This window comes from Coturnix japonica, chromosome 3, assembly GCF_001577835.2.
Source record: "Coturnix japonica isolate 7356 chromosome 3, Coturnix japonica 2.1, whole genome shotgun sequence".
Classification (NCBI taxonomy): domain Eukaryota; kingdom Metazoa; phylum Chordata; class Aves; order Galliformes; family Phasianidae; genus Coturnix; species Coturnix japonica.
In genome coordinates, this window is record NC_029518.1 from 44,047,392 (window position 1) to 44,119,480 (window position 72,089).

Here is a 72,089-nt window from a genome sequence, read left to right on the forward strand (position 1 = left end):
AACTGGAATGCACTGCCCAGGGAGGTGGTGGAGTCACCAACCATGGGAGTGTTCAAGAAACGTCTGGATGTTGTGCTGAGGAATATGATTTAGCTGGAAGTATTAGTAATGGTTGGACTGGATGATCTTCTAGATCTTTTGCAACCTTGATAATTCTGTGATTCCTGTAGCAATTTGGCTCATTTGGCTTTTTTTCCCCCTCACTTCCATGAAATAACTGTCATATTGTGATTGTATAAAACACATGTATTCAGTATTTCTGCTTTTGTCAGTTTCCATTAAACTTCTTTCACACTTCCTATGAAGACATTGTTATGCTTGCATAATTTTTTTCATCTTTTTCAGGATTCTACCCACTTCTTCCAAGTCTTTAATGAAGTCATATATTTGGAACTAAGGGGGAGACTAATATAAGATATACAGAGATGTGTATTGGGGGTTTAATGACCCCTCACAGTGTCTTCTCCAGTTCATCTAAGTTTCACGTGGAATAAGGTGTGCATAAAAAAACCCCAAATGGTTGACATTCTCAATATGCTACTGATATAAATGGCTTGAGGTTATTTGGTTTTCTTTATATAGCACCCATCAATCAAGGACTATTATTTTCAAAATTAATATTTTGATTCAGCCTGAATTCCTTAGTGGAATGTCTTGAGTGGCAGGTATTGCACTCCCTCAAATTATCACAGTCTTTTCAGTGCTGTATGAAATTTCTGCTTTTCCTCATCTTTGTTCTTTCCCCTTTGCTTATTCTTGCTACAGTTTAGTACTTATTTTTTAATTTCTTTTAAGCCAGATAATTTTGTAACTTATAATACATGCTATCTCTGCATCGGTAAGGGTGTAGAAGTAGCTGAAGTTTGTCTCTTGAACCAGCTGTGGCACTGCAGGATTAGTGATGGGGGAAGAAATGCACTCGAGCACACAAGAAAGTTGGGAGAAAGTTTCACAGTCATTTAGCCACACATCTTTACAGTGCTCTGGTATTGGGACAAATACTAAACAAGAAATCTTTGTCTATATATGTGGAAGGTTTGTGCTGACTTTTATGTATATTATATATATATATATATGTATATATATATCTATATACCCACACAAATTTAGTTTGTCAAATATTTAATATATTTGAATTGCAGAATTAGTTCCGACTTTATTATGAATAAAATAAATAAAAATAATACTAGCTGTAGCTTTTCCATATTCTTCTCTGGAAGAAGCAACTGAAAGAAAGGCGTCATACATCTTGTTAACTCTTCACCTTCAGTTCTGGAGGAGAAGGGCGATTTTTCTCAGGTTTATTGAAGTTTTGTTGGCCTGTGTTTATTTCTGGTGGAAAAATGCTTCTGCGAGCTTCTCTTCATAAAGAGAGTTCACTACTAGGCTCTGAGCTCTCTTCCCTTTTGCAAATCAGAGAGAACCTCTTGTGTTCTCCACCTCCTGCTGGTGGGCCCAGATGCTGTTGCTGCAGTTTTGGGCTCTGTTTTCCATCACCTGTGTGGTATATGACTCAAGACATCTTGCTCTGCTCTAGGTGTGCTGGTTGGCAGCTGGCTGAACGTGAGCCCATGGTGTATCCAGGTAGGTGAGCCAGCAGCAGCCTGTCTTGAGTCAGAAAGTGTGGCCAGCAGGACTGGGAAAGTGGCACTGGTAAAATCATACTGTGAGTACTGTGTTCAGTTTTGGGTCCCTTGCTACAAAGACATTGGGTCATTTGAGTGTGTACAGGGAAGAGCAACAGAACTGATGAGAGGACTAGAAAACAAGGCAGCTGAGTGTGGCTGAGGGATCTGAGTTTGCTCAGTCTGGAGGTGGTTAGGGGACACCTCATCACTCTCTACCTGAAAAGAGGCTGTAGTGAGGTGTCTCTTAGGTGACAAGTGATAGCATGTGAGGAAACAGCCTCCAGTTGTACCAGGTGAGGTTTAGATTGGATATCAGGAAGAATTTCTTCACAGAAACACTGGTTAGGCATTGGGATCGAACTGCCCAAGGAGGTGGTGGAGTCCTCATCCTGGAAGTAATAAAGAGATGTGTGGGGATGACACTAAGGGACACAGTTCAGTTCTGGGACTCAGAGGGGATGATGGTTGAGCTCAACAATCGTGAAGGTCTTTTCCAGCCTAAATCAGACTATGGTTTGATGCAGGTGTCTTTGTGGCACCACAGTTTGCTGCTGCCGTGTTTTGAAGGAAAAAAAGAGATTGTGGCTGTAATAGGGGGGGTGAGTGCATGTTGACCTTAATCTTCAGATCCAATGTTAGCATTACTCGGAGCCCCGCCCGGCCGGGCCCGTCCCGGTCCCGCTGCCCGCCCACGTTGCCGTAGGAACGGAGTCGCCGCGGCCGCCGCCATGAGCGCGTCCAGGGCCGGGTCCCGCGAAGCCTCGGTCGCTGCTCGGCTCGTTCAGGTACCGGCCGCGGGGCGGCGGCGTCCGCCGGAGTGTGGAGGGCTGCGAGCAGCGGCACCTCTGGGGTAATGCGAGGCGGCTTTGGCCGAGCGCCTTCCTGGTGTCCGGTAAATGCGTTGGCTGCTTCTATGGAGATTGCCTGGCCGTACGGCAGGCTGTGAGCCGCTCCTTCCGCTTATCTCTTCGATTATAAATTTAATTTTGTCCTTTTTTTTCTTTTTTTTGAACAGTTTCTGCAGCTGCAGGGCTGTACGTGTCGGTGGGCATGTGCTTCAATCCCACCTCAGCACACTCTGATCGTTAGAGCTTATCTTTCCAGATTCAAGGACAAAAGTTTTCCTTGTTAAGTGCTGCAAAGGGAGGGTCTGCACAGAGCAGGAATTTACAGTTATCTGAGAATTATTTCTCTGTGTTTTCTTGATCCTTTGAAGCTGGTTTGCTGGCTTTGATGTGGGTTTAAGGGAGACACTCCGGGATATGAGTTGGAAGGATCCGGCTCATTCCTACTGTAGATACGGCAGAAAACTTGCAGCAGTTTCTTATTGTGAAGGGAGAGCTATCAGTGCACGAGCAGCTCGGTGTATCCCCAAAAGCTGAATGGCACATCTGTAGTTGTGCCATGTCTCTCTGAGGCACGAGGTCAACACACACAACCTCTGTTGTGTAAGATTGACTGCTGTTCCCTTCAGTAGGATTGCTCTGACCTGATCACAGAGTTTATGTTAATGCCGCTTCATTATAGAATTGGCAGCAACTCCATCCTGCATCCTACTGACCTGAAGTCAGGCAGGCTGTGATGGTAGTAATGTCTATGAGCACAGTAAATAGTGGGTGCTCAAAAGCACGCTGCTAACTATGTATTTATGAACTGTAGGACATAAACAGCAAATACAACTGCAGCACTCACCCATCTTGACTGTGTTTATGCATACGCGTTTAAACGTATTAAAGATATTTAGCTTTCTCTGAATGCTGTAAAACACAATAGGCATCATAAGAGAACTGCAAGGGTAGCATTCCCCCATGGTCTGTTTTTAAGCATTTTTTTGTTAGCAGATCTCTTACAAAACTCATTTACTTCTATTCAGCACTGATGAAGTAAAAACAGTAGAACAAGCAATCTGTGAAAACCTCTGCACAAGCACTGAGTTTTGTTATACCTTATTCTTTATTTTATTTATTTATGTATTTATTTTTGCGTTAGCTATTGCCATTCTTACTATTTGGAGATGAAACATCGCTTTCTCCTCATTATTCACTTTGGGAAAGCAGTGACATGAACTCTCAGGAGAGACACATCTGTTAATTTAGTCATGCTGCCAAACAGTGAAGTAAAAAAGATGCCAGAATATTAAATAATATTTACATTGATTGATATTGCTACCTTGAGGTGATTGCTCTGTCCTATCATAATACATTTATTTTTATTTTAATTTTATATTTTTAGATGCAAAGTCACCTCACCCCAACAGAGAGGAAAATGAAAGATGGAAATGCTTTTACGGCTGCTGGTAGTAGAGGGTAAGACTGCAGTGTTGGTCATCATGCAGCTTTCATCTGGACCCATTAATCAAGCCTCCTCAGTAGAGAAACAACCCTGGACAGTGATTTTTATCTTGCAGTAATACCTTTTTAATGATTGCTGCAAAGGGAGGAGGGGAGGGCCAGGCAGTACCCTACTGAAAGGAATTTAGAAAATTTCTTTGGTAATTTGTTTGGTGCTGTTCAGAACAATTTCATTTTGCACGTTTCTGGAATGGTGCACCAATGCATAAAAGCTCAACAGACATATAACGAAAAGAGAACACGCATCCCTCGTATAACTCAGCTTTTCAGAACTGCATGCACGAACTGCAAGCAGAGAGTTGGGCCAGTTACAAGAACAAACCAGAGAAAGCAAAGAACTCTTCACAGAGTGAGAAGTGATCAGAAGTAATTGAACATTTCTTAGATTTTGGAGAATATGAAGGGCAAACTGACAAATTGGAAATAGTTTGAGTCATTATTTGCAACTTTTAAGATTGGTGTTAGTAAAGCGTTACTAATAGAAGTATTTTGAGATCTCTGAAGGCAAGGCAAATTGTGCAAAGTATTACTGAGAAAGAAGCTTACTTTGTTTGTTTTTCTTCCAGAAAAATATGTTAATTAGAATCTGGATGGCAATAAAGCTTTAATATTATGTTTCCAACTGTAGTTGGAATAGATACAATCAAATCACAGCATTTAAGCTCTCCTTTCTCAGCAGCTGAGCCCATGAAAAATGAATCTGGATTATTCCTTTTGAAGGGAATCAGCCTCCTTCACCTCCAGTAGCAGGTTTAGGACTAAAGTTTCCTTGTGATTTCTTACGTTACATTTGGTGTGGATTTTGTTTCAACGTCACATTCAGCCCAGCAATTCATATTGGTTGTTATCTTTGTTCTGGTTGCAAGAAATAATAATGAGCCGTGCTGCTGTGTTATGAAAATGCATTACATTTCCAGAAATTAGAATGATTTTAATGCATGTATACCCACGTGGATGTAAATTAGTATTAGAAAGAACATTACAGATTCAGGATTTATTTTGTTTCATAGAAAATTAGCTGTTATAATATTTTTCAACCTCTATTGTTTTTGTTTTTTGTTTTTTTTCCTTGTTTTGTTCGTTTGTTTTTTAATAGGAATGAAGGAAGAACAGAGTCCACAAAGGTTAGTGAATTGTTACTTATTTTTGTTATGCCAGTCCTAAAGTGAAGAAGAAATCCCAGCCCTGAGTGCGAAGCCCAACAGTGTGGGCAAGAGGCAAGGAATGGGCTTGGCAGATCACTTGGTGTAGTGGTCAGTAGATAGTTCTTGGCAGCTTTCTATTTTGGTAGGGTTCTGTTTAGCACTGCAAGTGAAATAAAAACTAATTTCTTGCAGGTAGATGGGAAGAGTTTAATGAAGTCCACAATGTGAATGGGAGAAACACCCAATACACATACTTCTTAGAGCTGATGGAAGTATAATACATGAAGGCTTTTTCTGTCTGTTGCCTCTTATTCCTTTAATGCTTTATTCACTTAACTGTAATCAGTGTAAGTTATAGTACTCCTGAGACTCTACAAATCTGAATTTTCCAAAAGGTAACAAAAGCTCCACATGTGCATTATAAATGTTACCCCTGTAGTAGAGTCATGCCCAATTAATTGCATTGTTTTGTGTATGACTATTAATCAGATTTATGAGTAGCTGCTGGCAAAACATAGAAAGCTATTTACTTGAGTATTAAAATATGCACACTCCCTGCCAAAAATACTACAAAATCATACCAGCCTTTTGAGTGTGGTGTCACAATGATTGGCTTTATATTTGCTAAGGTGCTTGAAAATGCAGAGATCTGTTTCCATAAGCCTCATTGGAACAGTACATGTGAAATGGTAATTCATGTTGTCTTTTGCACCTGACTTATTTTAAAGCTCTTTAAAATCCTTCTAGATATGTATCTTTACATCTTCTAAAGTGCTGATTATCTTAACATCCATCCATGTTTGTATGACAAATGTGGGATTCAGAAGTTCCAGCTCTAAGGGGCTTTCTTACGCTGATTACTGCTGATGAACGAATCTTCATTCTTCAACCTTGGTCTGCAACTTTTTTTTTTCTTTTCATTTAAGCAGTTTTGAATGTCTCCTTTCTATAGAGTCAGAAGTGACTGTGTTTGTTTAGAGAAGAAAATATACATCTGTTCAGTAGTATAAACATGGTTACATACAAAATAATATGGTGTCACTGTCTGCGAGCACCCTTCATGGTTTTGGAGCCCTGCTATATTACAGAATGAAACAAAACTTGGCCTCAAAGAATTTCACCTGGTTATTCAACAAGTATATAAACAACAAGTGGAGTAAGGCAATAAAGAAAACAAAGTAGCAAAGAAGATGGTACATGCCTTACTTACTCCCTCAGAACTATGATAATGTGTTGAGAAAATTAGGAGCCCTTTTATCTCAGAGACTGCTTGCTGTTGTGTGTGACCATGAGCTGTTCTGCATGTATCTATTTGGCTTGACAAAAGTGGTTACTCCTTTGTGAAACAGAAGGGCTGAGGGTCTTTAAGGAGATGAATGTGATTAAACTTGATGGATTTAACCCAGTGTCTGCTACTGAAGTGAAGAAAGATTAAAGAGTTGACAATATTATAAAAGATAATCCAAAGTAGTTTATCTTCTGCTGCAGTCTGAACTGGTAGTTTTGTGTTATCCCTCTGGGAATTTTGCATGTTTATTGATAAAGGGTTATTTTACTACATGTTCACCTGTTTAGAAAACTTTCAATTTTTTTTTTTAAATATTATTTTTTATTATTATTATTTATTTTTTTCTGTTTAGAATGGATAGGAACTGAACTTGCAGTTTATCTCATCCTGGAAATCAGTGTCAGTGTAGAAGAAGCAGAGGGGCCACATGTCACACTTTAACTTCAAGATAGTATGTGCAAGAGTCTCCATTAACCTCTGGTAAACTTTGGATGCTCCAGGTTTCTGGCTTAATGAAACCTTACAGAGCTTGGAACTTTCTTATCAAGCTATCGCATGGTTGTCTGCACAGGCAACACACTGCCAAAGCTGAGATAAGGAAAGGCATCCAAGCTACACCCTACTTGCTTTAAGAAAGGAAACTGCTGACAGGGAGTTCTTGGGAAGAGCTCTGTAACTCCATAGGGGACAATAAAGTTGAAGTAGACGTTACTGGCCGTGGTGTGTAAACTGTCAAGACTGCTGCAGTACTTGAGAACTGGAGGAAAGAAAATGTGGTGCTATTTTTTTGTTGTTTTTAAACATTTATCTTGCCCTTTTATTTTTTTACTTTTTTTTTTTCTTTTTTCTTTTTTTCTTGTTGAGAAAGCTTTGTTGAAAGCACAGTGTTGAGTAGACACCCTGAAACACTGTCCAGAAGTTTCTGTGATGTTTTAATAAGTTGTAAGCTCCAGTGGTCAGGTTGCATGTTTTCAGATTTAACCTGTGTTGTTTTCAGCTAGATACACATTCTGTTAATCAGGTAACATCAATTGCTGATTATATCAAGCAGCTGGCATTCTGTGTATTTCCCAGCAGTCAATTGTGACAACACAGCACAGCTAAAAGAACTGCAGTCTTGCAAGTGGCGTGAATGAGATTGTGTTGGGAGCACAAAGCCAGTGCTTACCATCTGTTAGAAGGATTTAAGAATGGATGAAGTCAGTATGGTGCAAGGGAAACTGCTGATCACAGCCTGAACCTCTGATTAACCATCTGAGGCAAGCGACAAGTCAGCTGTGAGAGCACAGGTGAAGGTAATTCAACTCCACCTCTCCTAGATCCCATTTAAAGGCTGACTACCACTAAGGTAACATTTCTTTCTGGAGATTGCTCCTTTGTGGAGGTTTTTGTGGTGAGCCTCAATACTAGTGAGCATCCATCTCAAATTAAAGCCTCAGCACTGGTGAGTCTTTTCTTAGATACCCTCTAGTTATTTGCTCTGTAATTACAACTGTACACTTGTCTTATTCTAACTATATGTATGGTAATAGTGATCGCTGGGGAAAAAGGTACCAGCATTGTTCAGAAACCTGAAGCGATCTCTGAACTTTATGGAGTCTGAAAGGACCTTTAACCTTGACAGACTAAAAGTAAGAGCACGACTAGGTAAGCCCAAAAGTAACTTTGAGAAAACCAGGATGGACTATGCATTTGACAAGGCATGGGTTCATCAACCCGGTAGGGAAGCAATAGAGGTGAGATATGATTGAGAGGTGCAAAATCATGAGGTGAAGACTGTTAGCCTTTGCTTTTTAATCAGTATTTCTTCCAACTGAAAAATCAGAGAGCATGCAGAGTAACTACAGTCTGAAAACCAAAGTGTCTCTTTGCATAAGAGGACTTGAGGACTCTTTTGCCCAACAGTATTCTGATTAAAAGCTGACATAGGTCAAAGGAGAGATGAGAGAGGTTTGTAGTAGAGGAGTCCTTAGAGTGTAGTTGGCTCATGTAAATAACAGAAAGGCCTTTCTCTGATCAAGGGTACTTTTATTTGAATTTAAATATTAATCATGTAACAGCCATGTGAGTGGCTCTGCTGATATACTCTGTACTATCTAGAGAACACTGAAGCAAAAATGTTTAAAGATGCAAAAATGTTTAATGGATTTGTTTTCACACTGTCTTCTTAGGAATCTTGTGATCACTTTCTTTCGGATATTCCTGTCACCAGAGAGCAGATGAACCACTATCGAGCTGCTGCAGAGACTGCTCAGAGTGAACTAGCAGCACTGTCAGTGAAGTATGATTGTGCCCATTCAGAGGTATACTTAAAACCACCTCCAAATGCTTCACCATAACTGAAGATTTTCTTTAGTACATTTCTGCAGAGAACAGAAAGTACAAAAATTATTTGTTTTATTACAAACTTTTTGTAGCACCTGAACCATAAAGAAGAGCATCAATTAAATATAGTTCACCATAGTTAGCTGAGTATGGGAAACAACAAGAATGTGCAATACTATAGAAGAATGAATTAATAATACAGTGGAGGGCGTCCATCAGCTGAGCTTGAATTTGACCAGTTGATCCTGAAATTACTCCAGAGATCCTCTACAGTTATCCAGGATCATTTCATGTTTCAGAACTCATGAAGGATTTCATGGTCTCAGAATTTTTTTACTGGGAATCTTGAATGACTTCATTGCCAGCATGACTGACTGATTTATAGACTCCTTCAGCTCTGTTTTTGTAAGGCAAAAGAATAGGCAAGAAAGCAGCTGTTCATACTCTTGTCTAAGACCTTCATGACCCAGCTGAGGTCAGAGCCCAGTTATACTGAATGCTCTTAAAATTCATGATATTGGATTATTCTTGTTGTTTGTTTCTTTTACCTTGGAACTGACTGCAGAGGCAATAGTGAAAAATATCACATTTTGTAAATGAGTTGAACTACAGAGAAATTTTAAGGTTATGAACAATTTAAGCTACCGTAACTTGGCCCAGCTGCCAAATAAAGCAATCCTATTGTTCCTTCAGCTACCCATTTCCTTCCCCACACTGCCCCATCCAGGTTCTTGATGTTTGTCTGTGATCATAGAATCACCAGGGTTGGAAAAGACCTAAAAGATCATCCAGTCCAACTGTTCACTTATTATCAATAGCTCCCACTAAACCGTGTCCCTCAACACAATATCCAGTCGTTCCTTGAACACCCCCAGGGTTAGTGACTCCACCACCTCCCTGGGCAGTGCATTCCAGTGCCTGACCACCCTTACTGAGAAGTAATATTTCCTAATGTCCAGCCTGAATCTCCCCTGCCACAGCTTGAAACTATTCCCTCTAGTCCTATCACTAATGATGCAAGAGAAGGGCCGACCCCCAGCTTGCTACAACCTCCCTTCAGGAAGTTATAGAGAGCAATAACATCTCTCCTGAGCCTCCTCTTCCCCAGGCCGAACATTCCCAGATCTTTGTCTTCCTCCTTAAAAGGCTGTCTTGCTGTTTCTGTGTAAGTCTAGTTACATTTCAGTGAATTATATAACCAAACAATAACTATTTGCTTAAGGTGAGAAGTGGTTGCCTTATAGCACAGCTTTCAAAAGTTATCTTGGCATTTGGGTACGCAGCAAGTCATCAAAAGGCTCCACCCTTATAAAAGAGGATGGTGTTACTGCAGCTTTCTGCAGCTACAAATTGTGGAATAGTGCACCAGAGCTGGGAACAGGGAGGAAGTATGCAAAAAATGTGGGAATAGCAGTGTTAATTGCTGTGTTTTATTGTATATGCATAGGTGAGGTGAATTAAGGTTCTGCAGGAGAACTAACGGGCATTTTCTAAATTCTGATATTGCTAACAGATTTATCTCACAGGCAGAGATTAATGTAAGAAATTGTATGATATGACGCAACAGCAACTTTTAATTTCTCTTGTATTTTCTAGTGACATAAACATAGTTAACTCCTTCCATTTAATCTCACAGTGGTAGAATCTTTTCACAGAGGACTGAATCTTTTGTTCCAGAAATATTTTTTCTTGTTATGTTATTGAAATTTTAATGTTTGTATTTTTCAAGCTGTACAAAATTATTCTTTCTTTTAATGAATTTTCTTGTTTTCTGTTTATAGCTTCTTGAACTCAGGTCCAGAATGATCTCAAAAGAAACCTCTTTAAAAGAGCTGAAGTCTGAAGCTGAAAACTACAAGGAAAACAGTGCTAGACAGGCATCTCTCCTTTTGTCTTTGCAAACCCGAGTTCAGGAGACAGAAGAAGAGCTGAGCATGGTTGTGGCTTCTAAAAAACAGGCTGAGCTGACAGCTCAGGCAGCACTGAAGGAAAACTGGGAGCTGAAGGAGAAGCTTCATGAGCTAAATGCCAGACTTAAGTAAGATTAATGTGAGATAAGAATTTTTGATGACAAAAAGCTGCAATGGTAAACAGAAAATAAGGTGGTGGACATACTTAATTGCAAATCTGAGTCCTGTGTGTTGCTTTGCGAAGCGATTCTACTTGAGTGTGATGGAAAGAACTGAAACTTATATCTTGGTTTGAGTTGTTAGACCTGAAATGGGACTTTAAGAGTTGTGTCCTACAGAGAAGGAATCAAATAAGCCAGCTTGGTTAAACCACAGTATAAACAAATATGAGTGTGGGGGACTGTTTGGATGCAGCAGAAACAATAGGTATAGTTTCCTCATTCAGGTGTTTCCATGTGTGTCATTGAGGAAGAAATGCATTCTATGCCTTTCATAGCGGAGCTCAGATGAGCAGTACCTGCAGCTATAGCCTAGTGCTCTGGTCTGTGCTCATCATGTGGTGCCTTTTGCAGATGTTACCTGTCAGGTGGATGGACCACATAGTGATGAGTGGTGGTTCTGTGGCACCACACTGGTCTCTTTCCTCTCATCTGTGTCACAGCTGGAACTGGAACAGTGTCAAGTGAATTTCTTCCTTTGTATAAAGCTGTCTGTGAGGAACAGTGTAATGAAATTATAGTAAATTCTTACCTATACCACAACAGGGTATGGTATATCTATTCAGGTACACATACCATGAAGGGAGTATGTTAATGTTTCTTCAACTTTGAATAAGGCTATCTTTCTTTGTCTGACTTTCTTCCTGCTTTCTGGACCTCACATTAAGAGCTAGAAAAGAGTTAACCAGATCTCTATGTTTCCTAAATCAGTATTTTGTACAGCTATTCTAGGCTTTATGAGTTAGAAGTGGATAATTATTTTAGCATCTAGACAATTCCAGTACAATCCACTTGTCTATGACCAGCTGAATTGGCAAAAGACCTTCCTGAAGAGCGCTCAATTTGGTAGGCAAAGACTTCAGATATAATTCCAATATAAACAAGGAGATAGTAAAGCCAGAAAGCATATTTTAGAAGTTTAGAAAACACCACAATCTCTAAGAATATGGTTGTGAAGATTCCTTAAATAATTTTTTTTGTTTGTCTCACTAGGAGAAATCTGTCAAAATTAACCTGTTACAGTGATAAGGTCAGTTTTGTGTAGTATAAATCTGCTCTGTCTCTCCCAGTGTGGTTCTGTCATCTAATTGGCTGTTCACTTTTACCCATGTCCAGCACTTCCATGTGTGTTGCTACATGGTTGTCCCAGGGTCTACTCCATGGGAAAATTAACCAAATAAAAAGCTTAATTTCTGGTTCTACCAATCCCAGGTCTAGTTGGCTGCACAATTTGGTGTACCACCAGACTGCTGGCAAAAGGGAAGCGTCAGGGGGAGGGTGAATCTGCTCTTCTGGAAGGAACAAACATGTTGGATTAAACTAATGATGAATCCATGCTTTCAAAGCTTTTTCTCATCCTTTACTGATGGTTACAGGTGCCACTTAATACCAGTCAATGTATTGATTTAGTGAACTGCAATTTATTCTGGACACCTTGGTTAACGTGTAGCTGTTCATAATTAGATGTTCAAGATTTTAATTGGAAACCACAGATGAAAGGGAAAAGCAAGCCAGTAGACATGAAATACACATTTGTATTCTATACCTTTGGGATCGAGTTATATTTAATGAATTGTGTGATCAGCTTCCAAGATGTACATACTCCCTATTAAAAATGGTACTTTTCTACTCAACAGGTCCATTGCCAAAGTATTTTTAGAGTCTGAACTGTGAAGAGCTTTTCTCTTTCCCCTCCCTTTTCTATGCTCATTAGTTCTGAAGAGCTAACAAAACTGTGAAAGAGCTGTGTTGTTTTTTTTTTTTTTACAGGAACGCCTATTTTCTAGGTGCTGCCACCTTTAAGACTGTACTGAAAGTAATTAGGTTATTTGTAGAGTTGTCAAGTATGTGTTTTGTACTTCTGATTGCTTATTTTTAGAACCAGTCATAGTTTTGATGAGGATGTACTTTGATTTATGGAGCCGTAGAAGAGTTTGCATGGCAAACAGGTAGTCAGCCTACTACAATATTCTGATATGAGGTCTGCTCTTAAAGCAATGCCTCCTATTTTATTATGTTGGCTCACAAAGTTAGAGGCGGAAAGCTGCAGAGGCTGACCCTTCCTGACAGTGGTCTGTTACATTTAGCTGCTGTGTGACAGATGGCAGCAGAGGGACAGTCTGACAAAGTGGTGTCTGACACGGAAGTGTGTATGAAGCAAAGGTGTGTCACTGAGTTATTCCATGTGGAAAAAATTAGAAATGTGGTAGGATTAACTCAGAAATGGCTGACACCTTGAAAACTTGGTGCAGTGCTCTCATAAACAGGTGTTTGGCAGGTTCAGTAAAACAGTTGCTTTAGTCAGCTGTTTGGTGATACGACATATCTTGCTTTATTCCAGTGTTCAAGTCTTTCTGAAGACCTTGCTGTAGAAAGTACCAGGTTTCTCATCTGGAAACTTGATAGATTTGTTCTGAGCATACCGCTTTTACTCTCTCTGATGTAACTCGAGAGGGAATCTGAGCTGAAAGTTGCCAGTGTTGTTTCTGTGTTGTATGGCATCATCTCTCAATGCTATTTGGAATTAGCAGGTGCTGTGGACAGCCTGACAGTAGTTCTTTCCTGCAGGATATGCTGGGAGGTAGACTGAGACTGATGTCCCAGGTGTATAAACTGTTTCTCCTTCCAATCAGAATGGTACAGGTGTTGATATTTGGACTACATAAATTGTCATTTTGAACTTTTTGGGAGGGGATTATTTGTTACTGTCTTTTTAGTTTTACAGGGGCAATGCTCAGTGTTAATAGCATCACGTGCAAGATATCTATCTACGTGTTTGCTGTCTGTGCTGTCTATGGCAATAAATGTTTTCCAAGCTGGTCCTTATCTCTGGCAATGGGAAAAGTATAGACAAATTTGTACTGCTTTGTGAGCTGTTTCTTCTTGCAGGGAACACTTACAAATAGATACCTGCTGTTGATGTAGGGTAGGACGGGTACGGTACTCTGGATGTCCTGTGCTTCCCCTGTTTTTTTGAACAATCAGTTTCATTAGAAGGGGATGTGAAGTGCTTTTAACATATTTTTAGTATAATATGATTGATCTCTTCCCTTTTAGTTTTTCTGAGCTTTTACATGCAACCTCCATTTCTAATATTGTGAGGGTTCTATTGACACTACTTGGTTCATGTGTTTTATGAAATCCTGTACTGAGAATGCAACTGTAAAAGATACTTTGAAGAGCTAATCAAAGGCAATGATAAGAAGTGTTCTCACATAAGTCAACTAACTAAAGTTACTCGTATAATATATAAAGATAATTATATAACATTTATTTTTCAGAGTTTATTTTGCTCTGTACAGAAGCCAGAAATCATCTTGGGATATATTTGCCTAGAATTCCGTTTTGGAGAACATTTATTCTGATTTATTTTTTATTTTATATTTATTTATTTTTGTCTGATTAGTAAATATTTGAATGAGTGTGAAGAAAGCAAGAAAGAATCTTATAGGATGAGCAGAAGGTATGAAGAGCTCCTCTCACAGCTTTCCGAATTCTTGGACACAGACATCAAAGGAAAAGAGAAACCACAGGAACATTTAATGTCAAAGGTGATTATGTGTAGGCAAGAGTTTTTGTCATACATATGGACAAGATTTATTAAAACCTTTTACCGTGTTTAAGGAATATACTCAGGAGTAACTAAAGTAGCTTAATTAAAAAAAAATGTCTTGACAAAGAAAGAATTCATCCATCATGTGGAATTAATAGAGGAATATTTGGTTATCAAAGAAATAAAGCAAGTGATGAAGATGGGAATTTTTGTGTTAATGTGCTGTCACTTAAGACATGTTTTTCATACTGGCCTGATTTTCAAAGGTACTGAACATTAATTGACTTCAGTGAACTCAGTCTGGTCTTATCTGTAGAATACTTTATCAGCCTGTAGTTCTTAAGTACAACCTTGATTTAAATATAAGGTTGAAACCTCTTGTGAAAACAATAACATGGAAATCACTAGGTGACATGTAAATTTTACTGCTTATTTTTAACACTAATCTCAAACTGTCATACCATTCAGTAGAAACATCTGAAATGGTACTTGGCTAAGACAACCTTAATTGTACCCTTTAATGATGTAAATCACCGTATGGTGTTTTGGAATGTGTTATTTTTTTTGAGAATATTTCTGAAGTTCTGAAAACAGAGCTTCCATTTAGGATAAAATTGTTTATTTACTCTTTCAGCTTTTCTAGATACTGTTGAAGGGCAATTTATCTTAGTTTTATTAATTTTTCCTATTTCTGTCTAGTCTTCTCTCTCCCCAATTTTCTTCTTGAACACACTAAGAACTTTGAGAATTTCTCTTTCATTAGATTTGTGCTATAAGGACCACTTAATGAATTAAGACTATCTAAATATGTGTCACAATGATTTACTGAAATCCTTGCCCTCATAATATTACTAGCATGCTCTAACTGTAACAGTGTAACAAAACTTGCATAGTTGTTACCAGAGGCAAAGATATTTGTATTAAGTTATATCTCTTACATGCTTTAAATCAAATAACCAGAGATTTGTAAGTGTATATTTACTTACCCCCCAGCCCCCCTAACAATATACTAATAGATCTAGTTGAGAAATCTATTTTGCAGCACATTAGGGAAACTTAGCTACCAGTCAAGGTACTTTTTTTTCCGTATGCACTCACTGAAAGTGCTCACACTCATCTACTCCACTTCTTGGAAATGGCATAATGTACCAAAATAGCCTCAGAATCTTACTGGAACTACTCTTTTCTCTAAGGTACCAGTTGTTGAGCATTGTAACCCACCAGGTATTTGGCCCTTCCCTTGAATATGCTCAAGAAATAGCTGTTGCTAACTCCCTTTGTCTAAAATGTTTCAAGCCTAAAATACGGCTTTCAGTTTCCTATTCCAAATGAGAGGCATAAATCTTAACAAGCCAAACCAAAATGGTCTGCTTTTCACATGAAGGTGGTTATACGATCTGTTTTCGTTTTCTGACCTGCTCCACATCAAGTGCAGATACTCATGTCAGTAGCTCTCCACCTTTTTATTAGCTTATATAGATTATGTGGGAGTAAAGCTGAACCATGTTACACTAAGACATGGGTTTCTGGTGGAAATATGGGTCACAGTTGTTTTTCTGCTCTTTTACAAAGGAATAGTAGAACAGTGCAATTGTAAATCTGACACAGAGGCCTTAGAAATACCATGTATGTACTAGGATGATTAAGAGCTGTATATAGTGTGATGAATAAACATAATTGTTAAATGCTTTAGCAGAGTTACTTATTTTTGAATTCTCATTATAGGCTTTTGAAATATGTAAAGAAAATGTGGCACTAAAAGCGCAGGTTACTGCTCTTCAAGAAGATATCAATGGCCATGAAATGGAATCCAAGGCTAGTAGAGAAACTATCATGAGGCTTGTTTCAGAGGTGACAAAAGAGCAAAAAAAAGCAGCAGGATACTATGAAGATATGGAAAAACTTAGTAAGGTACATAACTTAAGGATGTGCATGCTTGTTTAATTTGAAATTGCTCTTTAAGTAATATTTAAGTGATATTGCAGTTTTTCTGAAGATTCTTTTACTCATTTTCTTCAAGAATTCTAATGACATGCAAAGGAATTAATAGTATTCTATTTTACTCTTCCTATTTCTCTTAAGACTCTGGAAGTAAAGTGTCTTGGCCTTCAGACAGGCTAGATTATCTTGTTTCACTGCATAATAAACCAATATTTCATAAATATTCAGTTGACTCACACCCAGTAGGTCTCTTGTAGAAAAGCACTTATTTAGTATGGAAAGCCCACAGAGGAAAACTATGCAGTAGGAATGATTCTGAAATGAGAACTGTGGAGTTGTAAGTCAAGTACTCGCTGAATTCATTTAGGTACAATTTGGAAAGAAAAGTATGTGATTTAAGGATTTTAGTGCTCTGAGAAAAGTTGCCGTTAAAAGTTTTGGTTTGTTGGGAAGGGTGGATGAATAAAGTGAGCTACTGCAGCAGTTTTCTTTAATGCTATGAACTTTGAGTGATATCTACGAGAACAGTTCATTAAAACTATAATGAAAACTTCTTGCAGGTACTAGAGCCGTATGGCTAAAGCTGATAGTCAGAACTTAAGAAAATAAGGAGAGAGGCTTAAACTGCTAAATTCACAGCTGAGTTATGTGTGAGTTTGTAGAGACTGTAACATAGATAAAACCTTGTGAAAGTAAGTTTCCAAAATTAGTATATATTAACATTTTCTCCATTTCCCCCCCCCCCGCAATGTTTTTTTTTTTCCTGAAAAAATGACTACAGTCATACACTTGAAAGGATAATGTGTTCTGATTTTGTTGGAGGCAAAATACTTAAGAGATGAGACAGAGCTGAAAGCGTACTTTTGAAAAGAAAGAATTTCTTGTCAGGAAGATAAATGTTAAGTACCACGAGGGTCATAAATTTTACTTACTGCTGAAAATGTTTCATAACAACCTATGTAAAACTTCCTAAGACTCAAATTGCAACTAGCAACCCAGACTGAAAGCCTAACCAGACCATTCTGAGAGCCTTTTGTTCCTGTAATTCACTTCAAACGAGCATATAAAGAAGGGGGAGAGAGTGGTGTGCTTACTAGGTAAGCCAGAATCAGGGGACATTCTAAGCGTGGATGAGGCTTCATTTATAATTTCTTTTGCAAGTTTGCTCTGACTGCCAAAACTTTTTCAGAGTTGGATCAGTTAGATGAAAAATATTTTCCTGTCATTACTGTGTGTATTCCAAGTGTATAATGTAATCCATTCTTACAGAAATGTCTGCTAAATTATCAGTGTTGCCTTTCAAATGAAGAGTGTGTGATCCTGGCTTATTTAGAGGTTGCAGATTCCTACAGTGCTTTTTCAGTTTAGCTGTTTAAATTTGCAGATGCTGAGTAAATCTGCTGAGAAAGTTTTGGATTTGCAAAAGTATATGAAGAAATTCAGTATTTAAAAACTAAAAAAAAAAAATAATTCCCACCCAGAATTTTCATTTCCATATGTCTAAGTGTACATATACCATTGCTCCTTCTTCTGAAGGGTGTCTTATAGAATCATGGAATGGCCTGGGTTGAACAAGAGCTCAAATATCATCTAGTTTCAACCTCCCAGCAGTGGGCAGGGTCACGGTGTCCTATGTTATAGGAAGAGTATCCTCAGTGGTTTGAAGTACATCTGACATTTGCTATACAGTTTAAACAAGTACATGGATAGAGTTGCACACAGTCCCGCATTCACTTGTGAGAGAAAAGAGCAGAAATCTGTACTATCACAAATAATAAGCAGGTGTTCCTGGCCTAGCAAACACACTGGCAATGTTCTGTATTATAATCAAGATGGTGTTCCCTTTGCCCCAGCTTTCTCTTTCAAAATTAAGTGTATAGGGACCAGCACACAGCCTTTTTGTTCAGCAGTTCTGTCAGTTTTCTGTGGCAAGACATAACCCCATTCCTCACCTCCTGTCTGAACTGTTGCTAGTTTTTCTTGCTGTTTTCACTGCTGTTCCTTGGAATTTTTCTGCACTTCTTTTCTCAATCGGGTGCCTCTCTTTATGTCCCAGGAGGAAGCATCTGCCTAATGAGTGAGTAAACAGATTATACAAATTCTTGATGAAGAAAATAAAATCCAAGAAATATTAGCAGGTTATAAATTATATATGTGAGAGTTATTCAGAGTATCTCTAGTATATTTGGTGCTCTAGTATTTGTTGCGGTCAGCTGGTTTTTACTGGAGAAACATTAGCAAATAAATGATAATTTTATCCATTTGCCTGTCAGCCTTGGTGCATTAGAACTTCAAAGCATCAAACAGCATAAAGAAATATAATATCAAAGCTATAAAATTAGCAATAGGTAGCTACAGAGCTTTTTTTCCTTGTATTTTATTACTTTTCTTTTGGAATTTTGACCTTCCGAAACTGCTGACTGAATATTCTGAGAGCTTCCTCTTGCAGTTTTATAAACATTGTGCATATTCTTATTCTGGTAGTGCTGGATATCACATTTGACTTTGATAGAAAATTGGAAGGGACTTCTGAAAGCCATTTAGTCCAACTCCCCTGCAGTGAACATGGACACTGCAGTGAGATCAGGTTGCCCAGGGCTGCCTGATCCAGCCTTGCCTTGAAAGTCCCCAGGGATGGAACATCAACCACATCCCTAGGCAAGCTGTTCCAGTGCCTCATCACCCTCACTATACCTCATAACTTTCTTTGATAATGTCTATCACTCTTAAAAATAAAAATATTAAAAAAAAATCTAACCAAGCTTCTCTCTTGCTTAATAAATACACAGCACTAGACAGTATTTGCGTGAGTAGATGCGTGTATTCTACCAGATGGATTTGCCGTTCATATTGCGTTGCCAATGATGAGCCACAAGAAATGACATATTGGCATGTTCTTTGTTCTCATCTTCTCTGATGGAATTATTTGTGATATTGAGAAAATATTTCCCTCCGGAGTGTTAATTTAAACATCTGTTTTGCAAAGATGCGCATCACGCAATGTCTGTAAATAATATTCAGAATATAACCAAGGAATACTAATATATCTGTATGTATTGCTGATGGAACATTAATGTCAAAACAGTTTCTTATTCAACAGTAATTTGTATTAATTTTTTAATTAAATGTACCTAAGTAGTATCTGTTCAATATAAAATTATTAAAATTGATGGTGTGAAAATGTAGCTAATTAAAATAATATTTTATTTAAGGAATCTGAGTTGACATGAAAAACATACGTACATTTTTCATATACCAAAATATTTTGATTGTAGGATATGTGATCAAATGATTTTAGTTTTTGTTTATTGCAAAAGATAATGACTTTCTCAATTAGATATTTTTTGTTTGAGATGTCACTAAGAAAATTAATATTAGGGATGTGTTTCAGCAGATATGTCAAATATTTTCAGTTTGAATCATCAGGGAAGATGGGAGATGAGAACAAAACAAGAGGTTTTGTGACAGTGATTGCAACAGGAGACATGACTGGTTTGAGAATTCATCTGGAAAGTACTGGCGTTTACTTTTATACCCTACTGTTCTTGTCAAAGTGACTTGCTTTTTTAGTATTTATAATTGATTTAGTATATTGATACCACGATGAGGTGCCAATATTAATAGTGATTAGGTAAGTTCAAATATCCTCCTCTCTTCTAAAGACCCTCTCCACTTATTTAACCTAAATGCCACACTCTTGGAAGAGATTAAAGTTAAAAAGGCCAAGCTTTCCTCTGGAAGGATAACAAGATGGATAGATGCTAATGAAGAACAGCAGTTATGTAGAAATCTGCTTCATTAGGCCCAAAAGTCAATGTCTATGCTGTGAGAGTGGCCAGTGGCAAGCATGCTGCTTCCTACTCTCTCAGCTTCCTGGTTCAAGGGTTGCATTTCCATGCTAGTAGCTAACGTTGCTTCTAAATGGAACAATGATTGTTTCAAATAAGATCTCATTAAATCCCTGTAGAAAATGTCATGGTTTTGTGCTGTTGCTGCCAATATTCTACTTCATAACATCATGTGCAGTATGAATCATTAACTGAGGGTATAAATAGTGCCCCTGTCACGGGCACAGGTAAATCTAGGTAACCCGTGACAAAAATGACCTTGTCAGTGTTAGTGCAATTATTATTATTATTTTCTGTTTTACAAAAAAAATAACAGTAATTCCTGACATTCTTTATGTGAGACAGCTGCACTGCAAAATCCAGGGAAGTCTCTGGACTCTGTGTATGACTGTTGTAATCAAGTATGTCTGAACTTCCCAGACACCCTCAGCTCTTTTATAAGTTTTCAGTTATGTACCCACCTTCTTACAGTGTAGAATTTCCCTTACTGCATCTTTATGCACTATTTCTCTTGACACCCCATGCCTACTCAGTGCTCTGAAGTGGTCAGGCAGTTGGACTTGATCTTGGTAGGTCCTTTCTAGCTTAACTACTCTACTCCTTACTCTATTCAATGGAAGTGATAAACTTGCTTTTCTTTCTCTGCTGTTTGTTTTTCCCACTACGTGTCTTCAGTTTCACATTTCTGTAAATATCTGATTGAAGTATTAGTTATTTTTAAATCTGAGGAGGAAAAAAAAAAAACAAACCCACAATTTCTTTACAGCATAACAATACTTCTAAAAGTGTCTGAATTTCACTGCTTTTATTCTACCAACAGTGGGATCCTGATTCCACAGAATTGGATTTATAATGTTCGTTAGAGTCTTTTAGGTGCAAAACTGATACTATGAAAATAGTTTTCAATAGAGTTAATTCTTTGTAACTATGGAAATGATAATCTTACTTGATATTTTAAAAGCATGTTATTCAGTGTACACAATTGAGATGATAAATCTTAATAACATGTAAATGTTATAATTTTGATAGATAACCTAGTGAATAACCTCCTCTAGGGGAAACTTTGTGAGAACTGACATTGAATTGAGAGGTAAATCCATTCCTCTGGCACCTTTGGTACAGCTTCCTTATTGCTCTAGCCACAGTTGAGATAATTGATGGAGTTGGGTAGTGCAGCTGTGTGATGAGGGACTCTATGGACTATGAAGTCTGGCAAGGGAATGTCTCGTTTTCAGCCTGAGCAGTGAGTGATGATTCAGTTTCCTTTCCAGTGAGAAACTGTTAAAAGTGTTGCTCTATGATCAGGAACAGTGGATGACAGAAATGAGTGGTAATTCTAGAAAGATTGCTAATTGAAGTTTCACAGCTCTTTTCTATGGATATTCAATGGCAAAATCTTTGCAGAGCTCCTGAAGCTAAACATTGTCAAACTTGCAAGCCCCTGTGATTTATTTAACATAAAAATAGAGAAGAAAATTGGGCTGGATGCCTTCTAGTGTTGGAAGACCACACATTTTAAAAGTTAATGTAAATAAAAGTAAACTTGCTCTGTAGTATGAAATTCAGCAAAACCATTCCTAAGGCTAAAAATACACAATAGTCAGTACAAAAGGATACAGATTCTTCCTTTTACTTTTTTTTCTTTTGAAGTTAAGATGAAAGCTGATGCTGGAGCTAAAAATCATCATCATGTCATTTACAAACCCACAATAATGACTTTTAAATAGGATGCAACATACTTCTGTGATGTCATATATGCACAGTAGGAGAAAAATAGTCTTTAACATCCTGTTTTAATCTGTTGGATTAAGTGAAGGCAGTACATGGTTAGGTAACTGAGCAATTAGGTTCATTTTTACTTATACCCATAACAGAAAGCTTAATGCTTTTGGGATGTGCCTGTTGTCTCTTCTTTGAGCTGTGTTCAGTTGTGGTGATGTGGTTTTGTTTTATTTATTTATTTTTTTATTAGGGAAATAACATTCTTTTAAAACAATCATGCATTGTAGATATTGAAGAAGGAATCACTGAGTGCAGTAAAATACAAAAGACCATTTTTATATCCGTAAGTCTGAGTTGCAGTTATTTTTGAGGTGAGAGGGAATTCCAAGGAAGTAATTTATGCTTACTTGGTTCTTCCTGTCTTTTTGGGAAGGGTGTTACTGCCTGCTGTTGGAGGCTGGCTGTTGCAATAAATAAACCTTTGGTCTGATCTCAAATAGCTTTTCTCAAGTTATCCTGCATGTTTCACTTCATGTGAATTAATTATATCTCTAGAGAGGGATCAATAGTGTGAAAACGTATTAGAATATATTATTAGCTGAAACATTTTTAACCCTTCCCATTTTTCTTCCTTCATACATCCACTTCTCTAATGTAGTCACATCTCCCTGTCTGTTTTACAGTGTAAAATGCAACCTTTTATCCTTTCCTTGTAAAATAGTCTCTCTCTATCTATGTTTATAATAATAATTTTCCCCACCTGTTGCAACTTGAGTGCAAATGACATGAGTGCAGCTGAACTGTTACTGAATACATTAGTTCTGATGAGACCTGGGTGGTAGGTTGTGCGGTGGTCTGGATCTTCTTACATCTTCTCTAAACTCAGGTGGAGCACAAACAGGTGAGCATTAATGGACTCCATTCAGCTGTGCATGGCCAGCTGCAGGCACAGCGCTGTGCTGCTTGAATCCTTTTGGGTCACAGATAAAGTAAGAGTCTCTGCTGCTTCTTTCTATGCCAGACCGTGAGTGTTTCACATCTGCCACATCTTGTGTCTGTCAGTCAGCCACTTGACACACTCAACTGCGTGTGTTATGTAGATGTTCACAATTTGAAACAAGATAATAATTAAGTAATCTCAGTGGTACAGGCAAACTACATTTGCACCGTCTTCCTGAAAGGAATATTGCGAACTGCAGAAAAATGTAATTTAAATGACTTTTTATTCTTTGCTGTAGTTACCATTGTGTAATTCTCAGCACAGGACTTCCTTAGAATAAAGAAAATGAGAAGGAATCGTGGCAACCTTTGCTTCCAAGATTGTTCTAAGATTATTTTAGAAAGGTCTAGTAATAAATAGTGTGCTAAATGGCAGTGTTTGTGTTTAGATGGTATTATTGTGGCCAGCAGGTTGAGGGAGGTGATCCTCCCCCTCTATTCTGCCCTGCTACATTTAGAATACTGTGTGCAGTTCTGAGCTCCACTGTTCAAAACAGACACGGATCTCCTAGAGGGAGTCCAGTGGAAAGCCACAAGATAAAGGACCCGGAGCATCTCCTATATGAAAGAAGGCTGAGTAACCAGGGTCTGTTCAGCCTGGGAAAAAGAAGACTGAGGGAGAATCTGATAAATGCTTATAAATATCTGAAAGGTGGTGGGAGGCAAAAAGTTGAGGCCTGTCTCTTCTCAGTGGTGCATAGCAATACAACAAAGAGTAATGGCCTAAAACCTGAACGTAGGAAGTTTTGTAGTAACATGTGGAGAAACTTCCTTATGGCAAGGGTGATAGAGCACTGGAGAAGTTTGCCCAGAGAGGCTGTGGAGTTTCCTTCAGTGGAGATATTCAGGACTCATCTGAACACCTACCTGTGTGACCTATTGTAGAGAACCTGCCGTAGCAGGGCATGTTGGACTTGATGATCTCTTGAGGTCCCTTCCAACCCTTGCAATTCTGTGAGCAGCAGATGTACTAGATGGGCTACAGGTGTAGGCTCTGTGGAAGGACATTGACCTTCTTTTCATCAGACATATTTTTCTTCATGCTAAGAGCAAATTTTTTTTTTTTTTCCTTTGGAAGATGATATCAAACAGAATAGTATATATATATTTAAGGGAATTGCAATCTATTGTTTCTTCATCCTATTGTCTCTTTTAACACAGCATTTCTTATTGGATATTCAATTGATATTTGAGCATTTGCATCTTCTTTTCTGCTGTCTTAAACGTTTTCTTGGTTTGTTTTTTTTTGTCTCCCATGTTTCAATGTATAAATAATTTAAGGATTATTTTTTTGTCACATTGCTGGTAAGGTATTCCCAGAAATAACTTAAAATTTTGCTCAAAACACTGTATTCAAAAATGTAATGTTTATTCATGTTTTTCTTTACAGCTTTAGTACTTTGGCTTTATTTATATTATATTTTATTAATCATTGGCTTTCTAAGTTCAAAATGAATGAAAATATAATCAATAATTTTGTAATTCAATGTTACATTTTTTATAGGCACAGGTTTGTTTGTTTGTTTGTTTTAATGTAGTAATTCTTGCAGGTTAGTGCAATATATTATTCTGTAGACTGATTTCAGCATGCTTTAGGTTCCAATCATTTCATTGGGAATTTTCTTGTTAAACTTTTATGTTGTTGGGCCCTTGTGAGCAGCATGGATCTGATTTTTCCCTTACTGCAGTATCCATTCCTGATTTACCTCCTGCTTTGTGTGTGTGGAGGAGGGGTTCTATGGCATTTCAAAATTTCATTTTAATCTCTCCTGTATTTTAGGATCTTGACAGTGCTAGAATAGCAAGGCAGAGTTTGGAAATGGACATCAGAAACCTCCAAGATAAACTCAAGGCTAATCAGAAAGCCTGGGAAGCCTCGAAGCAAGAACTTCATAGTCTGAAGATATCTTTTAGTGAGCTGGATGGAAATTTGAAGAGCAGCAAAGAAGAAGCCAGGACGGCACAAAGTGCTTTAGAGACTTTCAGACAGCAAATCGCAACCCTTCTCAGTAGTGGCTCACAAACGGTTTTACCTTCTGAGAAGGACATTTTGAAGAGAGTCCAAGAAATAAGCTGCAAAGAGGAGACTGAAGGGAGAGTAAGTCAGCATTACTGCACTGCCCCAGAGCATACACTTATTTTCTTTGGCTCTTTTCATTTTTCAGTAAAAATGAAAATGTTTCCTTCTGCTTAGGTTTTGAAATTACAGAAACTTTTGATTTTGTTGACTGTTGATTTCAGATACAAAGCCAAAAGTATTTTTTATTAAGTGGGAAGAAATTCTATGAAGTAGGTCAGAAATTAAAGAAGCTGTTATTTTGTTAGCAGGAAAAGGCAAAGAGTGATCTATCAGTTCAGTCTTGGTTTTAGCACCAGTTTGCAGATGTCAGCAGTGGCTGCATGGTCACTATGATTTAGTTGAGTATGTGAACAAGCATGGATTGGCTGCTAGAATAGAAACTTCAAAGGCTGACCTGTTTCTCAAGGTGAGCATAATGAATGAGTTGCTCCAGGCAACTTCTGTCTCTCCAGTCTTCCAAGTGTGCTACTAAAAAGAAGTATTTTTATATTTGCAGTGAAGCATTGATGCACCTATAACTGGTTACTGTCCTAGAAAAAGGCAATAGCAGGTCGGTTGGATACTTTAATGCTTTGGCTGGAGGAATTTACAAAAGAAGGTCATGAACAGAAGTGAGAACTGGGTGGGGAGGCAAGCCAGAATGCAGTCTGACAAATGACAATATCCTATCCTGACTGTTGGTCATGTAGTGTACTCAAGCTTTGAACTGCATTTTATGGAAATATATTAATGTTGTCAGCACAGTATTGTCAAGGAGGTCGATTATTAAGAGTTGCACACTACATCAGATGCTAGTTTCACCAAGACTCTGGACAAACAACTTCTGTGTCCTTGCCAAATTTTGAGATTCTGGAATCTCCTACTGGTGTATTGGTTTTTTATGTTACCAAAAAGTATTAATTCATTTCTAGTAGAACATAGATTGAATAACTGAAGAAGTTATTTTACAGTGAACGTCTGATCTGTAGAAAGAAAAGAACATTTTTTTAACACTCCGTTTGTAAAGAATATGCCTGTTGGTCTTGAGCTTCTCTTAATCTCTAGGTGAATTTCTTTGTGGAACTTATATCCTAACGTAAGAATGTTATTTACATATTCTTTACAATTGATTGATCTAGGAAAGGATTGTCTTCAGATAGAAATTCTCATGGATCTTTCAGTAAACTCTCTAACTTGAAGTAAAAGCTAGCCAACATTATCCCCATTTACAAAAATGATGTGAGAAAAGATGCAAGAGACTGCAGTACTCAGTACCTGGAAAAATTATGGCCAAAGATTGTCCTGGGTACCATTGAAAAGCAGTTGAAGATCAAAGCCATTATTTGACATACTCTGCATGAATTCATAGAAGGAAATCCTGCAGGATTCAAGGTTCTTGATACACTGGGTAATTAACTGGCTCAACAGTAGAGCTCAAAGGCTACTTGTGTCTGGCCACTAGTAGTGTTGCCCAGGGTTCAACACTGGGGTTGCTTCCATTCAATATTTTTTCAGTGATGTGGAGGCCGGAATGGAGTCCATCCTGCTGATAATATGTCAATTTAGAGGTGCCAGTAACTCTTTAAAGGACAAGAGACCTTACAGAATGGGATCTAGATGCATTGGAGCATTGAGAAATTAGTGATGGCATGAAATTCAGCAAAAGAGAATGCCAGGTTCTGCACCTAGAATGGTGAAACGGTGGCATAGGCATATCTGGCAGGTGAGTGGCTGGAGAACATTTCATCAGAAAGAGACCTGGGGATGCTGATGACAGCAGGGTAAGCATGAGCCAGCAGAGTGTTCTGGCAGCCAGGAGGTAAGCAGGACTAAGATACCTAAGATATTGCTTTGAATCACTATCACAGTAGTTACAACAAATATGCATTGTCTGAATGTTTGGACATCTCTCAGGTTGTGGGTTTTTTTTTTGTTTTTTTTTTTGTTCATTTATTATTTATAACGTACAAAAAGGGCTCATAGGGAGCTGACATCCATGGCAAGAGAATGTCATTAGTTCGCACAGAACTCAGCCCTGCTACAAGGTCTGTGAGTTCAGATTATTTGCAGATTTATTGCGGCAAATTAAATTCATATGTCTGAAATTATTTCTCTTGACTGCTCACCTGTCTGACCTGAGATAGTAATGGCTGACCTGATTGTAGACTGTATTATTTATATCAGTTTTTGCTTCTTGGTATAACAGACAACGACTTGTAAGTGCTAAAACTAATTAGGCTGTATTACTGTGCTCATTACGATCTCCTGTTGTTCTCATTAACAAGTGTTTAAATGATTTGTCATGACAGTCTCATAAATGCATATTTAATTTTAGGATTTACCTGCTTTTCTTTTGTTGACACAGTATTCCTATACTGTGGAATCAAGATTGTTTTGCTATACTCAGGAATGTTAGTGAACATTGCAGTTTAGAGTCCCATCTTTAGAACATTTTAAGGAAGATGGATGCTGCATGTGCTTCTTTCATTGTTCCAAACAAAAGAATGTGTGGGAAATAAACTATATATTCATAAACAGAGTAGTGTACATAGTGGCTCTGAGATGATAAAAAACCCTAACCAACTGGAATGTGATAAAGTATTAGGAAAAAGAAAGTTAAGAAAATTCAAAACATAATAACACCACGGTGTATATCCATGGCTGCTGCATTCTGTGCAAAGTTATGATAATGTAATTATTTTAAAAAAGAGCTTTTAAAAAATGCAGGAAAAGGTCATGGTTGTGTCCAGAGGCTTCCATGCAGGACAAGATGAGCTCAGTTTGGAATGGTGAGTACAGTGCAGAATAGAGTTACCAGCTATGAGTACAGTGATGAGAGCTGTGCCAGCTCTAATGACTTTCAGTTGATAGGATTGTAAAAAGAGAAAGAAAGCACTGACCGTGAATGTGCATATAAAACAGAGGAAGCTTAAGATAACATCTTACCAAACCAGAATAGTGCATATATTTTTCTATTTAGTTCCAGTGGGGATGAGCCCAGCTATCCCCAAGGTAATAGATGCCTCTGGAAAGTTCGATTTTTTTGTAACTCAAGAAACAAAAGATACCATTCTAAAATCATCTGGTAGTTATATCAGGAAAAGGAAGAGGAAATATGCATGGTGTGCAAATGATGGGCACAGGTTAGGATCATAGGACTATAAAATATCCTGAGTTGGAAGGGACCAGCTTCTGGCTCTTTGCTGCACCACCCAAAACTGAAACGCCATGTCTGAGAGTGCTCTCCAAATGCTTCTTGAACTGTCAGCTTGGAGTCATGCCCACTGCCCTGGGCAGCCTGTTCCATGCCTACTGCCCTCTGGTGAAGAACCTTTCCCTAACACCCAGCCTGATCCTCCCCAATGCAGCTCTTTGCCATTATGGAGATCAGAACTACAGGAACAACAATATCGTAACTAACTGAATACAGGCACAGGATGCACCTGTTTTTGGAAGTCCCTGAGCTGTCATTTTTTTTTTTCTTCCTATGCGAGTTACTCCTGGATGCTCTTGATGATAAAGTAATAGTGTTGATTTTGGTATCCTTCTGTTTCTGTAATCTCTTGGGACCTGCAGGATCCTTGTGACCAGGCTTTGCACGCAGCCCCTCTGCAACCTGGGAAAGGATCCTGTGCCCACAGGCAGATACACAAGCTACTGAGCTGTTTCTTCTGCTGGGTGATATACAGCGCAGAAAAGCATGAAATGTGTATAACTGTTCTTGCACTTTTATTGCAGTTTAGAGTTTACTGGTTTAGTATTTTCTACTGCTGTACAAGCAGCAGTAATTTCTCAGTTGTTTCTTAGGTAGTTAGTAAACTACTGTTTGTATTGAATTGTGATCTAAGTTCTGTGCCATAAAAATTAATGGGAGTATTGTGTACGTGTTATTCATTTCATCAGTCTAAGGCAAAGTGGAGCTTAAAATGAAGAGATGAGTAGAGGAGAGTACCAGAACACTGAGTTATAAATACAATGTATTTGTAATGTATTTGTATAATTTATAATAATTGTTAATAGTTTATCTAAGCAGAGGATTATGTGACAGTAGGAGGAGGAGAGATGGAAAGAGGGAAGCAAGCAACTTTTTGGATGGAATTGAGCCTTTTATTATTTGGCAGTAGTGTAATCAGATGCTTTCAAGTATTAATTTATAAGTAGTTTAAACTTACAAGTCATTATGTTTTAAGTAAATTCTGCAGAGTTAACAGTGTTTGAAGTGTTTTCAGAAGGATTGATCCAGTGTCTTGTTGTGAGGTTGTATGCTTCCAGCCTTGGGTTTTGGCTAGATTACAGAAATCTTATTTTTAGCGCACTCTTTTAGTTAAAGACAACTTAACAGCTGTGAAGCGCTCCTCTGAGATTTAGTTATCCATACTTACATTCTCATTTATACACTTCATGTGTTTGCTAAATTGCTTGTACGTGTTTTTCCAATTCGATTGCTTCATAACTTGTGACTTTTTGGCGCTGCAAGGTATTGCTGGTTTGCTAACATCTTTGGATAGGTTGCATGTAAGCTCCTCAAATTTGATTTGACTCATTTTAACTATTGTTTTGCTGTTTACTTTTGGGTGTTTTATGTCACCAATTTTGCCACTTGCTCTTGGTGGAGTTTACAAAATAAGTTTGCACTTATTTTTTTTTTTATTTGTATGTTTCACAGTTTTCTTGTTTTAGATTTTTCCCCTTTTTAATAATTTGAGGATAGATCTTATGTATCTTTACAAACATACGTAATTCTGTATGTTTTGTGGACTTGCTCCCTAGACGGTATCTCAACTTGAAACCCAGATAGCTAAACTGACTGAAACTTTGGAAAATCAGACCAGATCATACCAAGAAGCTCTGGAGAGAAACAGAAAAGTTGAAAAACATTCTGAGAGCTTCCAGGATCAGCTGAAACACTTAGAAGAGGAGCTGCTGTCTATAGGTATGATACAAGATGGTCTGAAGCTTGAAAAACAAAAAGTGAGTACACGCGTTATTTTATTTTGCATAAAAATAAGTAAAGTCTGAGATGATACATCTAACTATTGCACTGATCACTTCGGTACTATTCAGCAGTGCAAGTAGTGTGAATTAGCGTAGTAAGACTTTGTGTAGCAAGTCACAGTCTGTTTTCTTTAACGGACTTTTCTAGTTGGGAAAGGTGGATAAGCTGAGTTCAAAATTGACTTAACATGGAGGAAGGGAAAGAAAAAAAAGGAGAGGGATTAAAAGAAAGTCTCTAAATATATCAGAAGTCTTTCCAGGGTTCTTTGATTTCAAAGCTTTTTCACGTTTCTGTGATATATCATCTGGTCCACAGTCTATCAAAATCCTGCAGTCCTTGATCCTCAACCATTGCTTTGTTAATTGTATGAAAACAGCTTGTTAGCTTGAAACATGTTGGCATACTGAGAATTTGAAAAATGAGAGCTGAACCTGTAACCCAGAACAACTAAGAAAGACAATGTGTGTGGCTGATTTTAGCATATTACCAGGCAAAGATCAATGCTAAGTGAGTTGATTTTGCAAAAAAATTAACAATTTGATGCTGTTTTGTATTGGTCAATGGTACAGTAACTTTTCTGTATGGAACATCCACCACCTTAGGAGTGGACTAGAAAATGGAGCTGTTCTTTCCCTTCTGTTTCCTCTGTGAAGAGCACATGGCAGTAGATTCTTAATTTCTCTCTGGATTTTACTGCATTAGAGAGATTTTTCTCCCTTGTTGATAATCACTTCACTGCCTTCTGCTTTTTTTTTTTTTTTTTTTAAACTTAAAGCTTTTTGAGCCAGAAATATCATGGGGGGAAAAAAAAGCTGATTCTTGCTATGTTTTATCATCTTCAGCTCAAGCAATAGTTATGTAACTGTTTAACTGTTTTTTTTGTTGTTTTTTTTTAACCTGTTTTTTTTTTGTTTTTTTTTTTTCAATGGTTATGATCTGCAACAGAAGTAAAAGAAAACTAAGGCAAATAGAGTTCTTAGTGAGGAGAGCTGCCACTAAGTGGGATGCAGCTGCCCTTTCCTCCTCCCTGCCAGCATAAGGTCATAGGCAGGAACTGAGGTCAAAAGCAAACACACACACACCTAGTTCTCCTCTTTCTGCAGAGGAGCAAAAGCCAATCTAGTCTGATAAGAAAATAAAGTAGGTCTAAGGATTTATGAACAAAAATGTTGCCTAGGAAAGGACAAGTAAAGAATTTGAAGATTTTTGGGGACTTACATGTTAAAAATATATCCTCTTAGGTATGAGTCTGTAGGCCTTGTACAGATGGTTTTGAGTAGGGGGAATTGCTTCTAAATTATTCATCAGGGATTTTAATGAAATTTTGTTCTTTTTCCCCATTTTCCCCATCCCTTAGTATATGAACTTTCTGGAACAACTTAATGAAAAGATGAAGCTGGATAGCATAGCAGCAGAGGTTGGATTTGATATGAATGTGAATGCAATTCTGGCTCGAGTAGAGCAATTAGTCAAACTGGAAGGTGATGCAGTGATTGAAAACAAGACAGTAACATACAGCCTAAGAAGGAAGGTAAGCAAAACTTACTATTACTTTTTTATTTCCAAAGCAAGACAGTGTTTTGACTATGTTTGTGTGGTGGCTTGCTAGAGGCAAAAGACTGAAGCTTCACAAATGTACAGGGAACATTAAGGATGTCCATTACATTACATAAAGATAAATATTTGTAAACTATGCAGATGAGTTGCATATCAGAGCAACTAAAATTGCTGTTAGTTAAATATCAGAGACTGCTTTTCTCAGCTTCTTAAACATATAATATTATGCCTATTTATATAATTTTTAGTACATGAGTAAAATATACTTCTATAAACACCAACTCTTGATGTTTACAATTAAAAATATCTAATGGGAAGATGTTGATATTTAAATCTAAAAGGCTCTGGTGGGAAGGAGGGAATGTAACACAAACTTCTCTAGCAGCAAATAGAGCATTCTTTGTACTTCACAAAGAACTGCAGCATTTTGACAAACTGTGGTCATCTTGGATAATGTGTGCAGATTTAATCAGACGCCAGTCAGTCACTCTGTTGTGACAAGATAAAGTATTCTGATGTTCAGCTTATCATAGTGGTTTGAAATTTAGAATGAGGTCTATTTAAGGTTTAAGGCCACTTTTTTCTTTTCTTTCTTCTTTCTTCTTTTCTTTTTTCTTTTTTTATGGAAACAACTACCTCTCTGAGTGAACATTAACATTCCTCAGGGTACAGCCGGGCAATCAGTTTGGTAAGCTAAAAATAAGTCACTTCCTGAGCACCAGGATTACAAAACTAAGCTGCTGAACTTTGTATCGAAGTAGTGGATGAGTGCATTCTTATTTCTGTGTGATGACTCTCCTTGCATGCTAGCCTTAATAAACTGGTTAAACATAGAAATATCTTAAACTACTGCACTGGAACCACTGTCTGCATAAGGAAAGTCTGTTGCATCTTGCATTTGACAAGTTCCTTATATATGGGACAATCTCTGATGTTCTGAACTATGCACAAGTGGTTGTGTTCAAACAGCATGCAGTCTGCACATGAATACATTTTAAAAGATAGTGCTTAAGTTTAGGGATGGAGAGGCACAAAGACCTGACAGTATAAAGGGTACCAAGTTAATGTACATATATACTGCTTTACGGAGTTTTGGAGAGAGGATTAGAAGTTCAGCTTAAGCATGCTGCAAGGGGCTTGAATTTATACAACCACCTATGTAATACCATTTGCTCTCTCTCATGCACATAAATTTCCTTGTGTTAATAAAACTAGTTGAAGACTCAGAAAGAAAAACTTGAAAGCAAGGAGTTGCACATGAAACTTCTGAGGCAGAAAATAAACCAGCTGGAAGAAGAGAAACAAGTAAGGACATCGCTAGCTATGGAGAGAGATGAGGCCAATCTCACTGTCAGAAAGTTGCAAAAGATGATAGAGAGATTACAGAAGCAGCTTGATCTGGCAAGGGAAACAAATACTGATCTCAAAGCCAAGCTGTCTGAAACCAATGAACTTAAGGTGAGTCAAAACATTACATTTGTGCTCCTACCCGTGTTTATGTTCCAACTGGGTACAGATGGAGTTCATTTACAATAAATGCATTCATGGAGAACTGCTCAAATCCATGTAGAAAAGTAAATATAATACAATGTATTTAGCACTTTGTCTTGATACATTAAATAACAACTGAAAAGCAACATGTAAATGTTCAGGTTAGTGTAAAAAAAAAAAAAATCCCTTTCATTCCCATCTGCATGTATGTATGTCATCCTGTATTTTCTTGTAAGTGTGGGGAGTCATTTATTTATTTATTAGCTTAAAACAGGCAAGATAATTTTTCATTATTCCAGTGTTTTATTACCTTACGACAGGTGGAAACACGTAGTTTGTGGTTGGTTGTCACCACTGGAAGCAAGGGAGGTTTATTTTATAGAACTGTGTTGTATGGCTTGTGGGTTAAAACAGATGACTTTCAACTGAAGGATTTTCAGCTGCCAAAACATCTGGCAACTCTATTCTTGTATTATTTTCCCAGTGGCTAACAGTGAAGTCCCATTTTGGAGGTTTTTTTTTTCTTTTCTCTATGCAGATACATCTTTCTGCAAAACTTTTTTGCAGAATTAACTGTTTTTGAACAGTCTTTCTGCTGACTGAGTTGGTACTGGCCACTCTGCTTTAATAACTTCTCACTCCATACATGCATGTCCTTTTCTCAAGAATCTGTATGAAAACACTTACTACTGATCAACTATCCTTATTTGCTCATATTAGACAAAATGTGTGAAAAATGTAACATTATTTTACCAATTGCTTATTGCAGATCCGGACTTTGGAGCAGGATAGAACAATAGAAGAACTTAATAAGTCTCAAGGCAAATTGGAGAGAATGAAGGAAAAAGCTGAGAAACAACTAAACTCTGTCAAATCAGAACTCAATTTAAAGGAACAGAAAGCTACTGAAGAAAAAGAAAAAGCAAAAAATATGTTAGAAGTGGCTTCCAGTGAAATGAAAGTGCTTAAAACAACCCTTGAAGAATTAGCAAAAAGAGAAAGACAGGTAGGTATGCAGCTACTCTGCAAGTGCTGGGTGTCACATAGAACAAATGAATGTGATGTAGGTGGGGCAGTTATCCAGCTGTGCTGACAACTTGTGTGAATAAGCAAGGCAGTATTGACTAATGTGGCAACAGTGATTCAGAGAAGCAGAACTCTCCAAGTTTACATGCAAGAGAATGAAAAGTAAATATGCTTTTTTTTTTTTTTTTTTTTCTTTGTGCACTGCAAAACATTCAGTTTACATCACGTTTAGGAGAAGCACAAAAATGTTTGAAAGTTCCGGTCTCTTTAAGGTATGATTTTTCTGCATATTGTGGTCATAAAACCTGCTTACTTTTTGCCAGGTATATGCCACACAACGGGTTTTTTTATTTTTATTTTTTTCCTTTTTAAGGCAAGTGATATTGAATGCAACCATTTTTAATTGATTCGTGGCACATTAGTTTTTTCAAAGTTGGAGAGAAATTTTTTTGTGCTTATTTATCCATAAGAAACACACTGAATGTGCATAAAGGTTATGAGCTGCAAGAAGTTGAAGTGGAAGGCATGCTAATAAATGTGTTCCATTCTAATTCCAGTAAATTAGGAAGTACGTGTATAATTGTTCCATCGCATTCTGTTTAATAAAAACATAGCATCATTGTTAAAGCCAATGGGTTATTTACTTAACATCAGGAATATGTCATTTTAAGATTTTGGTCTGAGTTACTTAGAAGGTTGTCAGTTTATCTAACTAAAATTTTTACATTAGTTTCTGGTTTTGACAACAATTCTGGATTATATTTAAATGCTTTTTCCAAAGATGAGTCTGAAAAAAATATTGTTTTACTCCTGTTGGAAATGAAAAACAACTGGGGATTTTTCTGGAACGGTTTAGCATTCTTGTTTTATAATGAATGTTGGAAATTTGGCAGGGAAATCTCATTTCTTTGTTTGTCTCACATGGTAGCTAAGCATCCTGCACATAGAAAAGGGCATGAATTATATTCAGAAAATTATACTGTGTAGTCATACATTGAGTACTTGTTGAAATCACACAGATGTTGAATTTTTACTGAGTAAACATGAGGTTTTTCAGGCCATTTGAATGCTATTGAAGTGTTCTTTGGCCAAATGTGAAAAATGTGGGAAAAGTGAGGTGGGATACAAAATGCAGAATGCTCAAGAACAGCAAGGTACTAGCTCCTCATTAACCCAGAAAGCTTGAGGAGGACTATCAGCTTGATGTCTGTGGTCACCTGTGTCACAGGAACATTTCAAATGCTTGCAGGGGGAACCAAACTGCTAAATGGGGAGCAAAGCTGTTTGTAAAACCTGTGACTGATACTTGTATAGTGTTGATGAGTATTAATGCCATTTTGCTAATATGAGAATTGCCAGTAATATGCATAACATACCCTCCTGCATCCTAACAGTTTACTTAGCTAAAATGTCTCCTTGAGGTAAGCATACTATTGCCAAGTCAGATAATTAATTATAAACTCTCTTGCTAATAAACACTTCAGACTTCTCCTGAAACATTACCCAAGAAGAGCACCTTCCATACCCAACTCTTTGCCTGCTTCAGACTTACTCATTTTTCCTTCTTGTGGACACTGTGCAGGGGCAAAACTCTCTCTTGTTCTGTAAAAAGTAATGAGTGCAGATGTTAAATGTTTCTCTCAGCACACATGCATATGTTTATTGAGAATATAAGCACCATATGTCTGAATATGTATGTTAAGAAAACTACCAGAAACTGAAATTACTGTTGCCTTATGGAACTGCTTATATGCCTAGGTTGACTTGTACATGCATTTGAATGTTTTTTTTTGTGTGTTTTTCTTTTCCAAGGATATAATTACATTAATTCTGCATAACAATAAAGTATTGAATGGATATTTTCTATTATGTGAAAATTAAAAATATGCAGAACTGAACTACTGCCAACTGCTTAAGATGATTGTTCTTGTGCCCAGAATATACCCAAGTAAAGCAAAAAATAAGGTTCAGATTGGAGAAGCTGAAAATGAACTGGTACTTGGAATTGGACAGTGTTGAATGTTCTTCATTGTGCTTTAGACTAGTCTAAAGTCTGGGAGATGATAATAAATTCAGAGGAGCCATTGACTTCCTTACTGATAGAGACATCTTGACAAAGCGAATGGTTGAGCCATCACTGACTGTATGATGTTTAAAAAGACTAAGTGCTGCATTCTGCACCTGAGACAAGGCAGCAGTGATCCTTGCTAGGTCCTTTCCAACTAAAGATATTCTATGATTCCTGCTAAGTTAAAGAGGAAAAATTACCTTGGCATTTCTGTATTTAACTAGTAATATGCTGGATAAAAGTGAATTTTCACATTAAAAGGGCAAGATATTTCCAGATGAATGGCAATGCCAATTTCTAAGGAAGTTTTAATGAAAGATCTTCAGCAGAGGGTAATGAAGCATATTTTAAATAATGTCTTTTAAAGTAGAATGAACAGGCACAAGGAATTAACAAGCCTGAAAGAAAGAAAGCAACAACAAAACACTGAAAACTTAGGCTAAAAACTTTGGATTAGAAAGGAGACTTTTTAACACTGAAGGTTGGGATAATCATGTCAAATTTTATTGAATTCCTCTTCTTTGTGCCAAAGATTTGAAATGTTGAAGACTTTTGTTTGTTGTTGGTAAAGGTGATATACGTTTCTCATTTAATTGTTTTCCATGTCCTCATATGGTTTAGTACAAGCATTTTAAAGTTCTTTGTAATGTGCTTGCAGCATGGTATCTGCACAGGAATATAACCATGCATCTTGCTTCATGTACAACACATGATGATAGATTACAAAAGATCATTCAGCATGTATCTCCTGTTGCTCTTGTTCATAGTTGTTATAATTCAGATTTATGTCCCCTGGTTCAGCATTTTATATGTCTGAGTGCTGGCTCTGTTTGTCAGTTTGTGTGAGAATTTCTCTTTGCAGGTAAACTGTTTACTGCATTCCCATAGAAGATTTTGTTTTTGAGATGGTGTTATTCTGCTAGTGTGAAAAAGAAAAAAAATTCCTCAATTTTAAGTTCACATAAATGGATGGCTTAAAGGATTTTTAGGGGCTCCATCTTCTTTCCTGTTTAGCCTATTTGCTGATGAAAGTTACTGAATTCTCACCAGATGTGTTGTCCATTCGCTATAGTGAATTAAAATAAATTATCTTTGGCTGCACCACAGATTTCCTGACTTGGAGCTGGGGAACTTGAAGATCAAATAGATAAGTGCATAAGCACAGTTCCTTGAAAAGGAACATTTTCCTTTTTTAATTGTATATGGATGGTAAGGGGTGTTAAGGTATTGATCATCTGGGTGATAAACAGAACGTTTAACAGATATTGAAATATGTCTTATAAGGTGCCTTATCCTGAACTAAGTAAGTCAGTATTCATGTTTGTTTGCTCTTCATGTTTTTGTCTCTTTACTGTTGCAGTCCCTACTGATGATAGTTACTTCTGGCTGTCTATCAATTTGGAACTGATGAGAGAAACAGTTTTCTCTAAGTACCTTGCCAAACTTCCTTCATGTGATATAATTTCAGTAGCTGTGCATAGAAGAACTATGCATTTATTTCTCAGGTTGCTTCTTGAATTTTATTCTACCCTGATTCCAAATCAAGTGAGATACTGAGGCATGCAAAGCCTCCACCTTTCTTCTAACTTTTGCTGTCAGGACCACAATAAAGTGGTGGGTAAGGAGGAGCTGTGGTAGTGAGAGGTTGGGACCAGCACATGCTGTGACACATGCCTGCTAGTTTCTAGCCATCTGTATAGTTAACTAGACCAAGTACAGCTCCTCTTCCCATCATTTCCTCTATTCCTCTCCTCCCACCTTCCCCCCCCCCCCCCCCCCCCCCCCCCGTTTAATGAACAGGGAAGATATGCCTGTGAAGGATGCTAAAGAATGCTTGAAATTGTTTGGTTGTTTTTTGAAATCTTTAGCATCTCATCTCGTTTCATTGTTTGAAGTATCCCCTAAGGGGCCATTTCCATTTTTTTCAGCTCTCTACATTGATGAACAGCAGAAAATTTTATATTTTGTACTGCTAATATAAGTGCTTGTGTTTGTATGTATGCATGCATGTATGTATACGTTTTTCCATGTTTCCTCTTCTTGGTAATTGATGGATTAGTAATTCCTCTCTGTTTGCTCTTGCAGCTGGCAGACTTCCGAGAGGTCATCTCACGGATGCTGGGCCTTGATCTTGATAGCCTAGCTCTGCCTGACTATGAAATCATTACACGTCTGGAAGGGCTGATTCACTTTCATCAGCATCATTTTATCCCCTGTGTCTGTGTCAAAGATGTAACAAGGACAGAAGATGAGCGCTTGGACAGAAATGCACAGTTTCTTCATTGAAGCACACATTTTTGAGGAAACTAAAGTAATTTTTTCTTCTTCCCTGTCTACAAGACAAGCATAGAAAATAGATCTTTTTGTTCCCTCCTTTACAGTTACTTACTTGGGCTGATTTTCAGTGTTTCTATAGGGACTCTGAGCCTAATGGACAGTGAACAGCCAGCAGTCCAGGGAGAGCAAACACAAAATCCCTGGGCAGCATAATACTTCATGATGGGCAATGTGTGAAAAATTAACAGCTTTCCAATTCTAGTGCAGAGGCACTGATGGCATAAGCCACCTGAGGTCTGTTAAGTTTTGGCAAGTACTTGCTGGTGAACATCAGCTTCAGTGATGTTCCTTGTGCTTTACTTCTTGGGTGACAGACAGTGGTGCAATAAAGTGTGGACCAACCAGTTACTATTTCCTTTGCAAAATGGGACTTCTCTGTGCATTTCTATGCGTAAGAGTTTCAGTTTCTAGGCACCTGGAAAGCTGGCTGAGGGCTATCATGGTCTTAGGAAAAGGGTTTTTTTCTTCCATTTTTCTATTTTAGTCTGCTCTTGAGTAAAAACAAAAAGTTATGCTTTCTCAGCAAAAGGCACTTTGACAGGCTCCAGTCATATGCCTGGCATAGCTACACACTAAAATTATTGATAGTAGAATTGTATGTTGTCTTTGATCATGACATTTTGAAAATGTTTCTTCTACCTGCTGTGTTCCTTGAACAATTAATCCATGGGCCAAGTAAACATCAGTTCTTCTGGGTTAATACAAACATATTAACAATACCCTTGTCCAATTCAGAAAATAGTTTATAGTCTTGATTTTTCAGAAAAAAACTCAGATGATATGTCCAGAATCACCTTTTAATCATGAAAGCCACTTGTCTATCACTCTTTCTGATTGTTAAACTTCATGATTTTAAGACATTCAAACAATAAATATATTTTAATAGTACACTAAGAAATGATTCTGTGTTTTTGTCTCTTCCTATTATGTATTTTATGTGGATAGGCAGAATGGTGAGGATGACTTACCTATGTATGCATGACTACGGTGGACTTCCTACAGTATCACAGCAAACAATAATTCACTAAAACTGAGTGCTACACTAAGACAAATGAGACTTTAAGGGAGGAAAAAAAAGATAAAAATACTTAAAAAAAATAAATTTGATGTCTGGCTATGAACTTGGAATATTCTTGGTGGCTTTTGTTATTATATCTCTGAAAAATCATTTCTCAATGACTTGGCTTAAAAAAAAACACACAACGAAAACATCCATTCTTTTGTGTCATCAATGGCTTTTAGGAAATATAATAATTTATCTTATGCTCCTGTGTCTGCTTGGATTAAAGTCAGTTCTCTTTCTTGTTCTAGGATGCAACGTTGCTTTTCAGGTAGAGTTTAATAAAAGGAGTAATAACAAATTTGAGTAGGCTTAAGTTTATGAAAGCACTGCTTTCCAAGTACAATGAATTGAACTGTAAATACTTCCAGGCATCTTGGAAAAGGATGGTAGTAATTTGCTAATTACTTGAGAAAATACAAGTGTGGGTTTTGCTGACTCTTAGGGAATTCTTCTTCTACTATTGTCAGTAACCAACAAAGATGTTTCTTTACATGAGTTAAAAACAGATAATATATATTTTATCATATTGTATGCATTTAATAAACTGCATTAAGAAATTAGGTCCAGTCAGTCCAGATAACAGCTGTAACTGTATTAGGCTGCGAGCTCACAAATCCTAAACCCTGATTTCCTAATGCTTGCAAAGAGACTCTGTCTGTTGCCATGTGCCACACTCCTATATCCTGTCCTCCGATGACTGCTGTGGCACCAGCTGTCACCTTCCAGCCCTGATGATGCCACCAACAAGGTTCTCCATGTTACTTCAGAGGAGGTGGGTATTCAGATGAAGCTGATGATAGTAAAGCTCCTTACTGTATTCTGTGTTATGCCAACAGAAAGTAGAATAAGGGCTTTTTGATACTTTAGCACTCATATTTCAGAAAATAGGGATCTAATGTAGTTCATCATGAACTATGAGCTCTCAGCTAATTGTTAATATTCCCTATATTTTCTTGACTTTTGGAAGAGCGTTGTCATCTTTGTTCGCTTATTTAAAGCAAATGGCAAAAAGTAGTTTGATGTGAACAAAGTTCAGGTGACTTTTGGTCTGTGTAATGTAATTGACCACTGATCAAAGTTTAAACTGACTTACAATCTCTTTTTTAAGGTTTGTTTCATATGGTTTGTTTTGAAGGTAGTCATCCATGGGGAAAATTAACATTTGATTCACACATTTTCTTTTTTAAACCAGTGTGAATGTGTTTGAGGCCATGTTGGTAAACACCTGTTTTAAGAACATCATTATTGTTAGTGGGTTTGTTTGTATCAGTCACAAGTACGGGATAAAGAGTTTATCTTAATTTCTCTTTTGCTTTGTTAGTTTGCTTTTGCATTTACTGGAAATACATGTTAAATAAATTAACAGGGACAGTTGATAGAAAAAGACTCCTGGATGCTGTATTCTCCAAAACTTAAGTCATACTAATGTCTGGAAAGAAAGAAAGAAAGATGAGCTTATAAAGCTGTACTTGTAATTATTCAAGAATAACTGAGGCAGAAATAAAGATCTGCAAATGACAATTTTGCCCAACAACAACAAGAGGACTTTTCTGTTAACTTTAAAATCAGCAAATGAGCCATGAGGCAAAGAACAGCGCTTGTTTTGAGATAAATAAAGCTGCTGATTGCTGTTTGCTCAGTTCTTATTCCCTGTGATTGCTTGCACTTTTGGTAAGTAGGGAGAAATAAGGAAAATAATATTGCATTGTGAGCAAATGAGGTTTGAGCTGTTCTATCCCAAGTAGAGAAATCGTTGCTTGATGGCTCTTGCAGTTCTGAGGATGATAGTAGAGATGGTGGGGGCTAACTGAGCTGCAAGCTGGGACCCCTAGAGGATTAAGTCCCTGACTGGGTGTATGGGAAGAGGTATTTTTGTTAATTGATGAGGTGTGAATTCGCTCTAGAAGGTGAGCTTGGTTTTCCCTTGGAAAACATGAGTCTGCCTGCTAAGAGCAGTTCCCAACCCTGCAGTGGATGGAGCCTGTGTGTGTGGGTATGAACCCGCCTCCCTGCCTAGTGGCAACCATGCGCAGCTTTGCTGCTCTCGGGCCACATGTGGCAGCTCTAGTTACAAAACAAATGTGCGGTGGCATCTGTTGGATGCCGGAAGGTCTTTAGTGTTTGTATGAAGAGAACACTGTGCCAGCAGAGCTGACTCAACATTTTCCCTTCCTGGCCAAGTTTCCTTACCATGAAGAGAGTAGCGTAGCTGTGAAGAGACGCCAGGGTGAAGTGACAGCAGCAGACAGACTGATGCAGATGTTTTTGAAGCAGTCTATGGTCACTGTTATAACAGAAGTACTATGGCTGCTAATGTAGGTGAAGGAACCCTGCAGGTGTTGGTATGAAGGCCCTTAGAGCATTCTTAGGAGACTGATCTGAGCCAGGCTGCACAGAGCAGTGCTAGACTACTGCTAAATTTATTGCAGAATTGCTGCTGCGTAACCATTTTGACATTGTTTGGTTTTACATGCGTTTAGAATAATACTTACCTGGTGCCACTCTGCTGTGCAACATTAGCTAGGTCTGGAGAATATGGATTGAGAACAGTCAAACAGAGGATGGACAGCATTGTTTGGGAGTGTCCATTAAGAATGAAGGGAACTTGTGAGGCTCGTGAAAACCTGCAGGCGTTGGTGATTTATAGCTGCTTGAGGGTTTGTGGAAGGATGGGTGGGAGCGTTTGAGATGCATCATGCAGGAATGGAGCTGAAATGGATTGACTTCAAATAGCTAAAAATATACTTGAAGATTACTTCCCCTTTTTATTGTGAGCAGTTGTTCATTTCAACAGTTCAAACTAGCAGGCTTGAAATACTGTGAATCAAAAAAGAATAAATATTTAAAAAAGCAGTCAGTAAACAGAGATGCATTTAGGCTGATGATCTAAAGAGAAAATAATGTTATGTGTTGCCCAGAATAACTATTCGGTGATAAATCTTAACTTCAAGGCTTTATAAACTTCTGATCTGCAGATGGGCTATGGAATAGGAAATAGGAGAAGCTGGAAACCCTTGGCATTCTGCCCTTGACGCAGAAGAAAAAAGGGAAGTTGGAGCAGGAGGGAGGCGGAGACCTGCCTGAGGACCATGGCCCAGTGGGACCTTGAGGTGAGGCGAGCAAGACTTCCTTCAGCTTCAGGAGTCTGGAGGAATGGCAAGACAGAGATTCTGTATCCCCCATTAGGATACCTTTTTTTTTCACATTGACAGTTTTTATTCTTAAACAGTGTGTTTTGCAAATGTTGCTAATTCCTTTTTTTTTTTTTTTTCCATACTGTCTTTGTGGTGTGAGAATCAGAGATTGCATTCTTCCAAAAATGTTCCCCCTCTGTTTTTCCTAAGAAACACCTGATTGCCTTGAGAGTTCAGTTTACATCCTTGTCTGTAGCATCGGTGTCATTGCCTGCAGCACAATCTGATGCTTCCCTTTACAAAACTTGGCTTTTATTTACAGCATTGAGCAAAGACTTCCATGCCAGCTGACAGAATTTCCTTGTTGGAAAAATTAAGCCAAAAGGGCTCGGCCAGCTCTCAGAGTGAGACTGGTAGAAACCCATAATTGTGCCTGTATCTATACATTTAAAAAAAGGCAATTTGGAGCAATTCAGCTCAGAGTAAAACCTGACCTTTATAATGATCTTTCCTGGCTGCTGAAGAGTGAGAGGAAGCAAGGTAGCATAGGCTGGAAGATGCTGTATGGCAGTGTTCTGCTGTGCAAAGATTCTCACTTGTGTGCATCACGGTGGTGGGATGGCAGTGCTATTTGATTCCTTGCTCCCTGCTAACCTGGATTTTCTTGAGTTAATTCTGCTTGCATGCAGAGCATTCCTACCACTGTTTCTCTCTGTGGGCATACTTGCCCCACAGTCATCCTGATGATCTTTCAAAGTGTTTATGTATGCTTATTCATAGTGGTAAGAGCTATAATTGCTGGTGTTGGAAGGTGTGGAAGGTGCAGAGCACCCTGATCAACTGTGATTATCTGAAATCCAGACCCTGTCTTCAGCGTATACAGCTTTAAGTAGAATGGTCTGCTTCCTATCTCTGACAGATACTTCTGTTAGCATCACAGTGAACAAAAAAGAATGAGGAGATAGTTGGTTTGAAAACTGTGCCCATGCTGAGGTAAAAAAAATCATTTTTGAGCTGCAGGAATTCCTAGGACAGCAATTCTCTCATCTACCACCTTTCAGCTTCTTGCTCTCTCTAGTGGCACTTGTTTCATTTTGGAAAAGTGAGGAATCAATGGGAAATCCACCCCATATGTCACTGCTGCTACTGGAAGCCTTATAGCCATTAACACTTGGCAGCACTGCGGTTGTCTGCTGCACCCTATGGCGGCAGGGAGCTGGGTTGGACCACCCTGCAGTGCTGGTGTCTGCCTGCCTGCTCAGGCTGCCAGGAAACAAGTCTCCCAAAGGCATGGCTACAACATTGATAATTCTGTTTGAAAAATGGCAGTGTGTTCAGAGGGTGAACAATCATGAAGGAGAATCGCCTTTCCCATTGGAAGAAGTTCTGACCTGTCCTCATTCCAGTAGCGGCCAAAGCTGGGGAGAAGTGAGAGCACAAGGATGTCGTGGGTGCAATTCGTGGCTGCTGCCATGGTGAATCTGCCTGACTTCGGTTGTTTTGAACAACTTAATTGAAGTTCTCATTTCAGTAAGTTGTTTGTTCCAGAAGGTCTGAGGAGCAGAGGATCCTCTGTCTCTCCTATGTGTTGGAGAGGTTTTTTTAAATAGTTTCTAAATGAAACAGGACACTCTGCCATGAAAGATAGTTATAATGACACCGTCATGAAGACTTGCTCCACAAAACAAACTGTTAAATTTCATAAGTTAATGCTTCTTGCAGGAAGAAAAAATAATCACCACACATCCTTATCAGCATCACTTCGCAAAACATATAATTGCAATTTGTTCTGCTCCTTTAAAAAGGAAAATTTCATGAATGTTAAATATTCTTCCCTTTTACAAATGCTAGTGCTCTAGTAGACAGATTTTCCTGTTTGCCCACCTAAATCCTGCAACTTATCCATCTTCTTTGTAATTACACACTCTTAATGGCTTAACGCTTGTGTAAAGCTTTGTGAATATCAGGATTTATTGTTTAGAATGAGTAGGAGATATTCTGTCATGTACTTGGGCCTTTATTCTATTTTTGTGCGGGCTGACATATTTCTCTCTGATGAAAAAATATATATTTTTAGTAACAGAAGGATGTGCCTTCCTGTTTGAGTGCCAAGGCTCTGGTTCTGTGGAGGTTAAGTCCCAAAGTCTGTATTCTCCATTTAATGGGAAGGTGGTTACAGTTGCTTACCCACGTTTACAAAGGTCTTTACAGTTTTCTGTAAGCATTAGAAGTACTGGAACATTAGAAAATTATCTTTAGTCTTGTATAGGACTCTCTGTAATTTGTTATTTTTTTCCTTTAGAAAAGTGGAGAAATATCCTTCCACTCTTAACTTCTGTTTTTACATTTATCTTATAATAAGTTGTAATGGCATATATATATTTAAGCCAGGTTGTGATTTGTTACATCACCAAAACTGCAGTCTATTGATTTTAGAAGGATCCTTACTTAATCTGTTCTGAAAAGTCTGCTGTACATAATTACACGGTTTCAGTGTCAAATCGGGCTGCCTTAGAGGGGGAAAAAAAATCAGACCACAGTAAACTTTAAATAAATATTTCACCAACGAGAGCATGCTTGATTCAGAGCTGCAGGCAGAAGTTAACACTTCTCTTGGTTTTACCACTCTGCTGCTTCTTGGTGGGCAGAGGTTAGTGATCTTGTTATTCCACGTTGGTCGGAAGAAGTCTTCTTATGATAACCATCACATTCCTTTTGTAAAAGCATGTGTGAAAAAATGCAACAGCTGATCAGATGCCCAAGACTGCCATTTCTTCTTGCACTTTGGGAAGATGAAGGAGTGTTCTTGGAGGAGAATGGAAGTTTACAAGGAACTTGGGTGGGATGCCTGCCAATGTTTTCCATGTAAGCACCTTGATTTCTACTTGAGAACCTGCTGGGAGAGTGACTCTTGCTACCGAAAACTGTCATACTGTCCTCCCCTAATGAGTGCTTGTCCTGTAGGCCACAAGTTCAGGTCTACACCGAGTCCTTTTTGTAAACAGAAATAATGTTGTAAGGAACGGTGCCAGAATACAAAACTTTTATGATCGGAAAGTAAACACTGTGGTGCCCACAAAATAATTGTAATACTGATCATGGTAACAAAATAAAAATGCCAAATTATTTCTCGTAAGCACATTTCTTAGTAAATGATTAAGCTCTAGATTACTAGATAATAATTAGAGCATATTAAATTGCATTAAAATAAACAGTAATTGCTTGTCATTTAAATGAAAATATTATTTAATAATAAGACTGTTCTCTGATGTAGTATTTCCTGCGATGGGATCTCAAAGTGTTTGACCGGGGATGCTGGCTCACTGCTTCCAACCTCACAGCTGGAGAAACTGTAACAGAATGGGGCAACTGGTTAAGAAATTGCAAGAAGTGATTGCTGCCTCCCCCGAGTGCTGCCTTGGTGCTGAGCCACTGATTGTGGTAAGAAATCTCAGCATGTGAGGAGATGCAGAGATATCAGGAGAGCAGGAGCCCAGCAGACTACGCCGTGTCTGGGACATAGTTCTCAATGGAGTAACATGCTTGTCACTGGCAGTGGGAGCCAGGAGCAAAGTATTAAAATATCCTGATTATCTTAGAGTCTATTGAAAGCTTTCCAGCTAGGTCTGTTGGTTTTCACTCTTCCAAAAAGAACACAATTGAAATTTTTAATATATATGAGCTTTGAAAATGAAGCAAAAGACCCAAAATGTTCAGCTGGAAGAAGAGTTTACATTTTCCCCCAGAATATGTCTTCTAGTAAAGAAGAGTTGTAAGATCCTGTAAGAATCCAAAATTATGAGATGAGTGAGGATTGGTTTCTCCGGCAAGTCCTGTGTGGTGGTCAGGGGTAGCTGATGCTGCTGGTGTAGAGGTCTGCCATGGAAGGGGTCCAAACAAGGAATGGGACCGGGCTGCAAAGTGATGATGTGCTGCTAGTGTAGAAAACTGCATTAATTACAGAGGTCTCCATGTGAATGTGTTGTAGGTTCCTCATACACATCTAGCTGTGTGATGGTCATTCCTCATAAATCTGTGATGATCCCTAGCTATGAGGCTGGTGTTTGCTCATCAAATAAGGTAAGGCAGTGGTTACTACTTTCTGTGCTGTTGCTAGCTCAGGTATATGCAATTCACTCATTAAATCAGTTCTATGGCCTTTTATCATTATTGGCATCTGGACAAAGCATGTGTGTGAAATAATGACATACTGCAGTAAATTTTTGGTGCCTGCTTTCAACCACCACACTGAAGTTAATTCATTTATAATGGTCAATTCATGTTCAACGTACTGTTAGCAGAGGAATAATAGCAGCTTGCAAAAGGGTAGGTAAAAAAAGGATATTTGTAGGCCAGTAATACATAGGCAGAAAAGGAGAGACTTGTTTATCAAAGTGGTTGTTAGATTGGAAAAATCTGTGGTGGAATAATACGTGACAGAAATAACAGTGGGACAGGTGTATCTCTTCATGCTCGAAGAGAATCTAAGTTCTTCCATCCAGAGGTACATAATTGCATCTTAGAAATCCATCCAAAGATGGTAATCTTTTCAAAAGTATAAGTAGGCAGCTATAGCAATATTTTGCCGTACTGTTTCTATCCTCAGCCTTGCGGTTAGAAGCTAGAACTCAGTGTTTTATTTATAGTTGTTTTTCAAGTCTTACCCATAACGGAGTAATACTTCAGCTTTTGAAAGAGCCACAAAACAAGCTGTCAAATTGAAAATGAAGGAAATTATATTCTAGCAGTAAGTTACATAGATTGGCTGCTGTGGGTTTTCTTATTCAACTGCCTTTAAATGTTCTTTCCTCTTCTTAGGAGAGTCCAAAATAAGAGAAGTACAAAATCCTTTAAATTTTCTAGTGTAATTTCTGTAACATATTGCATTGTATGTAGCCTCTTGCTAAATACCAGAAGGAAACTGAAGTGGATACTTACTGTAGATGTATTTTCCTGACCAGGCTTGTGTGAAGAGCTATTGTGAAGCAGTGAAATGTGCTAATAGTGTGAAAAATAGTGTAAGAAGATGAATACCAGTGCATAAAACAGTGTGTGAGCTGACTATGTGGGAAAGCACCTCAGAGCAATTTTTGCTTTGATACTTGTGGAAATTTTCAGCTCAAATGGATGAGCTAATATATAAAGTCAGGGTGATGCTATTAATTAGGAAGAAGGAAACAGCTGTTACTGACACAAAGCAAATTCAGAACTACTGACAAGATAATACTGGCTGGATGAGTAAAGAACAGCCAAAAGAAGACAAAACACTGTAGCTATCATTCAGTGAGACTTAGGTGCTATGCATCACATCTTTTGTGTTGGTACTCCTGAGGATGCTCTGTGGATGTTTCAGAAGGTTGCCAAATGAGTATGGTCAGCTGATCATGATAGTGGAACATCTTTTACCTGATATACCAACTAGCTGCTTATTCAATTGCCATTGGTTTAGATTATCTGCCAGATTATCTTCTCCAAAGAGGTGTGTGACAGCAAGGCTGTCAGGATTCCAGCATTTGCCATGTCACAACCTGGAAAGTTTAACCTGATGAAAGCATCAACCTTTTTTACGTATCAGTGTAAACAGAGCTCAATTATGGAGTCTCATGTCTTCCACCAAGAAAATCTGGGCATTAATAAAGACAGATCAGTTACCAATAGATTATATATATATTTCTATTTATTTATTTATTTTTCAGTAGCCTGCAGTCTTTAATCCATCCTAGAATTAGACTGTAGCACTGACATCTTTTGATATCTTTGGTATAAGTTTTCCAAATGCAATTATTGATTTAAATTGACTTTATTTTCATTGTCAGTAATTTAGCTAAACATCAAATTAAAGAAACGGTGCTAGTAACAGCAATAAAAATAGAAAACACCAAAGGGACATTGAACTGAAATAACATATGATATTCTCTGCTGGCCATTTAACATTTCTCTTCTGGGGCCAAGTAATGTACAGTTACTTTTAGTAGTTTGACCAATTATCAGCCAATCTGATAAAGATTGGCTATTGAAAATCCAGTCATTCAGTCACACAATCCAGGTGACCTGTGCAAACAAAAGTTGTTTCTGTTGACTTGGAACGAAAATATGCTGTTTTCATGCATGCATATATTGCTCATCAATTACCAAATCTTTAATGAAATTGTATGGTGGAAATATTGTTACCAACTTTCCTAGCCATAGGATCATTGAATGGCTTGGGTTAGAAGGGACTAAAGCTCCAACCATTCTGCCATAGGCCAGGTTCTAGTCATGGTACTTGTTTACCAGGATTTCTTTGGTTTAAACAAAATGGTGTATTTTAACCATTTTAACACTGTCCTGATTTCAGCTGAGATAGTGTTAATAGCGACCGATGTTTTGGTTGTTGCTGAGTGATGAGAGTGAAGCCCGGGCCAGATCAGGCTGGGCCACTCTGCAGGACAGAGCCACCATCAGGATGGCATAGCAGCAGGGGCAGTGTGTAATCAGGACAGGTGCCTGAGTTAGGCAGAGTTATTCCATACTGTGTGACACCATGAGGAAGGCTTCAAAGCTGTGGGGAATTGGCAAGGGGGCACTTGCTACTTGCTGGATGTAAGGTGTTGGATGGCAGAAGGTGAGATGTTGCCTTGTAGGGCATCAGTCAGTAAGCAGTTATGTTAGCTGAGTGTTGATCAATAGGTGATGAGTAATTACATATCCATTGCATTTTTGCTTCCTTTTTTTTTTTTTTGTTTCCTTCACTCTACTTAGGGAAAGCAAGAGAATGGACCTTTAACTGCTTTATGTGTATCTGCAATTAAAAAGATTTTGAACTTTCTATAGTGATATGGCCTAGAAAGCATGTTTATGTGGCCTACCATAGCAAAGCAGACTGATGTTCTCTGATATCTCGTGTTTACATATGGAAATGGCCAGTACTGGGGCCTAAAGAAGGACAGTTGTAAGGTAACTTTCAGCTAACAAGATAAAAGCTTTTACATCCCTGTTTTCTCTTTCAAATGAAAGTAGAACCAACTGGCTCACTTTGACTATGGTCTTAAAGGTCTAAAGACTAGCTCTGTCTTTAATACAGGTTATAACGATCTTTCAACTGAGAAGGAAATGTCATGCATGGGTTCACAGAATAATTTAAATTATTGCAGCGTGAAAGTGTTGTACAAAAAACAGCAGTAATGCTGAATATATCTGCTTCTGTAATTCTTGTAAATAAATAAATAAATATGAATACTGAAGACATCTGCTAATTATTTAATTGTTGAGTTCACATGGTACCAATTGCAGCAGGTTGATGCTATGCATTTGGTTATTAGGTTGGGTATTAGGAAAATCTTCTCTGAAAGAGTAGTGAGGCATTGGCACATGCTGCCCAGGGAGGTGGTGGAGACACCATCCCTGGAGGTGTTCAAGAGCCATGTAGATGTAGATTAAAAAACACAGTGTTTTTTTAATTGGTGGTGGGTTGGTGGTTGAAATGGATGATCTTAAAGGTCTTTTCTAACTGTTATGATTCTACGTTTGTTGTCATTTGTTAATTTCTGATTTTTTTTTTCTTGTTTTATTTTCTACCTGTGTTTCCTTACGAGGATGGAGTCTAACAGAAATGTTCTTGGTTTATGTGCCTGTTTGTGAGCAGAATCCTCAGTAATGTCAGCACTGATGTGGAAGAGATGTTTGCTTTGAAGCTTGCAGTTATTAACAAGATGATATTTTCCCTATATTATACGGTGACACGGTGTCCTGCATGCATTTGTGAGTATATATACTCCTAGTACTACATGCTGCTAATGTATGTATAGTGTATGTACATATGTGATTTTATCTAAGGAGGTGTGCACTGCTCATAATTGGTTTGACAGGAGTGAGACTGGTAGCATGTTGGGGCATGAGAAGCCCCCAGTTTTATCCCATATAATTAAGCTCTTCCTACTTCCCAGGAGGGAATGCATAGGTCATTTTTTCAAGTGTGTTCTCTACCCCTGTTTTCCATTGTCCAAAAGGTCTTTGTAATTTTATTCCACCTTTCTTCCTTCCCATTCTTTGCCCTTAATATCACCAAATGGATGTGGGAAAAGGAGCTGGCTGTTGGAGCCCTGGCTTTACTCTCTTAAGGACTCTTTACACAGTATTGTGAAGGGAACACTTGGATGCTCTGGTCTTTCTTCAAGAATTAGATTCCTTGGACTATTGTGTTGTCCCAGTTTCAATTGTTACCTCCCTCAGCAATCCCAGAGGCTTGGGAGCATGTGACATTCCCCAGAAATCCTTCACTGAGACAGAACAAGCAACTACAATGCACAAAATCCCAATGATACATTTTTTTTTTTTTTTAGCCTGACTTTTCAATTCCTCTTGAATGTGTGTGTATAACTATAATGGTGGCTGAGAGGGAAGAAAAACAAGTATTTTAGGCCCAACTTCAGAAAGTTATTGGCTGCTTTGTGGCATTGACCTGTGGCTTCACAGGTTGACAACTTAGGGCGATCATACATGAAAAAGTATAGCAAGAAAACTGGTTATCTGCTGCCTGTATAGTATAGTCATGTTTGAAATGATGCAGAAAACAATCAATTTGGGGAAAAAGTAAATACTTTAGCTGTACTTGGGAAAAGTGACAAAAAAATCTGAAAGTGTTTGAGAATTGTGACTGGGGACTTTTCAAGAATTTGAGGAAAATAAAGTCCGTTCAGTGAGGATGTGAGATCAAGGTACAATGAAAAGTATTCTTTAGGATCTGAATTGATTTACATCGAACGGCTGTGATTTCTGGGTAAGAAAAATCTAAGTAAGTCCAGACAACAGAACTGGAAGAAATGGGATGATACTAAAACCAGAAATTTGGATGCTAAAAGTGAAAACGAAGGTCATAACAGTAAGGAATCAGACAACTCCTGACAATACATCCCCAAACCATGGAGAGTTTTTAAAGTGACTGTAGGAGTGATTACATGGTACAGAGAAATCTGAGGGAGTCAAAATTTTGGAGGAAAAGGAGGCAATGGCTTGAAATCCATTTTGGTTCTACAGAATTGCACAGGCTGGCTGGAGAAAGCATATGAAATAACTGAAAATACTTGAAACTAACAAAAACAAACCAACCAAACAAACAACAACAACAAAAAACCCTAGCTTAAAAAACCCTGATACGTGCTCTCTTGCTTTTTTTCATTGTCTGCTATATATGAACAAGATAAGTTTCTTCTGTTCTATTGTGTAACTAATGAGAGGGCCTCAATTTGTGCACATGAAAGTGGTTTCTGTTAATTTCTATAGGATCACGTGCTGTGACACCAGCCTAATAGGAGCACCTGATGTGCTCTCATGTCTCAGTTCAGTCTGTTACAGAAGTAAATCTAGATGATGCTTTTTAATTCACTATCATAGTGAGAAACTGTTAAAGAATCTTGAGACTGTAAGGATCTAGAGTCTGCACTGTTACCTGTGCCTCAGCCCATCCACCAGCTCTAGGAACTGGTTTAGGGAAGCTTTTGGATGACAGAGGGCTATTGTTTGCTGACAGATGTGGCAGAACAAGAAATTGTTGCTACACATCAGCAACAGCAAATTTCGGATGGTGAATGAGTCTAAACAGTTTTCAGAAAAGAGCTGAAAAACAATGGAAGATATTTTTCAGTTTTTCTTCCTCACACCCCTCTGAAACCTACCCTGCACTCAGCTGATATCAAATATTATTGTTATGAGATGGGGTAGCTGTTTCTTGCTCTTTAACTTCTTCACACATCTAAATCTACAGAGAGTTTGGTATTTATTATTTTTTATTGTTTATTTTAATATTAGAATAATGGTATTATAGAATGGTTTGGGTTGGAAGGGACCTTTACGATCCCCTGGTCACCTGGTTCCAACCACCTGCTATAGGCAGAGACGCCTCCCTCTAGACCAGGTTGCTCAAAGCCCCATCCAGCCTGGCCTTGAATGCTTCTAGGAAGGGGCATCCACAGCCTCACTGGGCAGCCTGTTTCCCAGATTTTCCATTATTTTTATTTTATTTAATATTTAATTTAATTTTAATTGAAATTTTTAATATGTAAAGGAGAAACCCAAGTACAGAACCAGTACAGGACTTCAAACAACTTTGTTAAAGGAATATTTTTTAACCTTTGTTAAAGGTTGTTTGGGCCAGCAATAATATCTTTATGAGAGAAAACTTAATCAGCATGTTACTGCAATAGAAATGCTTCCATCAATATTCTACAAACTAGTAAATGCAAAGCTATTTTTGTCCCACATTATAGCCTTCCCCCCCCCACACCCAGGATAGTTTTTCCTCGAAAAAGAAAGAAAAAATTAAAAGATTTAATGCATCCTTTGCCACGAATTGATGTTTGTCATAAGCAAGTCTGTTGCTCAATAGGAGCAAAATTAAACTAGCAGACAGCACAGAAGCAAATTAGATTTTAAGCCTACATCAAGTCTGTTAATCAAGTGCGCACTCTGCAATGCAGGTGTCACAATTTGTTTTTTTACAAGTATCCTTCAAAATCAGACTGTCGTTCCCACCGCACCCTCCCAAATAGCTTAACCAAGATTTGTGCTAGTTTTCTGCTTTGCAGGCCACTCCTCAGTGGGAAGCAGCAGCCCTAAGCAGCTCCAGGAAGCAGGAGGCAGACATGGGAGCAGTGGAAGGGCCAGCTAGGGGCCCTTAACAGGATCCCAACTCCTTAGCACTGGGATTGGGGAAGTGGCAGGAAAACACGAGATTTCCAGGGACACAGTAATTCTCTTAAGCTGTTTCAGTCCACCTCTGCCAGCTGCTGTATGTTCATTACCAGTATATGGTTAGCTCTCATTAAAAATAATGTGTTAAATAACTAAAAAACAAAAAACTAGCATTGTATGAAAACTGTTTTTATACATAAAGATTTATGATGCTGGGAATAAAAATGATCATCTGGACCTCGTTAAGATTTTCCTGGCAAATAATTAATGCTGAGAGCATATTTTGATCAAGCATCTCTTACAGCAGCAATGGTAAGTGAGTTAAAAGCAGCTTGCATTACAGAAACAGGTCTTCATAGTCCCTTAAAGTTTCTGCTAGTTTTTCCAGCCCTCAGCAAATGGTGGTGCTAGCACCTTATTTTTCATCCCTGTGTTTCCTCATTTCATGGTCATATCAGCCTCTTGGTGACTGCCAATGAGCGGATCTCATCATAGCTGAAAATTCAGGAACATGTGCAAAGAAGCCACCCAAATGGGCAAGAAATTTTAATATTCTCTCTTCTGTCTTTTTGCTTTAAAATGAGAAGACTACAAGTATGAATCTATCAAAGTAGGTAACCTAATTTATTTATTTATTTTATTGCTGTTGTTTCTGTTTTGATTAATACCTGTCGTGACTTAATTGCATGCCTATATTTATGTGTACAGTGGGTTGGTGTATGTTTCTCTGTGCTGCACTTACTGTGCATTTGTGTTCTAGATTATGAGAGCAGGACTGTCTGAGCCTGCTTTTGACAAAACTGGCTTCTTGAGCAATAATCAGTGAGATGTAGAGTGCCCTTCGCCCAAAGCAGCAGTGACAGCTTCTCTACTGTACTCCAAACAAAACGTATTGTAATCATCTCCCTGTGAAGTTCCACACTGCAGAAATACCCATTGGCATTGTAGCAGCCCTACAGGCTGTGCACTGGGTTGGGGAAGTACATTTACCCCTTGGTAGTGCATAGTAACTGCTAGATAGATTAAAAGTCTGTTTATTGAGTGTATCAGTGCCAGTTCAAGAAAATTTATATTAGCTACAGGATTTAGTTTTGAAGAAATTTCCAGAAATTGCTGATGACTTAAACCATTTAATGTAGCGGCAAGCACATAACTGCTGTTAATTTCGCCCATTGAAAATCACAAGCTGGAAAAGCCGTTATGAGTTGGTTTGTGAGGTTCGTGTTTTATCATCAGCTTGAAATTGTGCTTCTGGCTGTTAGTCACCAGGCTGCCAAAATTCAAGTGGCTTGAAGTAATGGAGCTACTGGATCTGCAGGGTAATAACGGGAAGGAGGTTATTTTATGGCAGATCCCCCTGCATATGAAGTGTGTTTCCCTATGATAAAGCGGTTGTATCAGCCCCACCTATGATTAAAGTTGCCTGACACTTCCCGCTGTGGACATTGTTTGCAGATGGTTATAATGTAGTCAAAATATAACTGTATGTGTTGAAATCTGACTTTTCCTTACATTGGTCTACATGACTGAAGCGGGTCTCTTAGCATAATTCTATCAAAAATAATTCATTTAAAATGAATTGGAAGTAGTTCCATCCCCATCCTCTTTTTCCTCTTTTTTTTTTTTTTTTTTTTTTTTTTTTTAATTTTTTCAGTGAGATTGTACAAATACTTTTGCAGAGTGAAGATAATCTCTTCTGTGTGGAGCTCCAAGTGTAGCTGTGGGACAGTTGATCTTCAGGTCAGAGTTTTATTATCTCATTAGTCAGCATAGGCTTTATATTAGTCTAAAAAAGGTAGATTCTAATAGAGTTTTGCACATACTCTGTGTGGGCTGCCAAAAGTCCTTTAAAGTCTTGTTTGGCCCATGCTAAAGAAAAGCTTTCTTGCTTGAGTATGTCTGTGCTTTGAGTGAAGACTTGACACTTGCATGAGAAGTGGCCATAGGATAGAGTGACTTATCTCAGTGCAATCAGGCCAAATTCTGCAAATTGGTCATCTGTTTAAAGATCACAGAGTACAAAAATGCTCACATTTGCTGCATGTTTTCAGCCTTATTCTCTAGCGTTTATCTTTGTGTGCCCAGGCAGACTTCTGTTGTAACTGAAGCTCCTGGAGCACTGCTCACTTCGTTGGCTCATCTGTGTGAAGAACAGGGACTCCTTCTCTTCATTACCTATGTATTATTTAGGAAGAAGCTGCCTAAAGTTGGAAAGAATAGTGGAGGAGAGCCTGACCTTGGTCCAGGGATCCAAGCGATAGACTGAGACGCAGGACCTCGTTGTAGAATACAATGAGATACTTAAGACACACAGGGGAGTGGAAACTTGTTAAGAAGAGCAGGATTTAACAGTCAGGGTGGGATGGACAAGGAGATTAGTAAGAGGAAAGGTGTGAAGAGATTGATTTTTCAAGGCCTGAACAGAATAAATGGAACTAGCAGACTGTGAAGCCTAAGCAAGAGGAAAAGACAGAGAACCACAGAATTGTAGGGGTTGGAGGGGACCTCCAGAGATCATTGAGTCCAACCCCCTTGCAAAAGCAGGTTCCCTACACCATGTTGCACAGGTAGGCATCCAGGTGGGTCTTGAATATCTCCTAAGAAAGAGACTCCACAACCCCCCTGGGCAGCCTATTCCAGTGCTCTGTCACCCTCACCTCTCAGAAGAGATGTCTCTTCTAGTGTTTATGAGGTCAGAAAGCTAAGAAGTAAGGATCAGAACTACATAAGAAAGTCAAAACAGGAAAAAATATGTTTCAGGAAGCACCAGCATAGGAGTGGCTGTCAGAGAAGGGACAGAGAAGGTTTTTGTGATGGACCCATGGTTCTTAGTTTTCCACAGGAATTGAGAACGTCAGAAGGCAGCATATAAAACTTAAAATGAAGAAACTTCCACACAAAATCTTTTAAAAAATATACTAGTTATTTAGCAGATCAGTATCTCAGCAGAGATATTCCAGAGATAAAATAGCTTGTACAGCCTTAATTTTGGACTGGTCTTAAACCTGATAATATTTCTCATTGCCTAATGCATACGTAAAAGTGAGGAACTGAATAGTCTGTGCAAGTTCATGTCCTGGTTCTTTCAGAGTTATTGTAAGATCAACTTCAGAGGGTTTAAATATATATATATATCATGCTGCTTGACACCTATGTAATGTATGTGTAAGGCAGGTGTAGGGGAGAAGGTGACAAAAAGCCTCTTGTCCTGACCTGAACTGTATGTCAGATTTTAGAACATATTATAAAAAAGTATAATTAAAAAAAATAGAGCTAATCAGCTGGAATCAAGATAGTGATATGAAAATGTATGCAGTGAAGTGGCAATGCAGATGTATATATGGGAACAATAAAAGCAATTGAGTTTAGCTTTGATGTTCCTTTACCTGCAAGTGCCTGAGTTTGGAAGTTTAAAAATGTTCTTTTTTGTTGTTGTTCTGATCTGAGAGGAAAATGGTCAGTTTTGTTCATGAGAAACAAGTAATAGTATAGTATGTAGTATGCATGCAGAGGAGATGATAGGAAACTAGCACTAAAGCATGAGTTGAGCTGTTACTATACTTTGAGGGTGTTTAAGAACTGTGTTACAGCTGTGGTGTGAATTTGGATTATTATCACAAAACCTGGTGAGTAGTTTTTAACTGCATGATCAAGATTTAATAACAGCACTTTAAACTGAGATTTTTTTTTTTTCTTACAATTTTGACAGGTATATAGATAGTTACATTTAAATTCTTGAATCTGTTTGGAAGAATTGAACAGTGTAACTATGTTTTTGCAGATGTTAGCCCAGACTTTTATTCTTATGTTACCTTACTGGGTGGTTTCCTTCTGTTTCTATAAGAAATTTTTGCTAACTTTAAATGAGGCCATGGTAGAGCAAAATTTTTACGTAATATTTTTTACTTGGCACTGGAAGACTGTACCTAAAGGAGAAGGTTCATGCTTATAAATTATAGCATTTTACTTAGGTGCCTATTAGAATTGTTATCTGTTTTTCTGCTCAGTGGAGAGGGCTTAGTTTGTAGTTTGGGACCTACCTTTCTTCACTAATTATATGAGAAGGTGAAATGAGACAAGAATACCAAGAATAAAGTAACATCATCAAATTAAAGAGCACCAGTGTGATATCTTTTTGTAATCATCCATTAGTGTCTAATGAGGCAAAGTTTGTTCACACATTGTCACTGAGTTGTCTTGAGAAGGATTTAACACTGAATCTTGCTTTCTTTAGATGCAGCAGTCCATGATCATATACTTCTGCTTGCAAAATCAGAGCAAATTCTGCCACGAGAAAACAGAAGGTGTGTGATTTTATAGTATATGAAGAAGCATAATGGCTATAAAATTGGAGAATATGCTAAAACTCGAGCTCCCGCTAGGTCTTAGCAGTTGTCATAGTAAGCAGAGACAAAAACAAACAAGCAACAACAACAACAAAACACAAAAACCAGGCCAAAAATATGTTTTAATTGAAACATAATAGCAGCTAGGCCTATTCCTTAAGAACAAATTCTGTTTGTGTTGTCACGAGAGCTCCATGGTACACTTAGCAATTTGGAAATTTTGAATTCAGAATGAGAGCATCAATTATGTTGTTTTCCCACTGTGTATGTCTTAAACAGACTGAATCAGCAAAAACTGAATAGGCAAGATTTATTTTTCTTCAAATCGAATATATTCAAATAAAACCATATGACTAGAAACAATAGCTCTTGTGTCCTATTCCTGCTGTTTGCAGGTCCATATATTGGTCTTTTGGCTAGTTACCAGAACTCATAAAATGCTTTTAGGCAGCTGTGTCCCATTAAAGCCACATGTTACATGAATGGGTAACCATTGAAGGGATGAAGAGGGATTTTGGAAATTAACTTATCTGTATAGACTGGGGAAGGATGAAGCATACCACCCTAGAAGATGTTAAAAATCCTTTGGGGAGAAGATTCTAGATCTCTTTTGATAGATTATTTGGCATTTGCTTCCTCTGACTATTAGAAAACTTTCTGTAATGTCTAACTCATCTTGTTAATTTTGTTTCTCATGGTGGCCATGTAAAGCTGTTGATTACTGTCCTCCTTATGGCAGCACTGTTACCTGTGGTAAGATCATCATCATGTTTGCCCCCGGCCTCTGCTTCTTCAGAGAAAATAAAACCAATCAGTATAATCTTTATCTTTTCACCTCCTCTTCTATTTGAATACTCTTATATCTTTACAGTCCTGATACAATGCTGATTTGTTTGCATTTTTCTTAATGTTAATTATTCATCCAAGAATCCATCAGTCCTGAATACAGCAAATTAGTGCTCTTGTGAATAGGTGGGAAGCTGTGATTGTCTAACCAAATGTTCTCTGTCTTCTACTTTGTGCATTTGGTTTAACAATATCTACAACTTAAAACTTTATAACTTGATTTCCCTTAATGTAAAATGAACATAGAAATGAAAATCTGCCCTTTGGCTCTATTCTAAACAAAAGACACAGTGGGATAAGGTCTGACTATTAAAAATAATAATAAAAAAAATCACTTGTTAACAGCATTTTTGTTAACAATATAGAATTATGCACCTGGAGGGAATAACTTTGTTATTGTCTTTAAGGCTTACATATTCATCAGTTCTGCTCATGCTCTGAGGTATATAGGCTAGGATTCTTCACTATGAAAATAGATGGATGATCTGGGGGCATTAGATAATAAATCTCTGCACAGTTATGAGCAGCATTGTCTGTTGTCTTTTAATGCAAGGAAACTAATAAAAGCCAAGTTAAAAACAAATAAAAAAAGAAATGTTTTTCATGCAGCAAACAGGAAATTCCTGTCAGATGATACTGTGTATAATTCAGGTGTGATAGTTTACATGTATTCAAGGCCAAGTTGATAACTACATGGAAAAGAGATCCACTTAGGTTTGGTAGACAGATAAAGCAGATCCATTTCAGGGAATACTGCATCTGCTTCTCACTAGTGTCAGAGATCAGACCAGCTCTCTAAAGTAAGGAATCCATTATATTGCTGTACTGCTACCAAAAAACCAAAGCAGTTTCCCAACATGTGTTTTTACCAGAAGTTTGAAACGAATTTTTACTCTTTCACCTTCCAGAGGGGCACCTCTGCACATTTTTAATTCGGGGTTTATTTTGACCTTCTTTCAAGAGTTATTTTGGGATGCAAGTTTTTGGGCAATTAATGAGGGGCATAAAATGGAATAAAAAATAGTAACTATCACTGTTATTCTGTGGGAAGAAAAAGAACAAGGTTACTGCTTCAAAAACAGAGTTGATATTGGGTTTGAAGAAGTAGCAAAAAGTATGTGTAGAAAATTAGAAGAAACCGAAAACGGTAAAATCCCAAATATGCCAGTTTGCATAAGCTTTATTCAAACAGAAGGCAGCATTACAGAATTAGGTGTAGCCATAATGCATGTATCACACACTCGGCTTCTACTCTGTTTTCTCAGAAAGATTCAACTCTGAAGAGTGATTAAGTGAATGTTTCTCTCCTTGCTGGTTAGTATCTTTTATAATTTGAAAAGAGGCTATATCTTTGCATATAAATTGATTGCTGAAAAGTGCAACAATATTAACTTTCTAAGTGATGGTTGGGAACTGAAACTACATTCTAAGAAATCAACCCCCTCCCCACGGAATAAAGAAAAACCATGAAAAAGCTCGGACCCTTACTTAGCAAATTATGTCTGAATGGTGCACCAATGGAAGACATTGAATTTGCATTGGGGTCAATGGCATGAAACATTACCAAAAAGACATCTGTGTCTCAGTCCTTGGAAGAGAGCACTTTAAAGCATTTGCCTGCACTCGTTAAGCTTGATGATGGATATGGGGGAGTTGCATAGAAAGACTCTTAAAAAAAAAAAAAAAAAAAAAAAAAAAAAAAGCAGAGAAAGTAATTATTGTGTCAGTGAAAATACAAAGAGAGTAGTAAATCATTCAAAGGAGCAGCCTTTTCTCTCTCTGGCATAAAGGACTAACAGACTGGGGCTGTCATACAGCACACGGTAGAATATTCAGACAGAATTTGTGTAAAAGAGTCTATTTTTAAATTCAGGACAGAAGACAGAGCCCAGGATGACTCTTTCTTAGCAATCAGATAAGAGGAAGATTGTTCATGGTTATGTGGAGGCTGTGGGAGCTTTCAGATTTAGAACTCAAGGTCCTAGAAGCAGCAAAGCTGCTCTACAGAGTGAGTTATAGTCTAATCCAGGCAGTTACAGGATTAGACACTATTTATTTGTAAATTAATTTATTTAAATTAGCTTTTTAAAAAGTCAGCTTCATAATAAAAATGGGTTCCTATGCTATGTTTTCTACATTTGGCTAAGGAATAATGCAGTACTTTATTGAACAAACAAAAGAAATTAAGAGATGACCATCTATTTAAGATTTTTGGTACCTTTGGGCACAGTTTCCATAGATTTGATTGTTTTTAAGTGTTTGGCATGCTCTGGATTTAGAGGCCCAATGACATTATCTTATGACTGATTTGGAAGACTTCTTCAGAGTCAGAAATTATTCATTAATTCACAAGGATTATTCCTATATATATATTTTTTTAATTTAACCCCACCCCTTATTATTCTTCCTACCACATTAAATGTATTTTCTTCTTCCTTGGCACCTTTTAAATTCCTGACCATAGAAGCAGTCTTAACACTTAGTCAAAATAGATTTTGTGAGGTGTTATACCTTTCAAAAGGTCAAAAAGGGTCGTCCAGAATTAATGTGATATCTTGATGTCCCAAAGTCCTTAAGATAGTACCCTCTCACTTGTAGATGTCTGCAAGGTAACACGTTTCTTACTACATGTCTGAAAAGATCACATCCTTCCCCTTGCAAGCTCAACATCCAGAAGAGAAGTGATGCCTGAGCTGAAGAGGAGCATGCTAACACATGCACTGACAGCTTCTCTTTGCCATCTGCCTCTCAATTCAACTGTTTTTAGGTTGGCTAATTTCTTACAGATATCTTAGTAGCATGGACTTTCAGTAGACTTTCTATAGTTGATCCAGTAGAGGTCCTTGACAAGGCATTCTAATAATGCTTAAGTGGCCAATTCCTCCTTCTGCCGTGGCTCCCTGTGCACACCCAATGCTGTCAAACATACACAGTCTGCTCCTTAGGTGGAACAGGATGCTATCCTGGTTTCCTTCCTCCCCATCCCATTGTTTTCTCTTGAAAACATTCACAGTTTGTGGTAAGCAGGTGGTAACCATGGACAAGCTGTGCTGAATCATTTCTAGACCAAAGGCTGGAGAATTTGAGATATTTTTTGCCAGCAAATGAGTGGTATTTTAAGGGGTTGGTGCATGGTTTGTGGGTCCAAAGAGGAACATGACTACACAGTGGGAAAACTGCAACATCCACAAGGAATTTAAAACTGTTTTTGAACCTTACAGATTGCATTCTGCATCCTTTGCAGGTTTTGAATGGTTAGAACAATGTAATTATAGAGAACCACTTAATTTGGCAATATTTCTATCCAAGTCAGCTGATACTAATTTTTTAAGTTACGATTTGTATAAGACTTCAAATGTCTTTGATACTGTCACATGCTTAATGTAATCCCTTCTTTCACTATTTTTTTTTTTAAATAAATGGTTTTCTGTCAAGCTTTTTCTAAGTTCATACTCTTTGATTCACACAAACTCATTGCTAGCCAGTAAATATTTTTTTTTTTTTTTTTAGTATTTGTTCCATTCCTTGCAGAACAATAAAGATAAACTTACAGGAAGATTACCAGAAACACTCTCTGGCTTTTTTTTCTTCTCCTTTTGGACTGGAGTACTTTACTCCCTTTTATCCTTTCCTCTGGTCTCTCCCTAGATATTAATAACTTTTTAAAAAGATTGGCAGCCCTTCTCCACAAGATAATTCTTAGAATTTACTGTGGGATTCATTGTCTGTACTCTCGTACAGATGTTATAAAATTTCCACTTACCTCCAGCCAGAGGACCAAAGAGCCCTGGAAAAAAGAGTTTCTAAGTCCTTGGGGAAGCTGAGATCCAATACTAGTTTTGAGATCAGCACAGCTGATTACTGCAGCCCCAACTCTTCTGGTGAATATCAGATAGAGAGCCATTATCCCTCACTGTAGCTAGAAGGCCAGAAGCAGATCTAGCATCTTCATGCTGAACTGCTTGATACCAGGCATTTAAATATGTCTAATGACCGAAGTCATTCAGAACATCTTGAACTTTTTCAGAGTCATTGTTTTACTATTTTTAGTTTTCAAGGTGCATCAGGCCCAGCATTCTCAGATGTAGGCTTTGACTTATGGGTGGTCCTGTGTGGGGCCAGGAGTTGAACTCAATGACTGATCCTTGTGGGTCCTAACCAACTAAGATTCTGTGATTTATGGGATCAAGTTCCCTGTTCCATCACAGATGACCTGGTACTCTGCACTTGCTTTCAGTAATCTGAAAGTACTAACGTCTGTGAAGTGATCAAAATCTGTGCATGATAACCAGTTTTTAAATCTTCCAGTTTTATAACCCCATCTCTGATTAACAGGTGTGATCAGATCAGCGTGATGAGCAGAAATAATGGTGAGGATTTTCAGTGATGTGCCAAAAAAAAAAAGAGACTTTTTGAACTACCCTGATGCAAGACTAATAAGCCAAAGTTTTATTTTTCTAGCTGAAGCTGCAGCTTGAGTACTAATTGTTGTTGGTTAACGTTATCCTCAGTTACTAATGGATTTGAAAATTCTTTTCTAAAATGCATCATTCTACTTTTTCTCCTGACCTGTTTGTTCTTCTTTTTTTTTTTTTTTCCTAATTATCAGTATTATCTTTTCCAGTTCATTTTAACAATAACAACAAAAAAATGTCCTTAATCCCAGCAATAATGTTAACTTTTTTTTTTTAGTACTCACCTGCACATTTCTCTCTATACAATTAATTCTTTCCTCCGTCACTATTTTCTGGTTTTCTCAATGGGAGTGCAAGGAAGGGGAGGAGCCTAACAAACACTGAATATTTCTCTACTTCAGATCTTTCTCTTTTGTCCAAAATCTTGGTGCATTTATCATTAATGACTGATCATTGACTCCAAATAAACAGAGCTAAAACATAATTTTTTTCATATGTTGTATAGGAAATTGTTAATCACAGCCTGAACCTCTGATTAATCATCTGAGGCAAGTGTTGGGTCAGCTGTGGGAGCACAGGTGAAGGTAATCCAGCTGTGCTCCCAGAAGGGGTGGAGCTTGACTCCACCTCCTCTATGACCTCATTTAAGGGCTGACCACCACGATAGCAGCATCTCTTTTGGAGACTGCTCATTTGTGGTGATCAGCCTTAGTGTCTTTCATCTAGATTGAAGGCCTCCAAATTGGTGAGTTTTTCCTATAGAAAACCTTTGACTATCTATTATACCACCATTCTTGTATTATATCCTGCTGTATATATGTCCTTTTCTTCTTCATCTCTCATCACCTTTACTTCCTTTTTTGATCACTGTAAGCAATACTCTTATCCTTCATGTTGCTCGGGCATGTGTGTTAGCATGGGTTTGTATGTCCTTGCTGTTGTGAAGTCTAACTCTGAATTGTGAATTATTATTATTAAATCCTTTAATGAAAAATAAAATTAATAATAATGGGAGATTATGGGAGATTAAATTAATCCCTAATTTTATCTAGGCTGTTGTACTAGACTGTATGGAGATTCTTTAACTGGGTTATGATTTGTGCTTCAAGAGAGTCCTTTCAATGATGGACTTCCTTGTTTTCAATGAAATGCAGAAATCACTATGTTATGTTTGCTTTGGGAAGGGTCTTAAAATGTCTTCTCCTCTGGGACTTAAGCCTAAGCAGCAAAGTGTGGATTGAATTGCTCTCTCTGTGGCCCAGGAATGAAAAAATAAGTGGTGGGACATCATGGTTGTGCAGGGCCTGGGTGAGCTGCTAGAGGAGCAAACAGTGGGGAAGGCTGCAAAGGGAGGACTTGAGCAGATGTTGGGGTGATAGAAGGAGGGAAAAAATACTTGCTGGTTTAGCTTTGCTTTCCTTATCCTGAGAGGCCCTGAAGAGGGGATGGGACAGCTCAGGCCAGAGGAGATGTGGGATGAGAGAGGACTTCAATCTGTTCTCCAGATTACTAACTCTGGAGTAAAGCCAAACAAGCATATGTGGTGGAAGGAAAACAAAATGCGTGTTGGAAAGGTGACGAAGGGGACAGTGAGTAGACTAAGGGCTTGAGGAATGCAGTTTCAGATCAAATCTGAGACAGGTGACTGAGAGGTACAGTGACTTGAGGGTAGATAGGACATCTGGCAAAGAGCAGATATGAAGAATGCTTCATGAGGAACTACCACATGATATTACTGCAAGTTGAACAACATGGGGATTTTGTAATTAAGTAAACAAACAGGCCACCAAACACAGTCATATGATTACTTAGCACAAACTTCCTTAGAAATGCTGAGAATGCTAGAAAGCTTTGCTCAAAAGGAATATATATATATATATATATATATATATTTACATATAAAATATACAGAAAGTCAAGCCACCACTCCAAACCCAGGCCATGCCTTTATGTGAACTAAGACCTTGCTTTTTCCAATACAGATTAGGGGAAAAAGCTAGGAGCAGGAAGAATGCATGTTTGTTTGAAATAGCAGTTTGAGGTAAGAAATATGCTTGAAAGGAAGCAAATGGGGCATAAGGATACAGTTACATCATCTGACTGTGCTGAGATGCATTCATCATGCTCTCTGCTGAAATCTTTGGCCTGCATGATAACTCAGCCTTTCCCTCTTTTCCTTATTTCTTTCTTTCTTCTACTAACTTATTAATCTATTAGTACTTATAAAGTTTATTACACCATTTTCTTCAATCCACCTTTATTTCAGACACACAAATACAAACGAACAAGGATTGCTTCCTTTTTGAGGAGCAATGCATACTTCAAACACAAAGTTCAAAGAATGTTCTTGGCTTGCATGTGAAAGAATCATTCACCTGCTGCTACTGCTTAAATAGTGCACAAGTTTAGAAGTTGGTTTGCATGTACCCGTAAATTTGTCAATATCTTGCTGTTTATTTTTCTGAGGCCTCATAATACTCTTTCTCAAACTTATAATTTTTTTCTTTTTTCTTTTTTTTTTTTTACTTCAGGAAGAGTTTTTATTTATTTAAAAAGAGTAGGATTGAAAATTAAAGCCAGTTTTTTTAATTTTCCATCTTACATATCTCAGTGTCGTATTTTTCTCTCTTGTTAACAAAAACATTTATGTTTATTTATTATTAAATTAAAAAGTGTGCCTTTATAAATAAATTTATTGATAGTTTGTGCTATATTGTTCTTAAATTGGGATTAAGAACAGGGCAGAAGATCTTCATTTTATTTATATTCCTTATTTCTCTGTTAGATTTTGGCTTTTTGTAGGTTTTTCTCAAGAATGTGTTTACTGAAAATGCAGCATGTTAAACTGAAAGAGCTGAGAGGAGGGAGTATTTGTATTCCTGTTCCCTTTTCTTGAATAACCTTTATGATTGCATACACATTTTTATGTGGTTTACTGGCTTCTTCTGGCTCGCAAAGTCTCTGTACATGAAAACAGCTGGATATTGAATAAGTATAGAGAGAAATGCTGTGGGTGCTTACCTTTTCCTGCTGTTATATAGACATCTACATGGTGTTGGAAACTTTCTGCTGGACAGTTGTTGGTTCAGCAAAGCCTCCCCTATCTGCTGACTGCTTGCCTTTATTTCTCTAAATACAGCAGGCACAATTTGCTCCCCAGCACTACTTCTGTAGGTGATGCGTATTTGAGGGTTGCATGAAACATTGCTTTTATCCAACTGGAGACCTACTTTCCTGGGAACCAAGCCCTCAGATGTGTGTGGGGTAAGATCTGCAATTGGTAGTCAGAGGGAAAATGAACTACATAACTTGAGTCTTCCAAGACAGTGGATGTGATAGAAAACTTTCATGGCATCACCTGGCTGCCAGTAAGACATGGCAAACAGAGACTGGCTTGAGCAATGAGAACATATTCTATCTTAGGAGTTTATTTTGCAGTCTTGGACCAGCCGTATAGAAACTTAATCCCTTGTGCAATTAGCTTTCCTTTTTCCACTTGTACCCCAAAAGCAGAGATACTGTTTGATATCCAGCACACAGAACACTGGGCCTGTGGAAGACAGAGGCTTCAAGCTTCGTTTATGTTCATGGTTGCCTGTGTTACTGAACAGATGGGGAGCAGGTGAAGCTGGCAGTGCTGTCTGAAGATTCGAGAATGCAGTTGTGTACTGGTTCCTGGCTACTTATGCTCATTTAACTTCATGATATTTAGGAAGAAAGTTGTTCCCTCAGCTGTGTTTCTGGCCAGTACTATATATTTTCTCTGTTAATGTTTGACTCACAGTAGTCATAGGAATTTCTGCTTTCAGGGATGAGGTTGAATTTTTTGGTTGATTGGCCTCGCAGTTTGTGGAATTAGACTGTGTACTATAGCATCTGTGCCAGGTGCATCAGGGCTCATCTCATTTTCTCAAGAGGCTATCAGTAATCACTGAGAGGCAACAACAAGGGGTCTTCTGGTCAAATTTAAATTCAGCAAATCTAAAATGTTGAATTAAAGCAAATATAAATGAAGTTTTGGAAGGAGATGAGAATCAAGAGAAGAAAAGCTTTCCTTTTTTTACTCTTAACTCAGTTCCTCCACTGAAAATCTAGGTACCACATTTTTCTCCATCAGTCCTCTTACTATTCTTTGCGTGCAGACTCTTCTTATTGAGCACCCTACTTCCATGACACATAAATATGAGGGCTGCTCTGAATGTAGTGCCTCCTATTTAATTCTGTTGGCCCACAGTCAGAAGTGGATGTTGGTGGTATGGCAGTAGAGGTTGAACCTTCCTGACAGTATTATGTTACCTTTTGTTGCTATGTGACAGATGTCACCAAAGGGGCAGTCTGACAAAATGGCATCTGATGTGGAAGTGTTAATGAAGAAATGGTGTGCCACTGAATTACTCCGTGTGGAACAAATAGCATTCACTGATGTTCCTCAGTGCTTGCTGAACATTTCTGGAGACCAAACAGTGGATGCGAACACAGTGAGGTGATGAGTGGTATGTTGCAAAGACAATGCCATCACAGTAGAGTGAAACAGTGGGTCACCTCTGCTGGTGCAGATTTTTATGAGTGCATATGCAGGTTCATGTTCATTACTGGCAAAAATGCATAGCTAATGGTGGTGACTGTTGAAAACTACTGGTTTGTAGATAATAATTTGCTCTATCAAACAGTGTTATTGTACCCTCTGTATCTCCTGTGCTTTCCATAGAAATAAATGGGTTGTGCTGAAAGTAATGCCTCCTATGTAATAATGCTGAAATTATATGGATGTGGAGTAGGAGAGGCAGTACACACCTTAGTGCCAATGGGAAGAGGTATGGGTTGATGCTGAAAACTAGATCTCAGCAGGTATAACTGAATGTCCCAGCTGGGTGAGGCCAGAAGTCCAACCTGCCAAATTCCTGGCCACTATGCCCATCTTGTCCTGACTGTGAGGGCAAGGAAACTCGTATTGAGGGCCTGTATCAGTCAGTGACTGACTGAGATGGCTTCTGTAAAGATCATCAAATGTACAGTGGTACATTCTTCAAGTTGATGGAATGCATGCTTTAGTATGAAGCATTTCCTCACTGTGCCTTATCTGCAGTCCCACTGTATCCAGTATTAGCTAGCTGGTACATTTAGAAATGGATGACGTTCTTGGAAAAAAAAATCTCATGGGGTTTCTCAAGAAATATTTACAAAATTAAGCCCAGTTCCATGATATTTTTCCCCATTAAAAAAAATGAAAAAAGAATTATGAAAAATAATATTTCTAAATTGCATTTTTTCATGGGAAAATATTTTGATTTTTTTGATAGAAAATCAACTATTTTACATCTCTTTATATTTATTTAAACAATAAGATTTCCTTTTCCAAGTATTTGACACTAGCTATTTCCTTTCTGTCAAACAAGATGTTTATGACGATCTGTTAATAGCTTTTTCTCACACTCTTCAGCACTTTCATGTGTTCATAATTAAATGAAAAGTTGGAAGGACTTGGGGCAGAGTGGCTGGAAGACTGTGTAAAGGAAATAGACCTGGGGGTGTTGGTCAATGCTTGGCTGAACATGAGCTGGAAGGGTGCCCAGGTGGCCAAAAAGGCCAATGGCATGCTGGCTTTTATCAGGAAGACTGCAGCTAGCAGGAGCAGGAAAGTGATTTTTTTTTTCCTCTGTACTCATGCGTACCTGATGAGGCCACACCTTGTGTACTATGTTCAGTTTTGGGTCCCTTGCTACAAGAAAGACATTGGGGACCTGTAACATGTCCAAAGAAGCACAGTGAAGCTGGTGAGGGTTCTGGAACACAACCCTGATGAAGAGCGGCTGAGGGAACTCAGAGTATTTAGTCAGGGGAAGAGGACGCTCATGGGAGAATTTACAACTTTCTACAACTGCCTGAAGGGAGATTGTGGCAAAGTGGGTGTCAAGTTCTTCTCCTGGAAAACTAGTGAAAGCACTAGAAGGAATGGCCTTGAGCTGCACCAGGTTGGATATTAGGAAATGATATTAGGAAAAACTCTGAAAGAATGGTCAGGTGCTGGAATGGGCTGCCCAGGGAGGTGGTGGAGTCGCCATCCTGGGAGGTGTTCAAGAAATGCTTAGATATTGTACTAAGGAACACAGTTTAGTGGGTAATATTGGTGGTGTATGGATGGTTGGACTATATGAGCTTAGTGGCTTTTTCCAACCTTAGTGGTTCTATGATTCTATGAAAAGTGAGAACAAAGGAGAGAAGGGGAATTTATTTTCTATTTTTTTTTTTTTCCTCTCATAAGTTTCTCCTACCAAGCTTCTAATCCATTCATTTTCCATCCTTTTTATTTTTTTTTAAATTAATTTCCATGTCACAGCAAACCATAAAAAGAAATAGTTACTGTCTTTCCTTGACTTCACTAAGCTTTTATTCATTTCAGGAATTACCCACATTTAAATGATCTGTTATTAAATTTTGCTACTAAAGTAAGAAGGCAGGGGTGATCCATTCTGATGTTTATTTAAGCTTCAACTGGAAAGGATTGTGATAGCAAATTTAGTTTTCCATTCCATACTGGTTTGTATGAATTAGCTGGGAATTCTGATACTTGCTTAAATTAAGATATTTAATCACTTATAAAATGTGGTTATCATTTTCTCATTGCTTGGCAAACTACTCTCTTTTTGGGTTGAAATGTTGTGTTCTTGAATCCTAGAAACATGACTTCTTTGTTTCTTCCTTTCTTATTAGAAAACTAGATGAAAAATGTATTGTGAGTTTGAAAAAATAAGTATTTACATTTTACTCCTATATTTCTGAGGAAGAAATTTTCTAAGGTAAAAGATTAAGAGCTAACCCCTACCAGTGTTAGTCTTCGCATAGTCTTTACAGATTGGTTTTGTTTGGGATCTCTGATCTTAAAAATTAGTCTTGTGTATTGTATTTTCTATGGTATCTTTTTGTGAAACTCTTCATGTTTTTCACTAAAGATGGATAATCTGTGTGAGTGAGTAGCTTGCTTAGGATACATCTATACTGTACTGAAATCTGGGATTGCAGACTCTGTTGATAAGTAATTTTAAATTGTTGGACCACACGCAGTTGTGGCAGCATACAGGGTATTTGTAATGAAGCAGAATTTGTAATTTGTGTTTTAATGTTTTTGCCACTGTGTCTGCAATTTGATCAATGCCGTATCTGAATAATACTTCAAATGTGTCTACACAGCTGTAGTGACCATCAGGAGGACTTGGCCTTGTACAGGTAACAACATAAATATAATGATTGCCAGAAAGCAACAGACTGTTAATACATCCCTGTGAACTTTGTATCTCCTTTGTTTCCCTCCTTACATTTTCTCTTTTTCCAAGATTTTTGTGTTTATGCGTGCTCTCCAGTTGTATGTATGCACCTATTATATCTGTTGTGTTCTTCAGTTCTTCTGCCAATTCCTTTATTATATTTACCAGTGAGTGTCTGAGCTCTGAAAATTTCTTTTGATTAGAGATGGCTCATACTACCATGTAGGTATTGAAACAGTTGAAAAGGACTCCTTGCTACGTTACTACTAGCCTGTCACTCATTACATGTCTGGTTTTGTCAGGATGTTAACAATGCTTCTTCACTCCAGGCAGCTGTTACTCTTAGAATACATGTACACAATAATATCATAAAATTTAATGGAGATGGATCTTCGTATACATTTTTTTATCCGGTCTAGACTCATGCAATGGAATGCATATATTTATTTTAATTGTCACTTTCTCAAATGTATTTTTAATATCTCATAGAAATAAAAGCATTCAGTGTCAACTGTTTTATGAATGTTAATGAAGCTCTAAATCAACTCTGTAATGTACATTTCCAGCAAAGCATTTTACTTGCTAAACTCTGTAGACTTTCTCTCTCTGTATCACTTCAAGAGGTCATATGATTGTAGCTTTACGACAACCACATTTATTCCATCTGTGCCTGATTGCATATTTGGATGTGGAAGTACCCCAATAAATAATAGTCACTTGTCTTTCAACCAGGTAGGCTGCTGGGATTTTTCCATTATATAACGGAAACAGTAAAAGAATTTCTAGATTCACTAAATCAAATAAGATTGCATTTTCTGGGGCATCAGTTTAATGCTAGGAAAAGTTTGCACAGTTTGTGCCTAATTATGTTTCTGTGAGAAACAAGGAAGCTGATTCCAGTTTGTAGTGAAGTCTGGCTGTAGTGGGAAAAATATTATATAGTGGGACACTTCAGATGTTAAATCCATGCAGTATAAATAATTCAGATTCACCTAGCTCAGATGACTTTGGTATTCATGAACTTGATGCCAGGAGGAAAAAAAAACATCTATCTATGTATTAAAAAGTTTCTGGATACTCTTGGGTTTGTTATAAAGCCCACTGCAGATAAAAGGAATCTGTCCAGTGCATGAAACTGACTTTGTCTACCTTGATGCTCTACAGTTGTTACAAGAAAATTAATTTGTTTAACCTTTTGATTTAAACCTCTTCTAACATTATGTTTCTAGGTTCATATAAATCTGAACTTTATTGAGGAGATGGTGATAATGATGCCAATGAGTTTGTTATTGAACGGTGTATGGGAAATGTGAGGCCCAAATTACATATTTGATATTGATAACAGATATGTTTTATTGGAGAAAAAAAAAACCTGCTTCAGCCTGAGATTTTCTGTGAAAGTTTCAATGCTCCTGAACACTGACTCGACTCTTAGTTGTCCAGCTGCTTGGTTCATACTCCTGTGGTTATATTTTTCTGAACAAAATTTTTCTTCTGTATTAAAGGCTAAATTCCAGTTGTACAGAATTTAAATTGATTAGTAATATTAGATAACAGAAGAAGTTGATGAGGACTTCTTTTTATTTTATTTTTTTAAAACAGGCTGAATTTGCTTAATTGATCCAGCAAAATGTCTCATGGAATTGCATTGTATCAAAATAACCCAAAGTTAGTCGCATTTACACAAAATGACATGAATATGTTTTACTTAATTTGTTTTAACTGAAAATGCTTATGTATCAGCCTTCAAAAATAATAGGACTTTCTGATCTGACCAACTTTGCAATGTTTGGTACAGCAGATGTGACATAGTCATAACTGGGATGTCATATAAAGCTATATAACCCTAGGGTTTTTCATCTTTTCCCCATTTCTCTTAGAGGATGTAAGGAG

General features: G+C 37.9%; 2 protein-coding genes across 8 annotated transcripts in view; both read left to right on the forward strand.

Annotated features, from left to right (window-relative positions):
* The first annotated feature begins 2,305 nt into the window (after positions 1-2,305).
* Positions 2,306-39,583, forward strand: CCDC170 (coiled-coil domain containing 170). Of its 4 annotated transcripts, XM_015858195.2 has the most exons (14): positions 2,306-2,413; positions 3,861-3,934; positions 5,076-5,103; positions 8,584-8,715; positions 10,519-10,775; positions 14,272-14,416; positions 16,144-16,329; positions 24,709-25,026; positions 29,758-29,958; positions 31,341-31,514; positions 32,756-32,998; positions 33,801-34,037; positions 38,211-38,436; positions 39,408-39,583. In XM_015858195.2, exons 1-13 carry the CDS (start codon positions 2,357-2,359, stop codon positions 38,409-38,411), a joined length of 2,253 nt encoding a protein of 750 aa, XP_015713681.1. In that variant the 5' UTR covers positions 2,306-2,356; the 3' UTR covers positions 38,412-38,436; positions 39,408-39,583. The 4 variants fall into 4 exon arrangements, with proteins under 4 accessions (XP_015713681.1, XP_015713680.1, XP_032299108.1 ...); XM_015858194.2 differs by lacking the exon at positions 39,408-39,583 and having other exon boundaries at positions 38,211-39,350; XM_015858196.2 differs by lacking the exons at positions 2,306-2,413; positions 39,408-39,583 and adding an exon at positions 2,435-2,520 and having other exon boundaries at positions 38,211-39,350.
* Positions 39,584-53,806: 14,223 nt separating this feature from the next.
* The window catches only part of ESR1 (estrogen receptor 1), a 173,998-nt gene continuing 155,715 nt past the window's right edge, over positions 53,807-72,089 (forward strand). For 2 of the 4 annotated variants that reach the window (XM_015858163.2, XM_015858166.2), the window contains exon 1: positions 63,592-63,679. Coding sequence is in view for 1 of the 4 variants with exons in the window: in XM_032443211.1 (XP_032299102.1) it covers positions 53,924-53,937 (14 nt within the window). In the remaining 3 variants the exon portion in view is untranslated. Of the gene's footprint in view, positions 53,938-63,591; positions 63,680-72,089 lie in introns of those variants that run through there. The other 2 variants (XM_032443211.1, XM_032443212.1) reach the window with 2 other exon arrangements.

Coding starts and splice junctions, on each gene's coding strand:
- CCDC170 (XM_015858195.2), top strand. CDS start 2,357: ATGAGCGCGTCCAGGGCCGGGTCCCGCGAAGCCTCGGTCGCTGCTCGG. Junction 10,776..14,271: donor GAGCTAAATGCCAGACTTAA/GTAAGATTAATG, acceptor TTGTCTGATTAG/TAAATATTTGAATGAGTGTG. Junction 29,959..31,340: donor TGAAGCTTGAAAAACAAAAA/GTGAGTACACGC, acceptor CCCATCCCTTAG/TATATGAACTTTCTGGAACA.